The sequence below is a fragment of the Xiphophorus maculatus genome, chromosome 11, assembly GCF_002775205.1.
Source record: "Xiphophorus maculatus strain JP 163 A chromosome 11, X_maculatus-5.0-male, whole genome shotgun sequence".
Taxonomy (NCBI): domain Eukaryota; kingdom Metazoa; phylum Chordata; class Actinopteri; order Cyprinodontiformes; family Poeciliidae; genus Xiphophorus; species Xiphophorus maculatus.
In genome coordinates, this window is record NC_036453.1 from 23506130 (window position 1) to 23560024 (window position 53895).

At 38.5% G+C, this 53895-nt stretch overlaps 1 protein-coding gene across 1 annotated transcript; it reads right to left on the reverse strand.

Annotated features, from left to right (window-relative positions):
• Positions 1-5536: 5536 nt before the first annotated feature.
• Positions 5537-43525, reverse strand: LOC102237952 (fibroblast growth factor 11-like). The gene is made up of 5 exons (XM_005803599.3): positions 42543-43525; positions 24013-24123; positions 21727-21830; positions 11504-11702; positions 5537-11417 (listed from the first exon to the last, which is right to left on the reverse strand). Exons 1-5 carry the CDS (start codon positions 42733-42735, stop codon positions 11281-11283), a joined length of 744 nt encoding a protein of 247 aa, XP_005803656.1. The 5' UTR covers positions 42736-43525; the 3' UTR covers positions 5537-11280.
• Between the last annotated feature and the right edge of the window lie 10370 nt (positions 43526-53895).

A 53895-nucleotide genomic window follows, 5' to 3' on the forward strand; every position in this document is an offset into this window, starting at 1 on the left:
ACATGCATGGACTTGTCATTGCATTTTTTTGTTGTTGTTCCATTTTAAACACTTTTACTGATATTATCTCCACGCTCTTTGTAAGGAAAATGGTCGGTTTCAGCTTCCATAACACCGCAGGGTTGTTTTTTTTAGGCTGATACTGAAGCCACTCTCTGAGTCATCACGCAGCACAAACACACGGAATATGCAGTAAATGTTTTCTCCTTGCCGCCGGTTTCTTGTGCTGTCACATGAGTCATCTCAGGTGAAAGAGACGACAAGGAATGGAACAATTTAAATATGCTTGTTCCTCTCTGGGGCGTGTTTCCGGATCAGCTGTCTCTGTTCTCTCCAACCGTTTCGACAATACCAAGTAGAGCTAATTTAAATAAAGTTGTGACCTAGTGTTTAAGTTACTCTGAAAGTGACTCACCCTATAAAAGAGCAGCTGCTCCTTTGACAGGGACTTTTAAAAGTTGCTTTTTTTTATGTTTGATCATTTTTGGTGAGGCTAAATCCGGGCAATTTTTGTGAAAGTTCATTATAATCCATAACCCATTTGAAATTGTTGGCTTTGATATGTTGAGGTGTACAATTAGCAGTTAATTACTTTTTTAAGACTATCACTTTGCTTTGAATTAAACCTCACAATCTGACACTGCCGTAATCTTACCTTTCTGACTAATCCTTTAATCTCAATGTACATTTTGTACCTTCAAACTACAGAGCATGTTAGATAAATAGGGACAACTTTGAGGCACAATACTGCCATCTAAAGGTGACCATAGGTATTTTAAATGTCATACAGATCTATAGCTACTCGGTTTATGTTCTTTTAGTTTCGTTCTAGACAGAGGATTTATAAAGTGACAAGTTCAAAACGACTTTTCTTTGATCTGCATTGTCTCCAGGCGTGAGCTGGAGATGTATTATTATTGTATTATTTCTTTTCATATTTTTTTCAATACCAAAATGATTCAACAGAAAATAAGTAAACTTCTCAGTACCCAGAGCTAAATCCTATGAAACTACTGTGGAATTACGTAAAGGAAGGGAGCATATGAGAGAGAGTAAAGGGGGCTCACATTGTTAAATGTGACTTAATTTTTTTCTTTCCTTGACTCATAACTTTCAGATATTCAGACACAATGTGTGATGTGGTTCCTTTCACAGAGCTAGGCTATATTCAGTCAAAAACTGCATTTTTCTCAAACCAACTTTCACTTCTGGATTCCTTTTTGACACTTCCAGGAAAGAATTAAGAGCTCCATACCATCTTTAGTCATTTTTGTTTTAGCCTTTTCATAAGCACAAGCGCTGACACTTGCTCATAGTTTTGGTATTTAGTACCTGCAAACGTTGATGATCTGCGATTGATGCAGGAGTAGACAGAAGATTAATGGCTTCTGGTGCAAAACATAATTAACACAAGGATGCGATTTTTTTTGTCAAGTCAAATTTAGGATATAGGGTCCTATAAAAAAAGCATAAACACTCAGAGAGTAATTGGTTCCCCCAGCTTTCCAGGGAACTATATTTGGTTTAACACTATAATCCTTATTTGCTGCATTAGGAAACATAAAGCTCCATTCAGTCTGCCCGTGGACCGCTTCGCTCTGTGTGGGTTTACTGCGAATAATCTCATACAAATGCACAAGTCATGCTTCCACGAGATTATAGATGGCACAGCGAAGTATATAAGGAGGATCAGACGAGGGAAAAGAGCGGCTGTCTGACCCCCACTGAGGTCACGTCTCAAAAGGGGAAGTCGATGTAAAAGCGGCAACAGCCCAAGAGCTCACGATAATCTGTCACATCACATGCGGCTCAATTTCAGCTCGTTCTGCGGAAAGACTTGAAGCATAATTATCCTGCCTGTCAAACATCGATTTGCCATCGTTGTCACTGAGCGATTGTAGCGTCTAATCGACTGGCGTGCTGCAAAACACAGATGTAAATGGAGCCATTCATCCGTCTTATACTTTCTGCTTAAACAATTCTTTGAATAGAGCCGTGGCTGCTCGGTAGATGAGATAGATGTGAGTTCATTAATCCTGAATAATCCCAAAAAGTCCCAAATAAATGATCCAGAAAGAATTCTACCCTCCTTTTCTAATCAGTTCTACAACTTGTAACTACTTATCTGACCACCATGGTTAAATGGTGGATCTATTTTTACAAAATGCAAAGTAAATTTAAACATAGAAATAAATAGATTTTGAATGACATGTTTTTTTTATTATTATTATTGTACAATCTTTGTTTACTTATTTAATTTTAGTCTTCAATGAGTAAAGTATGTTTTATGATATAGTGAGTTGGTAATAATTTGTCTTAATTGGAATGTGTAGTGTACAGTTCAGCCTACAATAGAGCATGACCATTACAACCACAAATTTCCATGTTAGTGTCCTTTTTGAGAAGGATATTTAGGTTTAGATTTCTTAGCATTGTACTGCCTCACAGAAGTAGTGCAAAGGCTTTATTAAAAAAAAAAAAAAGGATAATGCTGGCATGCTCATGCTTGTAAATGCAGTTTTGTTTTGAACAAAACAGAATCATTTAAAATCCCATTATAATTTATCCAAGTTTCCTGAGCTGAAATGAACCAAGTCCTCAGTGTGCTTTCATAAAGCAGTCGCATAGAGTCCTCCATTTTGCCGATTGAATTTAAGACATGCAAATGGGAAATGATGGCGACACAACAGTGCTGCTCTGTATTAGATTATGTTTGTTGAGGATGTAGGGAAATGTCAACATTATGTACTTCTTATCCATGTTAATGTTGCTGCTTTGTGATGCATCAGTGAGGCCTCTGAAATAATCCTTGCTTATTCTCCACCTAATCTCTTCTGGCAGATGGGTTTTTAAAACAGGTAGAAGTTTTGCTCGCGTGCTGATCTGCGGTTTCCTGCACTCCCTTGGATAACTGGGCTCAGTTTTAGGATCGTCAGAGGTGTTTTGACCTGCCAGAGGTTTATACCTGTCGGCACAAACACAGCGAGAGACTCTGACTCTCCCGTGCTGATTAAGCCTGCGTGTTTCGCCCCTTCATGTTTTATGTTTACATGCTGAGACAGCCCCACAAAACACTTTTTCTTTTCAGAGAAAAGATAGAGAGCTAGAGTCAAAAATTTACAACATTAACCTAGTTTTTTTTTTTCCAACTCAGATGGATTTAGTGTGATATAAAGTATTTCAAAAATGATTTTAGGAAAATATTTCATGGCAAAGCAATTTTTTTCCCAGCTCTTTTACATATTTCTCATTTGTCCTGACGCTGTGGAAATAAACTTCTTGTCATGAGCTGGAAAGGATAATGGTAATGAAAGAAAGCAGCAAACTATGTAGAAGAATGGTCATAACCAATGTTCCCGCTAAGCTGCGCGCTTGCGCAATCGCGCACTGCTCGCACATTCTCAGCGCACAATAAAATCTATGCAGCGCATAAAATAAAAATCCAACGTAAACTATACATTGAGCTCAGACATCAGTTTTGACTATGGACCAATAACGTATAACGATCTAACTCGGTGACTCACAGGTGTCCAGCCAATGATACGATACGGCTCACTTACGCTACGTAGCCAATCATTGCATTGCTATTGTGCGTACGTGCTTTGTGCTGTGGCACCGTGCAGATTTGCTAGGTAGGAAAAGTGCGGCGGAGTTAAGAGACGCTAAAGCTACAACCCTATCATGGCTAAGCGAACAGTGGGCAGTGGGACATCCACTCATCAAGCCAAAGTAAAACAGAAATGCGCTTCTTTTAAGATGGAATGGCTGTCGGAGCTTGTGCAAAAAGAAGAGCAAGTGGTGAAACTGGGTGAGATATTTTCTTTTTCGAGTGAGAAAGTTTACTCTGCAAAACATGCAGCGAAGCCAAAGTAGCGAGCGAGTTTTCAGAGGGAAAATTGTGGACTGAATGGAAGTTGGACTACCTCGAGCGTACAACCACTGGAGAGGTGAGAAAGACAGACAGACGTGAAAAAAACTGCGTAATTAAATATTTTACAGACAAAGAGTTTATACACTATCACAAGCCAGAGCACACATTTCATTGTGCAGAATGTGAATGTTTTAATGTGAACAAAAAGTTATGTCTGAAAGGTGAAATTGTCTCATTTCTCACCATGGCCAAAGCAGGACTCTTCTATAGAACATACTATGCATTTCATGAACAGCAATGTTTTTTTTTTGTTTTTTTTTTTCATTTTAAGTGGGGCAAATCACTTGTATTAAAAGCAAACTAATGGAAGTTGCTGCTGTAATCTGATTCTTCTAATAAGCCATGTAACTTTCTATGATCCCAGATTTATAACAGGTGTAATACTGGTGTGTGGCCACAGTGCTCACACCTGATGTTGCTCCCAGTGGTCCTCAGTGTACTCAGGGAGCCTGTGTGTATGCCCAGACACATGACAAAATTAGAGGGAACATTGGTCATAACACTCTGTTTTTTTAATTTTATTTTATGTGAATCATAGGCTCTAACTTCTATAACTTTTGTGTTTTTCTGTGTCACCTTCAGATAGTTTTCAAAGGAATGACCCGTTGGGGGACATTTACAGTCATGGGGATACGCATCAAAACCCAATCCCATAAAATAAACAATTGAGTTTTATTATGCTGTTGTCATATTTATGGGGACGGGTAGGCCAGACTGGAACTCAGAGATGAACACTGCAAATACCTACGCTACAAAATGACAACAACAACAAAAAAAACATATGCATATGACCAATAAAAATGTCTTTAGCCCCTTTCGCAAAATACTTCAGTGTGGAAACCCGTTAGGTGTCTCCATGTGTTTTGTGAGTGTTGAAGTCATCATCACATTATCATCATAACAAAAAAGCTGTTTTAAGTACACTGCTCAAAAAAATAAAGGGAACACTCAAATAACACATCCTAGATCTGAATGAAAGAAATATTCTCATTGAATACTTTGTTCTGTACAAAATTCCATTTGCACAACAGCAGGTGAAATTGATTGTCAATCAGTGTTGCTTCCTAAGTGGACAGTTTGATTTCACAGACGTTTGATGTACTTGGAGTTATATTGTGTTGTTTAAGTGTTCCCTTTATTTTTTTGAGCAGTATATATCACTCTCTAATGCATCAGTCACTCTTAAGAGCAATACTTATAAATATTTCTGTTTCTGTGTCCAGTTAATGTTGCCTAACCTTCTACTGCAGTAGTTAAGCTTTTTAGAACCAGTCTCTGTATTACCCTGAAAAGGAGCAGAATCACATTAAAGTACCATTTTTGTAACTTTTGGAAAATTCAAACAATAATGCAATAACACATCCATCACAAATCAACTGCACTATTATGCAAAGTGTTTCACCTGTCATCGGTCAGCCGGGATCTTCCACTGCTGTTACAGATATATCTCCCTTTTCTTTCCATTAGAAGTGTAAGACTCTTGGATTATCTTTTTTATTTCTTCAGCTGCAGGCAAAACTAATCAAATGTTAGGAAAGCCCCCAAAAATAAGACGAAAAGTGATCACAAAAAGTTACAATCATACAAATATATGTTAATTTATTGATTAATATATCAGAATAATACATTTCCCTTTGATTCATGTAGAGGTTGTAGAAATGTACACAGGTCAAAGTGGAGAGAGGGTGAATCGAGGGCTTGTCTCTGTAGATACTGAGAGGGAGTCATCCTTAAAGAGCCAAAGTATGCATGCTTTAAAATAAAAAGAGTCTGGAAAATTGTTAGATGGCCTTATAGGTTTATTTGATCTCCTTGAGTGCAGGCTGGTAGTTCTTGTTGCATATTGCTGGTCTTCGGTTTTTGCTTCTCTTTCACTGAAGAGTGTTCAAGAAAGCCGGTACATGAGGATCGTTGGTGCGTCTTTGGGCTCTTGGCGAGAGCAGTCCAACATGTGGCTTAGTCCCTGGTTACACTCATGAAGCGTCTTCAAAGTCTGTCCTGCTCTCTAACCACAGCCAAGGCCTTTTAAAAAGGAACAAAAAAAAATGTCATGGCTTTCTTTGTTGGTTTGTTGAATATAAAAGTAGGAGTTAGTGCTTTTGGAAGACAACACGATTGGTCTGAGAGAGCGGGAGAGAAGTCAAACGTCTGTAAGAGCAAAGGGGGCGGTGAGGGAAGGGGGCCATTAGGGCAAACACCCACAATGAGGCAAAGCATTGGCCCCACAACAATGCATCACTCATTTAACACACAGCTTACCCACGCAGCAGAATTAGCTTTGGATTCGTTTTCGCTCAGGATTTCATACAATTTTGGATACAACAGTGCTGACCGAACACATTAAACACGTTTATAAACGATAAAGACACACCGAACAGGAGCAGCTTTTCTGCCTTCCGCTGGGAGATTTGCATTACCACAGGCAAACAAACAAACAAACAAACAAAAAAACCTTTTAACAGAAATGGCAACACGGATAAGCTCATTTCAGAGAATTAAAAAAAATAGACAGAGAAAAAATACGCCAGATATACAAACACTGTATTATTGGCAGAACAAGCAGCAGTCCATTCATTTTACACATTAGGACAGATGTTGTTGCCCCAAAGCACACTTTTTTTAAAATCTCAAACTGAGATTCCACACATTTTGAAAATTCCTAAGTACACTTACAAGGATAAGCAGAAGCAACCCTGCAGCAAAGTCTCATTTACAACTTTGAATATTTAAAATTTCCAATTATACCACCCGTGACAATGTGTCAGGACTGATTATTTTTTTGACATTCAGGTCATTTAATTGGCTTAATCTGCCCTCTAAATATTTTTGTGACCATATAATGCTGTCATTTTGCTGGGCATTTCTCCGCATTATCTTTCATTTCTTTCTTTCATAAAGTCTTTTCCTAAATTTCAGTAAATAACTGCTGTTTGTAGCATTAGTGACATTTTAGGGCAAAATCAAGTGGCTTTATAGGACAGATTTAAATTCAACATGACTTTTTGAATACAAATGCCATGATGTTATGCTGTCAAATTTGCTCTGATTGTGTGTAATTCCGATGACAGACATTTCTCAATGCAGCAAAAGATATGAACCCGTCCTTTCATAATTATGCCATTAGAGGGAGCTATAGTAGCACATACTTTTACAAGGTAACTGAACTAACGTGTGACAGAAGTTCTTGCAAAAGTCTAATGAAAGTGACTATTGGACCATGTGTCCACAGAGATGAGCTGCTTTTTAATCACAAGAGCCAGCGGTACAGCCGGGTATAATGGTTTCTCATGAGCTTTGAACAACTCACCCAAAAGATCCTTGAGAACATTAACAGTCTTTTTCCAGTGCTTGAAATCAAAAACATGCATAGCTCACACCGGTTTCAGTAGGTGCACCAAAAGCACCGTGGTATTCTCACGCAACGTTGTTGTGTGATCGTAACGTCGGGTTGATTGTTTACGATGGACTTCACATCAAAGACCTGACTGTCTTTTAAAAAGGTTCCCTGGATGTTGGTTGTTCAGTGCAGTATAGCTTTGGGTTCTCAAACACCTCTGCTGAATCGACGCAGGTGTGGTGTTCATTATTGCCTGTTAGTCCCGTTGTCTGGTGATGAAGTCAAAATGCTTTAAGAAGCCTGTCAACATGATGAGGTAAACCTCAAGATATCTTAAATAATTCCCATTTCTTCTAAGGTGCAATATGCTCCTATTGTGAAATCTTAAAAAAAAATAATTATTTGCAATAGATAAAGAAACTCACTTTTGATTAAATGTTTTTCTGCTTTTTGAGTTGGAGTTTATTCATTTCTTGCTTTATTCAATCTGTTGATGACTGTCTCACTCTTATGCCCCCTTTCTTTTTGTTTCGTCCTCCCATTACTCATTGACGCACGCAACCACGCAACCATACAGAGCTTTATAAAGAAGCTGTAAGTATACGCCTACACATGCAACATAATGTTGAAGAGAGAGTTAATGGGGTGTAGATGCTGCTGTTCAGGAGATGAAAAGCTCATGTGTGGGCATACGAACTAAAGTGTTTTTGTTTTCCTTGTTAACACCTCACTGTTTGTTTTTGTCCAGTTCATGTATTTTCGCTGTCAGATCTCGTCAAACCAAAAATACCATCTTAATACTCCAGCTGTTTTTTGTTTCTTCTCACCTACAACACCATCCCATGTAAAAACTTTCAACCTTTTCCCTCCTAAACTCTCTCTCTTAATTTCAGTTTCTTTTCATCATCCTGACATTCTTTGTTGCCGTCTGTCTACTTACAAAATCAAAAACAAACAACTTACTGCAGCATTCTTCACTCTTGCACAGTTAAGGACTCGCTGCTCTTTAGGGCTTGGCATGCTTCCCAGCAATTGCACGTCCAAGCCGTCACCGCCTTAATGGCATGTTCACATACCTGTTTGCCTTGTTTTTAGGGTCAGCTGTGCCATTCAACTAACTTCACTTTCATTTCTTACCAACAGGTGATGATAGTGTGCCAATTCAAAAAAAGAAGAATAAACTTTGTGATTTCACACCATCAACATTGAAGTTTTTTGTGTGTTTTTGTCCTCAGTGTGACGAATCATAGGTGTTGCAGATTATTGGAATCCTATGACCATATTTCTTTACAGGTAACTGGGAGTACACAAAAAAAAAACCTTGTAAACTGCAAAAGTGGCAAAGGAGTGAAATGGCCAGCACTCATGCACTTCCACATATTTGCTGTGAGTCTGAAAGTTATATAAAGTTATATGAAGGAAAACATATAACTTAACTTAAATGAAATTCATTTAATCATCTGACTCTGAGATCCATAATAACTCAAAGAGTTAACGTTAAAAAAAAAAAAAAGCAGAAAAGAATTAGCTGGATGCTAACTACATCTTATCAAGCAAAGTAAATCGTAAACAACCCCCTACTCTTTGTTTGTAATTATCATATTTATCATTGTAGTGATTCTGTATGCACGAAGAGTAAAATTTTGGCTCTAAAAGAATCTTTTGATGTCACTGCTTTGTGCCTCCAAATACTTTCATATCTTCAGCTTATGGGCATCTTAGAAATATACAACCGTGAGCTAACCGCTGTGCAAACACTTTGATATTATACAGTGGTTGGTGATGCACAGCTAGAACTCAGTTTGAGTATGCTAAATTCCCCAGAGAGAGGGAGCTGTGTTCAAAAATAGAGATTTGAAGGTCTGTGCTGCTGTATTTTCCACATGGATAAAATATCCCAATGCTAAGCGAGGGAGTGTTTTCCTGCAAACACTCCCAAAAATGCAAAGACTTAGCAAAGGGGGAGGGTTGAGTGAAGCCCTTCAACTAATTCTCTCCAACTACGCTCCATGTTATAAACTGAATGCAATGTCGCTCTGTCTCATTGTCATATCTACATGCTGCAAGTCGAACCTCTCCTGCTTCCTCTGCAGCACAACTTCCTTATCGACATTCCCCAAGAATACACCTGCTAATCCTTCACACTTCCCAACTAACCGCCAATACATCTTTTGCATTTTCACTCTTTTATTCCAGACTTGCTTTCACCCTCTGTAGTGCACATTCATAAGTCTTCTATGTCACATTCTGTAAACCTTCCTCACATTAATTTACCACCTTAGACACATAATGAGCACATTTTCTTGTTTGTTCTCTGCACTTTCCACTCACTATTTTCCTGGCAAAACAAGGTTTTGTGTTAATATTGTGCTGATAAACACATACGCTGATGACTCTGCTTTTATAGCCTAAAGTTTCTATTTTACCCCCTTCTTCCCCCCCAAAAAAGAGAAAAGTTACTTAATTGAACGAAATACATTCTCAGTCTGATGCACTGAGGCGGCCCTGAAACAATGCTATTTTAAATCGTGCGTCGGACAAGAGTCACTGCGAATTTGTTCACAAGACAGATGAAATATCACTTACTCACAGGAGCCGACGTATCGAAGACACGACGCTGAGCTTAGTGTGAAGGACACAGAAGATGCTACCCACATTTCCTCCATCTATCCCCCTGCACAGGCTCTCATTCACTCTAGCTGTCCATCTACACACATCCACTCGCTGGGGTTAAAACACTGTCACACCAGGACATTCACTCAGACAACTCCATTTTTTTTTTCCTTTCCTTTTTTTTGAGGGCAATTCTTCCAAGGTGATTTGATAAAGTGAGTGAGTGGATAAGCTGCCAGACGTCCTCGGAATAACAAGTGCTCCGGCTCATAGGCTGCGTGGCTTTGATGTTGGGCTTCAAACCTGGATTTATGCTGACAGCAGATGCTGACTGAAGTATACATTAGTGCACCTTTTTCCATGCATCTGAACTCAGATCCGCCCCGGGTTTAACTTTGCGTCCGGGTTGCTCATTTGTTGTCTTTGATGAGCGCGCGCAGTAATTAGCGATGGTGTGGTAGCGATCACAGGAAGGACGGAGTTTTCCTCTTTTATTATTTCTCTGAATGTAATTTTTTTTTTTAACAATTTCCTTGAGAAATATTAATCAAATTGTTTAGAGTTTTGTCATGGCTTTAGTTGCTTTATTTTGTTTGTATTTTGTTCTGTCTGACTGGGATTGTTATAGCACCTTTTTTGTTTTAACACTAGTAATCAACAATTTCATCATCTTTCTTACATTTGACAGGCTGAAGTCATCATCACTTCGAACTTTTATAAGATACACAGGAAGAACAAGAAAAAAACAACAAAAAAAACCCTTTTGACAACAGGTTTTAGTTTTTGATGTGATAAACTTGCTTTGCTTACGTTGGCGTGCTGGTATGACCTGACTCAGGCTCCCTGCTGATTGCTTTCCCCTCTGATCCGTTTCATCTCGATTTAAGCTTTAGAGGACCCTGGTTATTACTTTAGCTGGTGGGCAGATGGTGGGTGGAGAGCTTGGGTGAGGCAGAACCACGCTGTCACCAACTTTGAGGCTCAATAGGAGCTCCCCATGGGTTAGGATTATGACGCCGAGTCAGGAGGGAAATTTGTTAGGGTTGAACATTGAGTACAACAGAGCAAATAGAAAAAGAAGCTTGAGTCTGGCAGGAAAATAAAGGGACATGTGAATTATGACGTCACAGGAGACATAGTGAAAGAGAGAGAGAGATATATTTGAGGAAGTTGGGTGGGTTGTTACAAATCTGGGGCTTTCTTTCTGTGGCTTCAGGTGAGGGCGGGGACTCCTCTCTCTCAGGCCTTCACCTGGCTCTTTAACTCTCAGCATCTGGAAGCGCAATTCTGGGTCGCGGTGGCCGGCAGGAGCTGTTTCTTCAGCCACGCTCAATGCATTATGGGCAACCGAGTTGCCAGTGTCACTTCTGCCCTTTTGTCCCACCCTCAATCTCCTGTGCTATGAGGCGTCTGCCCGGGGAGACTCTTTCCGTCCATTCTTGAGCGTTGGCGAGTCTGACGTCTTCGCTGTCTTCCGAGGAGGACTCACCGGTTCGCTGGCGAGCTCATGCAGCGACGGCTCCTTGTACATTGCGACTGTGTTAAGAAATAGCAATGTGTGTTAAAAACGCATACTTGGAAGAAAAAAAAAAAAACAACAAAAAAACATCCAAGACACAAACCTTCTATGACTTTCGGTAAGAAATGTGCGGCCCCCTTGGTCTTCTTCACCCGATTGCCCTTCATGATGTGACCATCCCTGTTAATGCCGATGTACCAGGAGCGTCCGGACTGGGTCTGGCGGTAGAGCATGGACGAGTACGTAACATAGTAGTTCTCAAACACGCTCTCCTTGAACTTACACTCGGGAGTGAAGTGTTCCTAAAAGAAAGCAGAAGGAAGGAAAATCGTGTGAAGAGATCGTAAGAGATCCGGATGTTTTCTGAATTGTATTCTGTTCTTCGTGCACTATAGCATTGAGTTCTTGTAGAGTAGCATTGTTCTTTTCAACTTGCTTTGTAGTTTCTTTGAGTCTCAGTTCGGCTGCTTGGTGTTAATTGTTCATATTCCGTTAGCCTACCTGTTTGCCTTCTCGAGCAAAATTTTAAAATCATACACACTTCTCACACACAGCAGAAAAATACCCAATGGAAACTTTTCAGAAGCGAGAATCATCTGACATGGTCTGTTTGTCTGGCTGTACTCTACCTGCCCTGTACGTCTTGGTCCGGTTAGTTTTCCATTTTATCATTAAAACATTGTCATTATGCTCACTTTGAGCTTCTGTTTTTACTTTGGCCTCGTTTCAACTGCACATATTACAACAGAGTGGATCTTTATGAAGAAAATTGTTCACTATTCTTCTTTAACAAACCCCATAAACTTTGCTTCCTTCCCAATCTTATTTTCATTTCTGTTCACCTATTTAAGCAGAGTGTGCTTTTAGAAGCAAGGACATGGAAAAGGGGAAACCAGACAAATACAAAATATAGAGCTTTAGAAAAACAATCTACAGCAGATAAATCTGGTCTGAAAGTCTTTATAAGTAGGCTGTAGCCCAGCAGAAAGCTGATCCAGAATCTGAGAGATGACCGTCTACTGTGTGCCAAGTTTTCAGCTAATGGTTCTTTGGAAACATCCTGTTGGTGATAGAATGCTATTTTGTGTTTGCCAAATTATGTAAGTCTACAAACCATTTTTTGGGATAATTTGTGGATTTAATTAAAGAAATGGAAGCAATTGGTGTCTTTGTGACTAACACACTGCATACAAATCTAAATTAAAGCTGTTTTATAAATTTATTTTTAATTTTTTGCTGCAGTTGTGTCAAGGTTAAAGAGCTTTTTGTTTATAAAGACTAAATAGTTTATAGGTCAGAGCTAGAATACTTTAATTTAGGTTCTGTTGGAACAATACATGGAGTTAATATGTGATCTGCAGTAGGTAGCTGTCACCACATTTCCATTTAATATAAACCCAGCTTAACTTATCCCAGAGGCTGAAGCTAACTGTTGGTAAAAAAAAAAAAATCCAAATAAGTTAAAGTAGTTGTTTATTAAAATAGAGATAGATTATATTTTTTGACACGTGCATGTCAAATTTTATTTAAAATGTCCACATGTCCAATTTTTTGGACATTTCTTGATTTATTGAATCATGCCAAGTTTGGCTTTCCATACATGGTGTTGGTAAGGTATTTTAGGCTGCCGCTACTGTTTATGTGCCATTTTAAGGCGGACCAGCATTCTCTGTTTTGGTCCACATCAGAGTTTGGTTACACCTTCACATCTTTTCAAACAAACCAGACTTTCTACTCAAATGAACCACAGTTCGATTAAAATGGACTAAACGTGGCTGGAGTTGGAGGGCCCCATTCTGAGCACCCTGCTACCAACATGAACCCTGCTAAATGTAAAGATATGAGGAGTAGCTTTACATTTCTGCACATTTTAGTGGTTTTATTTATATATTTTTGGATTAATTTAGTTAATCATTTTACTGAATAAGCTGTAGGTACATTATGCACCACAAATTATCTTCAGTGCAATTTTTAATCAGGTTAAAAAAAACCTGATTAACCTGAACTTTGCGCCTTGGACAGAATACACATGAGGCACAAAGTAGAAAATATTAATGAATAAGGCTACAATTAATAATCGTTCCCGATACTCATAACATTTTCATCATATTGACATGCTTTCAATGACTCATGAAAAAGAAAACAAAGCAAACAGTTGAAGCTGGAAGTACGTTTCCTTACAATTGTGATTTACATATTTTGACATAATCATTTGGTTATAAAAAGTTGTTGCCAATTCAATTAGCTGATTAAGATGATCCATGAATCATATCCTAAGCTGTATCCTAGATTGGTCTTGGCTTGGATTGTCCCTTTTTAAGCAGCTTTGGACAGACGCCAGAACAGTAAATGTTGATGTAAATGACTGAAATTAAAACACTTGGCAGGTTGGTTTAAAACAAAGCCTTGGCAGGTTGGTTTAAAACAAAGCCTGGTGGCTTGTGATTTTGGACTTTGGTTTAAATTAAAATGACTGTGAGCCACTGCATTTCCGTTGGTATTCAGAAACAAATTTTACTCCATTCACCATATATATAATCCATTGTGGGGAGCACAGATGCGGCGGAAGGAAGCTGCTGTTGGGCAAGAGACATTTTCCATTTCGGAACCGTCGATGACTCGCTGCATGCGCGGTCACACTCATGACCGCTTTAGAATACCCCGCACGTCTTCGGATCGCACCACCGACCACCACAGTCCAACTGAAATCCATCATTTTCCAGTCACCCAAAGGAGAAGTAATAGAAAACCCTCTTGGGTTCTGTCAGATTTTTTTATTATTTTTTTGCCTTACTGGCCAAATGTATAGAGGCAGAATAAAATCAAGTTAGCAGAACTTGGACCAAATCCAGTCACGGTAACTGATCACGTTCCAGCAGCCGTACCCTTCCCTTTCTGTCCTCAACATAACGGCTACGGAACCCTGCATAATGTTGACCGGTGATATTAACCAACAGAGACAGACATACATCTCTCTTAGCCTCCATCAGGGTCTCGACAGGGTCCTTCCTTTGTCAGGGAGCAAAGCCAATCTGCTGGATTGATTAAGTAAGAGCAGCAGGGCAGAAATGGCTGAGTACAGAATTTCTCGGAGAGTTGGGACAACACGGGAGGCCTGGAGGCTCACAGCTTGCTACAGACAAGCTTCAATAAAGAGCCGGAAGGAGAGCGAGATGCCAGTTTCACACCTATCACGGATCATCCCTTTCTCCTTCAAAAAGGAAGCATCCCTTTTCTTTAGGTCCGCTCTCCCGTTATTTCACAACTTTCCTCTCACTGAAGGGAAAAGATAAACAAAAAAAAAACTACCCTTAACCCAACAAATGCCATCATTGCCCTCACATGGCAGAGCTATATTAAGATCCCCTGACAGGTTTGATATCTTCTGCTGCACTAACACAGAGGATGGGATCGATAGATGATCCGCTTCATTCATTATTAATCAGGCCAGAGCGAGAAAGAGGATTAGGAAGCGCAGGAGCCAGAGGGGAAAGGTAGGAGAAACAGGAAGGAGAGCAGAAGATCACTCAGAGGGGACTGAATGGGGTTTCTGGATAAGGAAGTGAATCAAAGTAAAGCGGGATCTGCTTCTATGCTGGGACTGAGAGCTGAAGTGCCGGTGCAATGAGGTCCTCAGGGGCCCTGGATCCAACACTTACGTGGATCTGTGGCAGAAAGACACTTTTTAAGCACAACCTATTTAAAAAAAAAGAAGTTCTGGTTAGAACAGCTCTCCCAAGACACCATGTTGTAATGCTCTACAATCATTTCACTGAAAGAATAGAATAGAGTGAATTCAGTTTGACAAATTGTGTACATCTTACACCTTTTAAATTTGTAAGTGAACTAATTCTGTTACAACTTTGTGAAGTATTTATAGACTAAATGGAATTAAGTTTGTTTGCCCTGTGTGTCTGTGTGTTGCCTTGTGATGTCATGGCGAGCTGTACTCCTGATTCTCACTCAAAGACCAAGTTAAGACAATTGTAAAGCAGTAAAAAAAAAACTTTTTGGTTAGGGGTGCAAACAGTTAATTGACTTACGATTAATTGTTGATTAATTGTAAGATTAAAATTTGTTCCAATTGATTAACTAATAACAACTGTGTTGTAGTATGGCAGTCATACAGAAGAGGGCACCGCAGGTCATTGCTGGAGTCAGTTGATACAGAAACAAAGATGGCAGGACCATACCAGAAGGTCCAAGCCATGGTCCTAAAAGAGTTCGATGTGGGATGTAAAACACCATTTATGTGGTTGAAATATAAACACTCAACCACCTTCTTAAGTTTCACAATGCTTTATTTATTTATAAAAAACTTTTTTAAAATTCAGCGTATTATTCAAATGCACCCCTTTATGTCATGGAAAGACGGTTGACCCTCTTCATACAAGAGAAAACTCAGGGTTTTTAAAAAGTAGCAGCTTATCTTTAATCGTTAGTTGATTGATATGATCAGTCAACATTAGGTTAACTCATGAATCGATATCTTGCATCCTAACTTATTTTGGTAAAATTCTTCAACTTATCTTCCTGCACGACCTGAAAGCCCACAATGCAATCCTACTGCACTGTTGTTTTACCCGCTGTCCTAAGTATCACATTAAATTACCCATAGCAAGCAGAATAATTGTCCTTAAAGCACACGATGAGGATATCCCTCAAACTGGCTCAGATGAATTCCCGCTGACATTTTGTTAAGAGTTGCACTTTTTACAGATGAGGGATGAAGGAATAAATTAATGTAAATTCTGGCTGCTTGGAATAGAAATTAATCAAATACCTCTGTCTTCAAAGTGACTCAGGTAAGCCACTGTATTTCCTCCTGTATGCCCGGAGCTAAAAATGAACTTGAATGACAGCAGATGTGAAAGGTAATATCTGTTGTCCGTGCTGAGAATCCCTAAGACGGGAAGAACCTTTTTGTGATGCGGAGTATCGTCCCGACCGCCCTGCGCCCACACACACCACCTCCCTTTTCATCCCGTGTGTCTGATTACATCTATTCTGCTTTGGAAAGCTTTGCCGGCGTACAATGGAAAGTGTAGTTACCAACAAAGCGCCATTAGCAGAGAAGGACAGGGAACATTTCCAAAAATCTAACATCTTTTCCTAATTAGTGTATAATAAACAAGCGGGAGTGTGTTGCGTGTCACCGATGTTCTACATCTTGTTTACTTTAACTTCACCATGCACACGCTTGCATGAAATCAATGTAAATACACCCTGAAAATTGCAACTCGTGCTTCTCCAATTTAAAGGGACACGCTTCTGCTTTCGTGATGAGCAGTTATTTGCAGTCCCCCGTGCGGACAGCAGGGGTCACAGGCTTTCTGTGTGGTGTTTGACCGTCCCGTCAGCTCCTCAAGTAATCTGGGAGCTGCTGTGAAATCTGCCCAGCTGCACCAAGCCGTCTCGTTTCTACTGCGGCGATCTCTTGCTTTCATGTAAAGCTTGTTGGGAGCAACCCCGCCCCGCTCACACGGCCAGAGAGGCACGCCACCAGAAGGGCATGTTGATGATGCTGTTGCCGTAGAGCCACATGTAGACGCACACCAACACGCCACGTTACATAAGTCAGTGGGGCTGAGATGTGCTTATTATGAGGACTTTGTAGAGGATGAAACTGGGAGCTAATACCGTCTACGCATGTTTGCTCTGGTCCCTGGCGCTCCGTAAAACAAATTGTGCTCTCAAGACATGAGCCGAGTGGATGATAATGTGAGACTTATTGCTCAGCTTTGCAGATTGCTAGATGAAGATCCCTGTCGATACACTTCTGTTCAGAGCTGACAATGACTGATGTTACTCCTTACCCAAAAAAAACGCTCCTCAGCTTTAAGTTTTCTGAAACTTTAGAGAATCCTGTCTATTTTTGGACAATTAGTTATTTCACGCCTCAGCAAATTGCATGCACCACTTTCCAATATAGCCCTGAGCAATTGTGGAAGTTAATATAAAAAAGATTATGACTGTACCATAAAGATTAAGTCTTGCAATTCCTTAGGTCTATTCTTATATATACACGGTATCTTTCTTGATGTTTTCGTTACTCTAAAGAGATCTCAATTTGTTTTGTTCTCTCGTTCTGATCACAAATTGACCTAATTTTTCTTGCTCACATTTTCTCCTCTTTTGTTACAAAAGCAAATAGACATTGGAAATCAAAGAAAGGACCTCTTATACCCCTTTACTTCATTCCTTTTCTTATTTCCCATTTTCTTCCTCTGCTTGAAACACCGCGTTTCCCAAACGCAGAAAACACCATTTGTTTTGGTCTCTTATCTTCCTCCGTTACAATGAAAGCAATTCAGCATGGTCATATAGCAAAATATTTTTTCTCCTCATGGACATGAGTTTTGTATAGCTGGCACTCAAAATATAAATGCTTCATTTTGAGTTGGTTGGAGGGCAGAAATTAACCTCAATAGTGAATCTGGGCTAGAAGAGTTTATCATCTATAAACTGCCTTTAAAAAGAAACCTTAAAACCGTTTCTAAGCGGCAGAGAACATTGACTTTGAGAGGAATTTGTTCTCTTTCACTTCAGTTTAAGGTGCAAGTTGCCAACTACAGGGAACAATCTGTACAAATATGATTTTGTCCTAAGTGGAATTAAAGCTCTTAATCATTGCTTGGCACATTTTATAATTTTTAACGTTTTTATTCCTTGTTGATATGTTTGATTTTTATTAAGTGTGAAAATTGTGTTGACATGTGGATTATGCCTTGACTGTCTTTGATTGCTGCTGCACAGGACCACAGTTCCTTATTGCTCCCTAGTGGGAGGTTCCAGATTTGATCTTCATAAAATGTACAATCTCTGAAGTTGATATTAGCATATTAGCGTTATCATCAGCTAGCGGTTCAGCAGTTGCAGGATCCTCACCCTGTTTCCAAATTGTTTGTGTTTCATGTGTCACTCTACTACAGACAAATGATTTTAAAATAGTAGTGGGTGCTTCTTCGGTACTTCTGCTTTGTGTTGTTAAGTTTATTGAGACGTCTTTGTTACGCCTAGTTCACACGGCAAGATTTTTATGCTGGTTTTTGCAACAATCTTAAGGACACACCAATTATCAGGATGGGGTTTGAGATAATCTCATGAGATATGACTTTCAGTGTGTGGTGTGCTAAGAGCGATCGGGTCTGAATGGAAAAATGTCGACACCGCTCCGATGTCAAACTGGGCTGACAGAAGTTGTGGGCATGGTGGACCAGAAGGTTTGTTGGATGTGGGAAATGTCTTTCTACAAACCATCGCCATTGCATCTTCTCAGTCAGCCATGTTTGTTTAATCTACCCCCTGACCTTTCAGCATCTATTTGTGGTCTTCTCCCAATGAGCTTTTCAACTAACTTTGCAACATCTGTCAAGTTAATGGACTCACTTTTCTCTGAGTCCCCAAGCTTCTTTCTTTTCTTTATGGTTATCCTATTTGTCTTTTATAATATTCGCCTCAACAGTTTTACGTATTCACTTTATTACATGGTTACTGATTGAATAAATAGACATGTACAACAGCAGAACTGTGAACTCATTGTGGGCAGAGTGGATGACTTTGTTTGCTAAAAGCCATAAACTGCATGACTCAAAGTTCGAGTGCAACAACAACACTGAGCCAAGCGCACGAGTCAGCAAAGAAAAACACACAATTAATAATAAGAAACATCTGTGTAGAATAAGGTAATTTCAAGAAGAAGAAAAAAAATACATGACTGAGTAAAACAAAGGGCTAAAAATACATCACCCAAGATGGAAAGCATGAAGACTGCAAACCAGACAAAACAAACATAGCAGCAAGGTGCTCGAAATCCTCCAGATCTAGGAATCAGTTTACAAGTTGCAAGGAGGCCTTCTTCACAGATCATGTGTGCAAAGAAAAGATTTCTGGAGCTGATAAAAAATGTGAACAAAGTAAATTTTTAGTTCATATTAATTAGATTCTAAAGGTTTAAATGACTCGGTATGAAAACTAATGTGGAGGAACTGATGATACATTACTAAGTGACAAACAAATGAATAACGCTGCCCTTCATTAAGCTCGTCTTTTAGTCTCTCTGTAAGGATTTCCCACATCTGTTTCCGTTCTAGCCGTGATTGTCTTTGTTATTTTGACATCTCAGTTCTTTTTGGATTTTTCTTTTTCTTTTCTTTTCTTTTCTAGTTCTTGTTCACATTTTGCTAGGACTTCTTTAAGCTTTCTGTTTGAAACCGGTTTGTTGTCTCCGTTACCTGCATGTGTCTGCATCTATGATACCGCATCTAACAGATGCAATTTCAGAAAGCATCTTTACCTTCAATGTCCCCTCTTCATTCCCCTCCCTCCCATGCGCAGTGTGTCAGTGTATGGAGTACTATTGATTGATTTCTTCTGCTTGTTTGAGGCTGAAATTTTTGGCCAGCAAATCTGCGAGCAATGGGCACGAAGGAGCAAAAAGTAAAAAATAATTTATTATAATTAGGTATACTAAGAAAAAAAAAAAAGTTGTCATTTTGTGCAAATAAATGTCAAATAAAAAAATAGATAAAAACAGTTACTGCCTCTGTTTGTCACTGAAATCACTGAAGAATATATGGCTACATGAAATGAAACACGTAAAAATGTGCCATAAAGCGTGCTCTTTTTGTGGTGCCACGCCTATAAACTCAGCAGTGCGACTGTGCATGAGAGGAATTTCTTTGTTAAAGGTCAGTGCAGGACGCAGTTTAACTACTGATTGTTTCTGAGGAAATCCCTGTTCCAGTCGGTTCACAGGAGCAAGCCGCCACAGCCTATCCATGCTAAGCAGCTCGACACAAGATAAGGGAAGGTAGTGTGGTCTGTCCCATAATTCACAATTCACTGTACCTCAAACACACACACATACACACGCATACTTCGATGTACACCGGGTGTCTTTTACACAGCAGGTTTATGTTTGTTAGTTTGTAAAATTTAAGGGTGGAAATGATCAGAATTAATTAGCTTGAAGATATTCTCCCCCTTAAGCTTGGTCATGTGTAGCTTAGTTGTGCAAACACCATTCAGGAACTCTGCCACTGAAGTCTCTACCACTGGCATTTATTATTATTGTTTTATGATATCAATCATTTAATGAAAGAGGTTCTCCATTAGTTTTGTGCATCATTATGGAAATAGAATAACTAATCACGATTAATCACTATGCTTAATTTTGTAAGCTTGAAATGTATATGCACGTTTGCAAAAAATGCTTTACTTGTCTCAAACCAAATTTTCAGTTTTCCAGGTTTTTGTATTCAGAAAGGTTAAAAAGAAATCACTTTATTTTACATGTACTGTACATATTACCTTGGTCTTATTCAAATTTCCATCAGAATGTTTTTTTAAAGCAAAATTTGCCACCACTCTCCTTGCTTATCTTTTCACATGGGTTTGCGACTGTGTATTGGTGACCGCAGTGCAACACGGTTGCGCTGCTGTAAACTAGGTAACATTTTGAAACAGAGAGCCCTTCAGTTCAAATGTGTCCCAAACGTTCCAAATTAATCGCACGCGCTAACGGATAAACGCGTTAACGTTGACGGCCCTAATTTAAAGGGTTGCATCGTTTTCCTTCTATTTCACAGTCATGTTCCACTTTGTGTTGGAGTGTCTTAAAATCCTAACAAAATAAAGGGAGTTTGTGATTGTAATGTGAGAAATTGGGAGAATGTGTGCTGTTGCCGATTGTGACACAAGCGCTCCCCAAGGTTATAATGAAATCTGAAACATCCATGAAACAGCTGCTTCATGTTTATTTCATAAAGCATGTTTGGGTTGGCGTGATGTTTTTCTGTTTTGCATAACGTTGTCTTTTGTGCAGTCCAGAAGTTTAATCACACAGTGTACCCAGTGCTGTATAACGAGTTGAAACTAATACTTTTACATTAGCTTTTTTCTTCTTCTTTTTAGAACAGTAAAGCATCATCTGACATCCATTTGTTTCACATTATCCTACATTTTTATTTTGTAATTTTGGATTAAGTTACATTATCCAGCCGCCTTATGACCACACACAACATCACAGTCATTTTAACTGAAAGTGTTTTAGTTCTTATCTGGCTTTTATTTCAACAACTGTCATCTATTCGACAATGAGGAATGCATCTCATGCTCTTGCTTAGTTGGGAGCAATATTTTAGTGATTGCTAAAGTGTATGTACCGCTTCAGCTTGGTTATAGCTTCGGTAATATGGCTAATGAATCAAGACTTGAGGACGAAAATGTGCATCATACTCAAAACAGTACTTTTACTGATCTAGCATCACGTTTGCATGCTTTACGGTGTTGTGTTGTGCTTAAAGATGTCCAGCCTGTGCTTACCGAGGTATAGAGGTATCCTTCGCTGTTCATGGCGAGGTACAACCCTGTTTTTGTCCCCTGAATTGCCACAATCCGCAGTCCCACCGGGATTAAGTTGAACTGTGCTAAATTAGGGAGTAAAGTATGAGCCAGAGAGAGAGAGAGAGCATGACAAAGGGAAACAAGAGAAAGTCAGAGGTTTGTGAAGGCAACCTGCAGTACCACGGAGCAACACATTCTGTGTTCACTGTTGGAGGCGGCGTGGCTCCAGTGTCACCGCTCTGTGCTGCATCTCTCCTATGCCCAAATGCTGCGACCTCTCAGAGTTCATGTTTATGGAAACAATACACCATGTCACCTTCATTGTGCTTTTCACATCCTCTAAACCTGGAAGAATAACTAAAATAGCAGCGACTAAAAATACAGCCGACACAGTAAGTGCACACAGTTACAGCAGCAGTAATTGAGCGGATATTTAACCCAAAACCAAGACACATCTTATCATAAAATATAAAGTAAGTAAATGTGTTTCCCTTTCATAGAATTGTTCCTATTTTGTCACGTTTTTTTTGTTTGTTTGTTTTGTTTTACATCATCTATAAAATTTAATATCAGATAAACATAACCTGAGTAAATATAAAACTAGGTTTTAAAAATAGATTTTCTTTTATCAAAGAAAAGTATAGGGGTGGCACTCATGTTGTGGGGTTGTTTTCCTACAGGAAGGACTGATACACTTTATAATATGGATGACATCATGAGGAGAGGACATATGTGGAAATATTGAAGCAACATCTCATGACATCAGACAGGAAGTTAACGCTTGGAGACAAATGGGTCTTCAAGATGAACAATGCTACGAAATTAATCACAAAATAGTTTGAGGAGAGCATAATCAGTGTTTTGGAGGGGCCAACACAAAGCCCTGATCTCAGTTCCATAGACAGTAGGTGGGCAAACCTTTTAGCATGTCAAGATAAAATTAGTACCGGGCCACAGAAACTTTTGTTTTATTCATAGAAAAACTAAAATGACTTAATTATTGGATTATTTGTTTTCATCTGGTCACTATATTTTAATGATCAAACAAAGTAGTTTAGTTTCTGTAGAAAATGAATCTGTAAATAAAGAAAAAGTATCTTGCATACGTCCCTCTTTAAGTATGACAAAAGAAAAAGAAAAATATAGTACAATTTCCACAAATTGTATCAGAAAATGTTCCCAAATTGTGTGGAAGTTTTTATGGTTTTCAATTAGCTTCATCTAGATGTATTTTGTGGAGTCAACAAAACATTCAGTCCTTGTTCAAAAGTTGCCTGAGATTGAGAGTTTATAGTAATGGCTTTATTTTAGGAAGATCATAATTTGTCTAAATGGCCAGAGACATTTTTTGGGCAAAGCAGAAAAGGTGTGTGTAAGCACTTCAGCCTACAAACATAACTACACCAGTTGTGCCAGAAAGAATGGGGCAAAATTCCCAAAACGTTTGACCTAAGCTGTTCAGTTCAATAGGAAAATCCACCAAATACTAAAGGAATCTAAGTAAACTTCAAAATTTGAAGACATTAAGAGAAATGTTGCCATTAAGTTTGGCATTTAGCATAATAATTTTAGTAAGCTGAACTAAAAGTTTCTATTTTATGCAATGTATATATACTATATATATATATATATATATATATATATATATATATATATACAATATATGTCTGATTCCATTTGTAAGTCCTGAAAGTCAGCAAATGCATGAAAGTTGTCCAGGCGTCAGACGAATGCTGTGCAGTTTTTGGCCTGTAAACCACACTTTCTTTGCAAAAGGTCAGGATCCGTGCTCACGCAATCTTGGCACTGACGATGCCACTGCCTTTTATTGTTAGCAGCTTTCAGCAAGAGAAATCCAGAGCCAGTGTGATTCACTGTCTGTAATCCATGCCTTTCAGAGCAAGGTAGCAGTAAATTGGCAAAGTTTGACAGCCACTTTTGGCAAGACGCTCCATTCTCATTCAAAGTAAAAAAAAACAAAAAACAACAGTATTAATTTAAACACATTTGTCAGTTGAGCTGTGAAAATCCAAAGTTTCTCCAAAGCTCTTGAGCCTCGAGGCCCCTGTCGCACGATCAGGCAGCTGCTGCAGCTATGTTTAGTTTGATGCACACAGTGCAGCAGGCTCCAAATGAGAGCCTGAGCTGTTCCACTCAATTACACCGATAGTCAAAAAGACAGTTACCTGAATTTTGTTTGCTGCGCTCACTTTTAATTCCTGTAACCGGTGCAAACGACCAAACAGGAAAATCTAGCACACTTACAAAATGCGCTGCTTTCGTCCTTCGTGCTGCCCAAGGTGCCGTCAGGCTGCATCTGCAGGTAGAAACCATGTTGGCTGTACAGGCGAGTAACAATGCCTTTTAGTTGCGGCTCTGCAACAGAACAAAAAGGGAAGCAGAGCATTAGACAGATGCTGAAGAGAATGCATTCACAAAACGCATAAAATATACCCTTACAAAATGAAAGTTGTGTTTCAAATGTCTCAGTGTTGATTAGAAGACGGGCACAGTTTGATTTTAGAGTGTGTCGTAACAATTAGCACACATTTTAAGATTATTTGATTATCTAAAACTGGTTACTTACTCACTAACTTTTCAAAAGATTGTGAGATTTCTGACTCAGTAATCCCAATCTTCATTATCTTAAAAAAATGCAAGAAAGCCATGTCTGTGAAGGCAATGCCTTCCGGCATTTACAACTCCCTGATAAAGCTGAAAAACCCATGTAGAAACATGGTTCAGTAATCTCACTATTTTCTTTGGATTCAAGACACACTGAGTGGAAAATGAGTATCTGTGGTAGCATGTGGTTCAATACTGAACACAATCTAATTTTCACGTCTTGCCATGCACCTTTGTAAAAGAACTGTGGGATGTAATTTGGTGGTACACATGCTTTACATATATTCTTTTAAAGAGAATATCTGAAAGAATATCCTTAAGATTACAATTCTGGTTTTAAGTAAGTTTTTCAGAAAGTATATCAAAGTTTTTCGGCTTTGATATAAATTTTGACCCCTGACAAACTATGATCCTATTTTCTTTCAAGCAAATCAATACACGATAAGTTACAAAACAGACTAAACCAGGTTTCAACATGCATAGACACAATGTTTTCAAGATGCTGGTAACAGAAGTCCTGCAGCAGTAACACATTTATGCAAAGGAAGCTTTTTCTAGAAATTGTGACAAATGTGTATATAAAAAATAGAAATCAGCTGTTGAAAGAAATAGGTTAGTCTTTAACATGTTGACAGAAGCTAACCAGTCAGACAAAAGATAACCATCCAATCTTTTTTCAGACACGCACTATGCTTATGGTTGTGCTAGCAACAATATCATTTGTGGATGTTTCTTTTTTCAGTATCAGTGAGGTGTTCAAAAGTAAAGGCAGAAGAAGGAAAATGATGTCAAATGAAATATAGAAGGAAAGGAAACTAAATTTCCTATGTAAATTGAAGACATATTTGCAATCTTCTTTTAAGCTGCAAGAGAAGGCAAAACTTAAAGCAGACAACAGGAAGGCTGATTAGAGACGAGCACCTGGTCGACTCCCTGTTTTGAAATTGCTTGGATTTGTAAATGTTGACAAACAAGGTAAGAATCTATATTCTCAACACAGATAAATTAAGAGGCTAGCAATGCTAGCAGCGACAACAAGATGCAAAAGCCAATCAGAAAACACTGATTTGTGCGAATTTCAACGTTAGCAACACAAAAGTGTTCCCTGGAATGTCCTAATCTAACCTTTAAACCATGAAATTTAGTAATTAAAAGCAGCCTAAAAAAACTCTTCTGAAAAAAAGCACATCTATGGGATTGTTTCTGAAAGAATTCTATAAATTATGAGATTTCCCTGAGGCCAAATAGCTAGGTCTGTGGTAATACATCTAGTTATCTAGACACAAATGTGTTGTGTCTCAGACTTTACAGTGTATGAGACAGACTGCAAATGATTGGAAGATTGGCTAATAAGAGATGTAAAATGTTTCAATCACCTTGAATTCAAACACTTGGGAGCACGCAGCAAATACAGAATTCTCTACAAACCTCAACATAAAAACACTTTTCATGCAACAAAAAGTAGAAACATGAAAAAACTGTTTTTCTAACATACTTAACATCGACTTTAACAATCCTGGAAAATCCAAGCCCTCTGAAGAATTTAAATGTAATTAAAGACCTTTTTTTGTAAAAAAAAAAATATAATAAAAACGGCTGTTTCAAGAAAGAAATATTACATCACAAAACTGACATGAGAGACTCATTACTCAGCAGTCTCAAAGGTTTGAACCTCTCAAATTCAGCTTGGCATGATCCTGACTGACATCAAAAGAGCTGCCTCAGGCCTTCAAAAAAAAAAAAAAGGTAGTAGCTTATGCATTTGGTAAAAGATTCGAAAAGGTCTCAAGAGAATCTGAAAACAGCCGTTCTACTGCCTGGAAAACAGTCCCCACAGTAGAGGACATTCAAAACAGCTGACAACATACAAGGCTGTTCAAGAACGTTTACCCTAGAAGCAGACCAAAAGATGCTAAATGAAGTCCCCAAAATCCCCAGCATGTTGTCACAGGAGATATAGCCCTTCTCTCCACTGTTGATGTGAAAGTGTATGCCTTTACAATCAGGGGGAAAAAAGGTGGGATAAGGTTAACTTTGAGGAGAAAAATTTTGCTCTCTAAAAAAAAAACGTCACAGGCTAGAAGGATGTTTCCATGTGAACACTTCTGGGAAGTTTGGAGTAATGGTGAAACATGGAAGTGTCAAGTTATGGGAATGCCTTGCTGCTACATGATCTAGCCAGCTTACCAACACATGGTAATATACCTTGTATCAACATTTATTTTTTTTCTGGAAAATGTGAAAGCATCTATTAAAAAAAAAGTCAACTAAAGCTGAGCCAGACCACATTAAATAATAACCCAAAACACATCAGAACATCCACCAAGAACCGCTGGAGATTTAGGGAATGGAAAGTCCAAGACGGCTGCCCAAAACTGCTGCTTTTTACAAATTCAAATAGTGATGGGACAATGCAGGTGTGTTTTTCTCCCCAGAAACTGGACTTAACTTGGCCTATAGCTGCTAACGTAACACAACAAAGATTTTCTGATTTCCAGGAAACAAATAAGATCCAAAAATACATGAAACAGGGAGTTTGCTTCTGAAGGGTAAAGCGGTTCCAGCTCTGCAGCAAGAAGACATGAACATCATCTGCAAGAATCCTTCGAGACCTCTGACATGGCTCTGCACAATTTCATTTAGTCCGGCAAATGAAGTGACAAGTCATCTTTACTGCGGCTTTAACAAGGAAGTGTAAACACTGGGAGGAGGTTTAGGACACTGCAGTGAGTCATGCAGGAGTTTCCTCTCAATTAAACTCCTCCCATGTCTTCACACACACTCCCAGGAGAAATACCTACAGGGCACAGCTCAATCTACCAGTCTTCCTTGGACTAGCACAGTGAGGAGGGGTGGAGAAGAGTGGCAGGGGAGGAAATGATGAGATCTGTAGCACTATTTCTCAGAGGAACTGTGCCAGGGTTGAAACATCAGTGAAAGTGTGACCTACTCTCATTGTTTTTCTCTCAGCTCCCACTCAACCTCTCTCTTTCAAAGGTGCATGTCAGAAAAAAAACATTATCACTAATTTTTCCACTGCCCTGGTCATACTCGTGTTCTTTTCTTCTTCTTCTTCTTCTTTTTTTTTGAATCCATAACCTTTGAGTTATGTTCTTTTTCATCTCAGCTAATAACACAATACATCATCCAATTAGACCACGCAAGCCTGTCATTACTCGTCCCCGAAGAGGCGAGCGAGAGAGATGATAGAGTGAGACGGAAGGAGGAATGGTAGGATCAGGGGCGGAGAGACGGGAGCAGAGGGGCCAGAGAGAGAGAGAAGAAGAGAGAGAGATCGTGCAGTTATTAAGAGTGGCAGCTGCGTGTGCGCAGGCATAGACTGTTAAACTTTAGTAAGAAATGTAGTTGACAGTTTGTAATCAAGCCTTCAGAACATTGCAATAAAGGTAATAAACCAAAAGGGTTTCCCTGAACCAGACAGGTCTTCCCTAACAGCATAGTTCATGTCTGTGGAAGCCAATTAAAAACTCAGTATCACATAATGACACGGTTATATGTGGAAATTATTTAAAAATCTGAAAGGTGTGACATGTATTTGCATTTAACATGCTTTACTTTGATACTCTTTAAAATTTTAGAGAAACCTTTCAGAACTCATAATATTAGTAGAGTCTACCTTGTTTTATTTAATCTCACTGCAAATCAGGCTAAGAGGGTTGCTTTTAAAATATTAGTGAAAAAAAAAACCAGCATTATGAAGACAGAGGAGAACGGCAGACAAGTCAGGGAAAGTGATGGGGAGAGGTATACGTCAGGGTCAGGTTATAAAACAACAGCCTAAGCATTGAAAAACTCAAGTTTTGTTCTCTGAACCCACCAAGATGGGGAAAGAGCCAATATGACAACGGTAAGGAGGAGCTACCAAGCTCAAAAGCTCGGGTGGGAAAATTTGTCATCAGGACAGCAATAAGTCATTCAGTCCACAATTATGGTGGACTTCTTACAACTTTATGGAAAAGTTGTAAGCAGAAAAAAATTAAAAAATATATTTTTAGAATCCATGGTAAGGCCTGAAAACTGATGTTCACAGATGCCCATTACAAACTGAATTAAATGAATCAATTTCCTCAAAATTCTACACGCAAATTCCCTTATTACGACAATGTATGAAAAAGGTTTTTGAGATTTTTGCAAATTTATTAAAAATAGAAAACAAAGAAAATACATTTGCCATGAAGTTCAAAATTAAGTTGTTTCCACTGGTTATTTTAATTTGCTGCTCTTTAATTCAGTCCACCTTCTGATATTTGAACATTTTATTAAACAGCAGATGTATCGCATATTTCACAGCTGTGTTCGGATTTGAACTCTTCTACCTTCCCAAAACCATTTTTTACAGTGTTTAGAGAAACATTCATAATTACAATGCTTGATTTTTCAGACTTTTTTTTTGTTCCAGGTGTGGCTCCGTTACAAAAAATAATTGCTAAATAAAAGTGAAAACGTCACATATCTGAAAATGCAAAGAAACCCCTCTCGAGTCAGATCCACCTCTCCGTCTTACAGGAGCGAGGGCTCTATCACTGGGTAGCGCTCCTTGCTGGATGTAAACTTAATTGCCTGAGTTAATCTGGAAGCAGAACGTTCCAAACTCGATGGTTTGTGACCAACCCAGAGCAGAGAGAACAGAAATTATTCAGCAAGTCGACTTGTTTTCCTCATTATGCGCACTTAAGGAGCAAACTGTCAGATAGTGACACACTCTGACAGCAGTCTAACTCTGCCTGGATTAGCAGACACACTGAGTTGTTTGCATGAGCAAAAAGCCCTGGTTTTGCATCATGAGGGGCCGCACATGGAGTCTGCTCTGAGAGAGGAAACGGAGCTGGTGATGGAGATGATTTCGTAAAGGACCCATTTCTTTGCTTTGGTATGTTTGAAAACGGCTGATTTCAAGGTGGAGAATGTTTGATGTTTCAAGAGGCAAATAGAGTATCAAACATTTCTGTTATTTTAATTCAAACCTCCAATATTCATCTAAACAGAACCAGATGTACCCACAATTATTAAGACTCCGTAGTTTTCATCAACTCCAAGGTTTTTTGGTTTTGGAACAGAACCAGTTGCACACTCTTGCATCAGCATTGCCAATTTAATGTGATAACTAAGATTGTGAAGTCATTGGGGATATTAATATATAATGCTTAAAGTCACTGGAATTTTTTTTTGTTTATATTATTTATTTCCTTACTTGTATTTCTTTATGCTGTAGCAGCATGTGAATTCATTTTCCATCACAGCTTTAAGCAATTTAAACGTTTACAAAAATGATCCACCATTTGCTCTAACATATTTGGAAGGAAATTGTAGTTAAGAACCTCAAATATTTATACGTAACGCAACTTCACACACTACTCTATGGCGTTTGCAAAGCACCAATTCTTTCTGTGGAAGTGCTAAGATGCTACCCATTGTGCATATTAATAAATATTCTGGTATATTTGATGTTTGAATTACCAGAATAGGCAGTTATAGAGAATTTTTAAAGGGGGAATTAGGGGTATGTTTTCTCAAATTTAACCTATCCACTAGTGGTTGTGGTTCCAAACCTGTGAGAATACCAGGGGTACACTGTACATCCGATTATGTTCAAGAAATACAACATAAAGTCACTATCATGTCATTAGATAGTAGAAACTGCTACCCCTCGACCGTATGTATGTATGTATGTATGTATGTATGTATGTATGTATGTATGTATGTATGTATGTATGTATGTATGTATGTATGTATGTATGTATGTATGTATGTATGTACGTACGTATGTATGTATGTATGTATGTATGTATGTATGTACGTATGTACGTATGTACGTACGTACGTACGTACGTACGGACGGATTATTTATAAAATAGTTAAGTATACTTAAAGTTTAAGTCCTTTTAGCAGAAGAAGAAGAAAAGCTACAAGCAGTAGCTTAATAAACAAGCTCATCTTTGTTTACTCTAATAGATTAGAACGGTCATTAATCAAGTTTGGGTCAAAATCTGATCAATATATAAATACAATAGATCATGTCAGGATCTGTATACCTGACCGCACCTAAGTTATAATTTTTTTTATGAAACACTTGCATCACTTGCTACTTGTTTTAGTGCAATGAATCTACTTGGCTAGCATGAAGTAAGGTTAAGTTACTGGTCAAAAGATGCTATTCTGGAGCCTCCAGATGTTACCCGACTGAGCCTTAGGTTATATATTTTCATCTGGTTGTCATTCCCTTCATAAACACACAACCCGTATGGTTTATTTTTTTTTTTTAGGAAAACACATGTTTGCCAGATACACAATGTGTGTCCACTTTATCTACCTTCGAGAGGTAAATCACTTCAGGGACGTGTGTGTGTGTGTGTGTGTGGGCTTGAGTGACAGAAAACATTCACTGATCCAGGTCAGCGGAGAGTGGGTCAAAGAGCTCAACGTCTGTTTATGTGCATTTGCACGCAGGTGTTGTCGCCGCTTCCGACAACATGTTGACTCATCAGCGGCTCGCATCCAAGTGACCTCTTCCCACACGAGGGAAAATGGGATTTGCAGCTTACATGCAGAAATGTGCGGGGTGTCATGCAGAAAGTGATGTGATTCCTAAAAGCGGTGTGGGTTGTACAGCAAATTATCATTTCACATGATATGACAATAAAATTTATATTTGCTCTTATGTCTTTGTAGAGATATACTACAATACTTAACTAGCCTCAGTGCTAAGATTTAAGAAAGACATTTCCCTTTGCAAATTCACTGTGTTTTACTTTTTTGTCATGTTTTAGTGTTTCACATCATCAAAATAAATTTTAATATAGGTGGTAAATAACTAAAGTAAATACAAATGTTGTTTTCTGTTATGATTTCATTTATAGAGAGAAAACAGCTGAAAAAAAACTCCATCTTGACCCTAAGTAAAAGAAATAATGCTTCCCTTGTTAAATCAAAAATCACCTGTTATTAACCACACCTGATTTGAGTTTCTAGCCTGAGTTGCAGAATGAAAAAAATCACTTTAATAGAACCTATCAAACAACATGAAATAGGCAAAAAAACATCTCTAAAAGCAACATCATCCAACCCAAAGAAGCTCAACAATAAATGAGAAACAAAGTCATTACCATTTATTGTTGTGAAAAGGTTTGCTAAGCTATTTCCAGGGCTTTGGGATTCCAACAAATCACGCTAAGAGCCATTGTCCACAAATAGAGAAAACATGGAAGGGTGGGGAATCTTATGCCTGGACGTCACAAAACTAAATAATTTAAATCTTTACACATGCCCCAGTTAGGGGTAATATTCATAACATAAAAAGAAGAAAGCAAAACTTGGTCAAATAGGCCAAAACTTCAGCTAAACACAAAGGCCCGTCTCACATTTACCAAAAGTCATCTTGATGATTTTCAAAGGCGCGCGTCTTCTCATCCAATGACTGCTAGAGAAAACAAATGGACGGATTTCAAAAAACGGTGATCAAAATGATAGTCAAACGAGGTCATGTGATGGTCTAGGGCTGCTTTGCTTTTTCAGGACCTGACATGTTGTAATGAAAGGAATTTAAGTATCATGCCTGGTCATCAGTCTGTGGTCTTAAACTCAAGCACACATTGGTAAAAGACCAGAACAATGATCATGCATGTCCTTAAACATCAAAACAGGAAAAATGAAGATTTCAGAGTGGCCTAGTCAATGTCAAGATTTAAATCGTGAGTGAGAACAGGAAAAAAAAAAACACATCAGTAGTTAACTGTAAACACCGGTTACTAGGTTTGGGCATTCACTCAAGGTATATTTGATATTAACAACTAATAAAAATCAGCAAGGGGGAACATATTATCATTAATGTCATTTCATTTCCAACTGACATAAACACTGAAGGAATTAGGTTTAGTTGAACACCGCAGGAGATCATATTTACGAGTGTGTTTTGTTTATTAAATTGTGAGTGCCTCTTATCCCCGCAAAACAAACTCCAACAAGGTTTACAAAGGGATGCCCCCCTCATCCAATTTACATTTGGCATTAACGATCATCTTGAAAATCACCCGGGGTGGGGGGACGGTGCCTCGCCTCCCAGTATGACCCTTTCACGCAGCAATTATGTGTGTCTCTGTTTAAATGAGGTCAGAGCACATAAGAACCCGATCTAATCGCTGCGTGGCTCACGGCTGCCATCAAGGACACTCAGACCCCTTCTCTGCAATGTAATTGCGCCGGTAAAAATAAGCAGCAGTCTTTACCGCTGGCTCAGTGTTGGTGTTGTTGTTTCGCTAAGGTATTTTATCTTACTTGATTCGAGCACCGATTTTTTATTTTGTTTTCTTTTTCACAGCAGATCTTTCTGTAACTGAGCTCCTCCTGGTAAAAGCTGGAGGTAATTACAGGGGGGGGGCTACATGACTGAGCAACCAAGGGCATTTCCTCTTCTCTCACTTTGACCAAACCAAACAACAGGGGTTTTCCTCGATTCGTGCAGTCAGGACTCCCACGACTCTCCCTTTGTGCTCTCACGGTTGCCTCTGTTTTAGCTGCACACAGCTGGATCGGGTGCGCGTGTGCACATATGTTCGTTTGTCCTGCATGCTGCATGCAAAGGAGTGAGTCTCTCGTGTCGTGTTTGATTCTGTGTCAAATAAAGTGAGGATCTGATTTCTCTCTCTCTTTTTTTTTTTCTCTTTTCTAAACTGGGCCACAAGCTCTTCTGTGCTGCCGTTAATTATCAACCTAATGGGGAGATGGAGCGAGGCTAGCAAACATCTTTGAGAAATGCTCCATGTTTGTCCAGCAGTAAAAGAGGGAAGGGCAGGGAGGAGGAAGGGTAAAGGCCAATGATGGAGTGCCAGAGTGCTATAAAGACACACAGCGTGACAAGCTTTAAAGGAAGTGCAGAAGAATGATGCAGGTAGAAGAAGAAGAAGAAGAAGAAGAGAGCCAATGGGATGAGGCGAGGTTAAAAAAAGAATACGAACGGACTGGGTAGCAGCTTCAACAATGACCTCCTAATATGAATTCAAGGCCTCTTGAATCATTTAACGTGACGGTGGGAGCCGTTCTCAAACTTGGGCCGGAGCTACTGCAGCTTATTAATGCTGCTGACAAGAGCATGTCAAACACAGACGGGAGCAAATAGGACTCGCACTGACTCCCTGACACACATTCAATAATCACATATGCGCTTCATTAGCATTGTGACAAGACCATATCGGTGACGGCTAGCAATATGCTCCGACAGGCACTGCAGCAGACTTTGAAATTAAACTTGGTGAAAATTTTTACAGATGCGAGGAAGAAATTTGTTGGTGACAGAAACCAGACAAATTTTCTGCTTGATTTGTACTAACTGGATGTCCAACCAGTTAAAAACTCAGAAATGTTGTCATCAGGATAACATACTGTATATATACATATATATAACCAACAAATCATTGTTGGTTATATATATGTTTATATATAACCAACAATGTATATATTGTTGGTCATATATATAAAAATATTTTATTTTATTTTTTTTTTTTCAGGACCACAATGAGTGTTAACTGGTCAACATTCCTCTGTGCCGAAATGCTTATGGAGGAAAGAGTCATGTCTGTGGTTCATTGAGAGAGAGAGAGATGCTTAGCAGATAACAGGAAGGCTTCTCTCTTTAATCCTGTTGAGCTTTAAAACTCTCTCAATCATTGAACTTGGTGGATTTGGAAATAATTGCATTTTGGAAAGCTCACAGGTAACATCAGCATCAACATTTGCTAAAATATACACATGGGCATCAATACTTTAGTTATGCTAGTAACTGCATTGACTGTTAGCTGACAATAATGTAATATTCTAAATCTACATTCAAATATCAATTATTTTTTTTCTTTTTTTAGAAAAGAATGACACCCTCTTTTACTGCTTCTGTTCCCTCATACACGCTTCTATCCTGACATAAACAGTTATGTATTTTTAAACATTTAGTAGCTCTTTGGCAGTAATTGGATTCAGTTGAAAACCACACCAGCATGTCAGCGCTTTACAAAAACTGAACTTGTGACTGGTGCATCTCTAAAAATCATTGAGCAGTCTTTATGTGTTTGCTTTGAAATCTTTTTTCTCTTTTTTTTTTTTTCACATGAACTGCATATCACACAAGCACAAGAACCTGTCCGCCACGCCGCTACCCTCACACATCCCTTTGTTCCACGGAGCCTCCAGCAAAGACATAAATAGGCCCTTTAATGCATGCAGAACAAACAAATAGGAGCGTCATCAGCAGTGCTAAGGGCTTCGAACCTCTGTCAGAAAGTGTGACGATCACACTGTTGCGAACTCAACACGCTAACAAACCACAAACCGAATGACTTGTATTTGCTTCGATTTAGTCAGTCAGTCTAAAAAAAGTATAGAAACCTTCACTGACAACAGGTAGAGGCAACTTGTCACTGGAGGAGAAACACAAAATAAGTTAAATAAATTAAAAGCAGCAACCTGAGGAGACTAAGTTGACTGTTTTTTTGTTCAGCGCAGCCTCTTCTATCGACAGTGGTATTTTGACCTTTGCTTCAAGTTATTGCAGATGTTAATCATGTTTAAAGTCTAGATCCCACATTGTTTTAAATTTAGATTCATTGATTTTTGTTTAAACTGCGTTTTATCTAAATGACCTTGGGTGTAGTTATGAATACCAATACCAGAAGCAAATCCATTAATATGCTATTCTAGATCCTATGTTACTCGGCTGAACACTGTGTAATATGTTCATCTGATTGTTATTCCTTCCATAAATATACAATCCATGTGTATTGTATTGTCATAAACATTTACAGTTTAAATATTCAAATTGTCCATGTTGGAGTGAATAGGGCTTCAATGTTCAAAATGTAGTGCCGTTAAGCTGCTTTGGCTGGGTCCATTGTTTTTATTTTTTTTCTTAAATTTGTTTCACACTGTTTAAGATTTGTACTTAGGCTTAGAATCCTGTTGCATGACACAAATCTCAACCAAGTTTCAGCCTTTCCACACTTGGAGATAAAGTCCCTATCTATGTAACAATTATAATGAGCAAAATTGATATGCATTTTTTATTTTTTTTTTAAATTATGTCCACGTCCCACACCAGCAAAAGAAATGTAAGGGTTGTCCGAAAAAGTGTACCTCATCATTGTCTTAACTCAGTGACTGTGAGTTGGTCAGATCCTATCGCTGCAGAACATTTTGAAACCAGCAGGTGTTCCACACAGCGCCGTGCTAAAATCCAATCGGTTCCCGTTGAGCTATTTTGCTGTTTCTCAAAGCATTACAGCATTACAGGCTTCACTTGAACTTGCTCTTCTTTTAGGAATTTTTTTAAAAGAAATTCTCCAGTTTATCTTTTAATAGTTTGAACTCAGTGACGTGCGGTGAGGTTCATGGCTGGTGAGGTGTAACTGGGTCTATATTGTTAGTTGTATATTTTCACAAAATGTTTTCTTTAATTTATTTGTCCTCTTATACTTGTCTGTCTTTGTGTTCCTCTGTGTCTGCTATGATGGGTTTGGTCCTCCAGCTCCGCCCTACTTTCTTCTTCTTTTGTTTGGGGTCCTCCAGCACCATTATAAATGTTAAGTTGTTCATTTCCTCTTCCCTTTTGTTACTCGTTCCACTGGGAAGAGGCAAGTTTTATAATCTATTGTAATCCTTTCATTTATATTGTCCAAATGTTTATTTTTTTTCTTCTGTATTAATGTTAGGTGTTTTAATATTTTCATTCGAGTTGCTATTATGCATTTATAAGATTTGATGCATGCTGACATTATTATTTTGTATAGATCGGGTTGGAGAACTGGAGCACATGCTACGTGCTAATGCTAATATCTCCCGATTGACAGGCTGAATAAACGGAGTCCGCCTCCAAACCCAGACTCGGTGTTTTATGGTTTATCCTATCAACACACAACGCAGAAGTCCACCGGTCACAGAGGCACTGCATGCTATTGTTTATGTAGAGGGGTGAAAAACAAGTTGTTAGTAAACAAAACCAAGAAGTAAGAAAATAGGCACCCCAACATAATTTTTCATTTTGTATCTTTAATTTCTCATCGTAATACGTTCTGTAGTGTTATTTCAGTTAGTCCGTGCAATTCTACACATGGCCGCTAGGGGCGCTGACGCGTTAGTGACCAAGAAAAGATTGAGCACACCAGAAGAATAAATCTTAATGTTGAAGGTAAAAGGAGCTCAACGTGTGTGTCTCGTCTTTTCCATATCGCAGGTCAGTAAAAATGTATGTTGATGCATAAATGTGGTGTCCTTCAAGAGTTAAGAGGTTATAGACTCGAGAGTCAACTGGTGGGTCACTTTGTACAGCTTTGGATGGACATTGCGTAGAAAACGGGACGTATTTCTGGAGGCTAACTAATGCGAGTGAACATTATACACGTGTTGAGCTAGCTGAGAAACAGTTGAAGGACTAGAGATTGAATTCATTTTGAACTTATTGTATTTTTCTCTTTTGAAACGGTAAAAGACATTTTTCTGGTGTCTTTTCTTTATGGGTTACTTCAATAACACAGAAACAATGTTGTTGTCAAACTCAATGAGTAAATGGTTGCATGAAGAGACAGTATTAACGGAGCAGTTTGTAGTTTTTTTGTGCAAGAGATAAAATACTGTAATGTTGTTAAAACGGTGGATACAGTTAAAAGCTACATTGCTTAAATATTAAAGTATATGTTGTGCAAAATAAAAATTGTAAAAGCTACTAAAATAGTTAAAAGCAAATCCATATATTTTTATTTTGACAGTTAATAATACAAAAGGTCTGAGGAAAAGGGACAAGATATTTGAGTTAAAACAAAACTAATTGGTTTGGAGAATTAAGAGCTATCTAAAATATTTTGTCATTCAATAAAATTCATGATGGAGCATGTTAAAATAATTCTCGTTCGGTTTAAAGGGATATTGCAGTCATTTGTAATGTACTGAATCGAAGGGTTATTTGTTGAAGTTATACAGTGATACATGAAGTATTTGATATAAGTATTGCATATGTAGTGTTGTATATGGAGTACGGTCATCATGAGAAGAATAAACCTTCCTGTTGAAGGTAAAAGGAGCTCAACATGTGTGTCTCGTCTTTTCTATATCGCAGCATCACACGTTGAGGGAAGATCATCTACTACATTACCCTCAGCCAGCCGAGGTTGCAGGGTAACATGTACAATTTCGCGCATGCGGACAACATTGAAGGGCAAAAAGACTATACTTTCACATGCCACCCATAGCCTTGCTGCCATGTTAGAAAAATTCCGTTAACTCAACGAAACTTGGAAATATAGATATTATTCATTTAGTGCTATGCTGCACAGGAAAGGGAAACTCGTTGAAGTATAACTCAAAACCACCTTTTTCTCGCTCTCTGCATTGGTCAAGCTACACGTAGACTTGTGTGTAGCTTCACTTATTTATTGTATGGCTAGCTCGCTGTCTCTTACTCTGCAGTTGTGGAGTCACAATGTCTGGGATCATGAGCGCCCTTGTTACTCCTCCTTGTAGATTGATTAACTTGGTCAGAAATGGTCTCTCTTCCCAGACTTATTAGCTGACACAAATTTAAAAATCAAGAGGAAATAAATGTTTCCTTTTACCTTTTTAATTCCAATTGAAACAATACCCTTTTTACACTTTTCAATCAAAGTAATTACTGATGTTTTAATAACTTCCGGATGTGTTTTTTCATATATATTTTCATCTAAATACTTACTGTGCCTTCCCTTCTTTATCCTCTCATCATCACCCCAACAGAGGTTCTCTATTCTCCTCCTCTCTCTCTCATGTTGGAGGTAAATTTAATCTAACTTTGTCAGCCTTAATGAAAGAATCCACATATCTCATTTAGTGGGTATGTGTGGGAGGTTAAAGTAGGGCCTTCGGGAGGATAACAAAACAACACAGTATTCATTTTATGCACATCTCTCATGCCCCTATTGCTCCGACTGGGATGTATTTTAGACAACAGGAATTATTTAGATTAAAAAAAAAAAAAAAAAATCACAGATCAACTCCAGAAATCTAAGTCCCATTTCCAGTTCGCTCCCACATGAGAAAACCGTAGATAAACAGTTGTGCAACATTTTTTAAACCACATGGAGAATTCTGTTTATCGCTTATGCTTTTTTTTTTCTTATGTAACAGAACACCGAAGGATTAAATTAACTTTAGCTTTCAGTGGGAATTTAATCTGATCGGTGTATCTCAGGCAAACATTTTGGAGATAAGCTACATCATCTGCTTTTCCCCATAAACAGCTGCAACCACAACATCTGTTTCCTGACAGTTTGGATCCCCATGGTGAGCTAAGGGTTGTTTAAAGCTGAAAAATCCTAAGAAGCCGGTGGCATGAGTTCAACAGTAATCAAGTGTTAATCTTTTGTTCGTCTTGATGTTAAATACTTCAAATTTGATGAACACTAGTCGCAAAGAGGCAGTTTAGCTTCATTGAGGCAAAAGAAATGTAATAACTTGCAAACAGGGAAATAAGAGAAATATTAAAGCTCTTTGTTCTTATTAATATTCCATCAGTCTGCTCTACAGTCAAACAATAATGTGAATTGTTATCACAAAAACCATCATAATGCAGTTGCAGTGCTTTGTACAATGCAATGCCATGTATTTCACAAGAAATGTAATTAATGTAAAGCTGCCCAAGAAAAGTTGTCTTTTTCTACAAGAGCATAATCTAAGCAAATGATTTTAGATTTAATTTTTTTTTTAAATTTAAAGTGGTGTTTTATTTGGTTGTTTTAACATAGATAAGTAGTTTCAGCTTTTGGAACTAATTTGGTCTCATTGCCAAGTTCTCAGGACAAGCTGTGGTTCTTGAACCTACATGTTCACACTGCACTTTTGTGAAGAAGAAAAAAAGGTCAAAATTTCTGTTTTAAGAAGTACAACGATGGTAGCTACTTACTCCTAAATGCTAATTGGCGTAACGGCAGCAAACTGTTGCTGTATAAAGTATTTCCAGTGGGATAAATAAAAATGCTCAACACATTTTTCAAATTTTCATCAAAAACCACATTTCATTACACTACCACTTTAATGTTATGTACTATTTTGGCTTAGTTTATTGTAAAATGTCACCATAAAACATACATATGTTTTTTGCTGTAAGACACGACCGACTGTGAAAAAAGGTCAGAGTATTTTCACTTTTGCAGTTCACTGTAGAGTGATTTTGCTGAGCCCTTTACTTGTCTCAACATGTGCCTTGAAAGCCACCTGCACTTTGTTTGGACAAGGATTCCTCTAAAAATCAGTAAATCACTGTTTTTCTCCTTAGTCTGATATTTACCCCACAAAGATTTGTGTCTTTCCCCCCCTGAACTCAGTCTATATCTCTGACCCCTACCACAGTCAGTAAAGTTCTGATGGGAAGCTACATAACACTGCATTGTCTGATCAGGTGTTGTTGAGTAAGCAAGTTTGCTGGCCTGATCTCTTGGGGTCAGCTTAATCCTATCCTGTGCTGGATGTCTCCTTGTAACCCGGTCTGCTGTCCGCCAGCCGGGGCCTACGTTTGTGTTCCAACACTCGACTGGCCCCTCGGATGCTTACTCCTACAACATACTACTGCACCTCTCCATGCCAAACAGCTGCAAGCTGTCTAGGTTAGCACAATGTTTGCATGCTCTGGTTTGTAATGACTCAGCTAACAGTTTTTGTTGTCCCTTTTGAGGTTTTGACACTGCAAGGCGTTTCAGCAGTTACTGCAAACAGTTTTGTGTATATAAACCATGTCAAAACAAAGCGGTGGTGGCGATGCAGACGTTATAGTCTGATAAGCCTACCCCATTCAAGCCAGAGTCCGCCTTGAGTAAAACGAGAGGTGGGTTATTGATAAATCGCTATACATTAATGAGCTGAATTGCTCGCAAAAGAGGGCAAGACTGCAGATCACTGACGGCGAAAGGGTCACCCCTTCAAAGGGCCCTTTTTCAAAGTACGGAGATCGCACTGGACCTCTGGTGGAGGTTGATGAGGAGGACAGAAGCATCTTAAAATAAGGCTGGTGTGCTTTGGCACTGATCTCGTTCCATCACAGATTTGTGCTAGGCTTGCAGCAGGTTTTATGGCTGTCCTTACAGTTGTGGAAGCCTGTTGCTTTATGGTAGTAGTAAATATGAGGGAGATTTTTTTTCTTCTTCTTTTAAAGATCAGGAGGGCACATTTCTGACGTGACACTAATATGACAGGTTAAACTCTGCTACTTAAAATGTAGGACCCTGTAAGTTGTTTGCTGCGTAAGAGAATACATTACCATATTTTCACTCTAAGAAGATGCTTGTGTAGCGACAAAATATCCCTTAATCTGTTTTTACTTTACCCTGTGTAAAGTTTCAAGCGTTCTTTCATTAATTGATGTTCCATTAAAAGTTAACCAGGTGCCGTGCTCTACCTGGTACTCTTAGTAAAAAAAAACCAAATAATAAAAAAAAGACATAATGTCACACCAATAAGCATCTCACTCCCAATGTTAAGGATGGTAGATGATCCGTAAAAAGCCTTGGAAACCTTTATCTGAGTGCATTGCAAAGGGGACTCTTAAAAATCTGGTGGACTCTACCTATAAACTGAAACCGTTATTGATCAACATATGTGATGTGTATTGATGAGTTTACCGATGGCACTTGACAAAATGCAATGTCTATTACTTGCTTTTCAGGTGTTTTTATGATATAAAGCACTTTGAGTTGCCTTGTTGCTCAAATGTGCTATACAAATGAACCTGATTGATCAAAGAAAAATATGGCCAACACATAAACTGTTCATCTGTAAAATAATAAATATTTAATGTTTCCTAACAATAAGAGTTCCCAAAGTCAACCAGGTACACAAACATGTGGATGACCTGTAGAAAAGAGAGCAGAGGAAAAGACCCAGGTTGAGCTGAAGAGATTGTGGAAAGACATATTGTCAAAGATCCCTTGGTTTTTACAAAATAGGGCTGTGTACTAAATTAAATGTAACGTTTCAATTTTGGCACCAGTATCTCTTGCCTGATGCACGTTTTAAACTTTTCAAAGTTGAAGCCACAAACTGAGGGTGTGAGGCTCGTCACGTATTCATGTCAGCTCAAGTGGAGATGACAGATAAGGAAAGGATGAGTGGCAGCAGCATCATTTGTCAATTTAACATGGAATTGTCTTTTATTGGCTTTGTTACCCATTTAGTATTTATATATACGTATTCAAAATCAAAGAAAATAAAACTTCCTGAAATGTAGTCTACTAAATTAGTTCATGACACATTTTGAGAATTTGCAAAAATTTGGTAATGAATCATTAATCCTGCAAATTATAAGGTTCAATATTACATGATAAAATATATTTGTGAAAATTTATCATGATTTTAAATTCAACAGCATTTCTGAATGCAGCCTCAGAGTCTTCTCTTGAGTCTTTTCTGTCACAAATAAACTTCTAATGCTATTTACATAGACAGAAAATAGACACGAGCCATAGCTGCAGCGTATTGTACCGAACCCTTTTTCATCCTTTATCCCACACACAATTGGGAATCTAAATCCACTCCAAGGATCTCTCAGTATATCTGTACCCTTAAAAAGCTAATGCACCTCACATAACCCCAGCAGCTAGCACAGAGAGCGGGACATCCCAGGAAATGTTGACGTTTTCATGGAAGCATAATTATAATGCAGTAACTCTGTGTAGAGCTTAGAAGCATTTGATTCATGTCCACATGTCCCCTCCCCGCCTCTGCTGCCACCCCACCCTACCCCGCCTCTGTTGGCACCGCAATGCCAGCCAAACATCTGGTATGATTATGTAAACAGTCAGTTTTTTTCTGAAAGCCATGGATTTCTGAGTTTGTCTGAAAGGGAAGCTAAAAATGCTTATACTAAGAAATTACTGCCACATAATATAATTTTATAATTTTATGTTACATGGATAAGTCTGTTGTGGTGTTGTAACAACACAAATGAGTTATGGGGATTTTAATGGCGCAATGGCTTTTGATTGGCTGAAGATTATTACTGTATGCATAAGAGCTCTTTTTAAACTAGTAAAAGCATGATAACCACAACAGGCAAATCTATTAACTATGGCTTTTAAAGCAACTTTAAAAACTCTATCTCCAAATTTAAAAAGCAATTACCAAGAAAGATGAGAAAAACATTTGTAACTCACCTGGTCTTTTCTCGTTACGACCTTTCCGACCCCCGCATAGTCGAACCTTGGATATCAACACCAGAATCTGCTTCTGGCACAAGGACTTGTTGCTCTTGGGACAGGGCTTGCGCTTGTTGGCGACCGGTCGGTTGGCTTGGTCGTCCTTTACTGCCCGTTTCTGTCTGATGAGAGAGCTGGCGAGAGCTGCCATCTTCTGCCCCCCTCACACCTTTGGGAGGGGGGTGTCTTCTTTCCCTGTGCTCCCTGTGCTGATTTGTCTTTTTGCTTTCCTCAAGAAAACTAGAGTAGGACAGATGTTTGAAGGAAACCCCCAAAGGGGAGATTGGGCAACTAAGTGGGTTAACAGCAAAGAGTTTAACTTGACAGTTCCCTTGGAGAGGGAAGATCTGTAAAATCAGATGTAGTCCACCGTATAGAGTCCAGTCAAGGACAAAAGTAATAAAAATATAAATGTATCGAAGAGCACAAAAATGTGCTACAGTCACATTTTTAGAACAAGGTTAGAACTGACTTCTGAGAGGGGGGGAGATGGAGACATGTTTCTAACCTTCTTCCCCACTCATCTTTCACATCAAGAGGTGCCTCACAAGCCAAGTTCAAAATGTTATATTCCCAAATAGCTAACCTACTTTTAAACAGACAAAAGCAAAAGAGAAGGCGCTCAATTTGTGTTACGTATAAAAACTCTTCGACTGAAGAAAAGTGAGGTCATCCTGGATGCTAGGAAACTCTGAAAAGCGCAAGAAAAGCCAAAGTGTTTGTCACCCATTGTGCAGTCCACAGAGGTCCAACTTTGCCTCCCATCCGAACGTGGCAGCGCGGAATGATGAGAGGATGGTCCCGGTGGTATTCCGGCCGACTTAAATCCAGAGGTGGGAGAACAGCAGCAGGCGGGACGCTGGGGGTCTTTGTCAGAACAAAGCGGAGACATGGACACAGACAGACAAGAGACTCCTCTTCTGCCTCTGGATGGCACGCTCCTTTCCCACAGCCCTCACAGATCCCCCCCTCCCCACCCTCGCCTCCTCCTCCTCTCTTCCCCCTCCCATTCAAAGTCAGCGAGCGCTTGCAAGAGTATGTGTGTGTGTGGATTTCGGCAGCCACCATCAGTAGAGGTGACATTCATGAGAAAGAGAGAGAGCGAAAGAGAGAGAGAGAGAAAGAGAGATGAGGGGTGTGGGGTGTTGTGGCGGGGGGATATACGGGGGAAGCAAGGATGAGGGGAGGTTGTCATGTGTAGGAAAAGAGCTTGCCTAGAAAAGGGATAAAAATGAGGGAGGAAGACGGGAAACGGCGCAAAGAGCACAATTGTGTTATTTTACAGAAATGTACCCTTAGAAAAAAAAAGGTTTAAATCATTTTGACTGCCAGACTGAAACAGAGGGGGTGGGGCGTACACGAGGAGGGAGGAGAGGATAGAGGAGCAGATTGTGACAATTTTCTGTCTCCTCAAGAGGAACAGCTTCACCCTGAGATACCTTTCCAACACGTTCCTGAATCAGAGGGCAGTATCATCGTACAGATATCAATCTCCATCTCCATTTATTGTTTATCCTAAATTCTCTGACCCTTATTCCCACAGTGGTAGCCTTCCCTGCGCTCCATATCCCATTTTGAAGTTAGGGTTAGGATAAATCAAGTGATTTTGCTTCCTAATATTGATCGGTGATTTACCTTATCACTGACAACAGCACAAATTTGGACAGATCCAGTGTGACAGCTAAGAAAAACAAACGTACAAACTTAACACAGATCACCCCCCGATCAATGTAAGCAACCGGAGAGTACCAAATTACCCACTCAAAAACAAACATTCACACAGAACGCAATGGAAGGTCCTTGTGTTAAATTCTCAAGACTTCGAGGTCAAATATAATAGATGATTTCGGAAATTCAACCAAAGACCCATCACAAACACCAGAACAACAAAAGGGTGGCCCAAGCCGTCCCACACCAGTCAGGAGTGGCAACATGGCGGCCAAGAAAGCACAGCAGTCCGTTCTTGGTACATACGACAAAGAAAGCTCTGCAAGAATTACTAGAGCACATACATAATGCTTAATTAACATTTATTTAAGAATTTTTAAAGCAAATTCTGCAAAAGGTCATAACCAGTTAATATCTTACCTACATACCTAGATAGACCTCTTGGTGTCTTGATTAAATATAAATCCAGACTAGCTGAGGCTAAGGGCTAGTCTAGCAGGTGTCAAGATCCAAGGAGACCTATGTAAACTAAAATAACTACATAAAAAAAACCCCACCAAAGCAGTTATATGCTTAAGAAGAATGTAAACAGAATTTAATTAACCATGCTGTCACATTTGTATTGGACTGTTATTTACAGAGAAGCTGTTGATTATTTACACAAAGGGGGTGAAAAGCAAGGCAGCAGTGTGCCAGCAATGATCTTTCTGTGAAATGTGCTTGGAACTGAACATGTAAATCTTTTCCTGTTAGAGCAACAAGCTAATAAAGTGTAAAAAACAATTAAACACTGTTCACTTAAAAGCTATATTTTTGGGGGTGTTTTACACCACTTTCATTTATTTGCGAAAGTTACTCAGAATTTCCCCTTTTGTGGGACAATACAGACAATTTCTATTCTACTCGAACCAATTTCTGTACAGTCTTTTTATGCCAATTTTTACTTTCCCTGTTTAATTGTCCTAAGCAAACAGGATATATATTTTTTATTTCCACCAAAAAATAGCTGACCAATCAAATGAAGCAACGACAATGTAGATTCCAAGCAAAAACTTAAATCTTTTGATGAAATAGTAAATGTAGTGGGAGACAAAATGCGAATACCTCATTATGGAATCTGATACAGAGCTCAACACTGGAAAAAAATTAGCTCCTTCTTGTCTTAACCCTTAAACTACAACCCGATAAATCAGCTTAACAGAGGTCTAATCAATCCCATTTTATGTGGCTTGGGATCTCCTTTACAAGCCAATTTCCAGGGAAACCAGCAGCGGGCATGACTTAAAAAAGCAAGATCAATCGGAATAGTTTCTAACAATGCCAAACAAGGTCGCAGGCTGTCAACACTTGATTGGCAGGTGACAGCAGATGTTCCATTTCTTTGGGAGGACGAGGGTACGGTGGGGTTAGCGGAAAGGGAACCGCAGATGAAGGAATTTAATTTGTATTGATGTGGAAAAAGTAACTTTTTTTTTCTCTCTCCCTTTCTAATGACGTCTCCACCCCTCCCTGCCACCATTCACCAACCGTCCCCCCAGTCACTCACTTGTCTTCCTGCTTTGGGTTGAGAATCAATCTCCTAATGGACATTGCATTACGCACATTGCCAAAAGTTGTTCTCTGTCTTGATTGTTTCTGCTCGCAAGTACATGCCAAGTTACACCAAACGAAAGCTAAGTAGGGACTCTTCAGGCATCAGACTGTCTCAAGGGTAAGAAATGTTTCCATCATTCTAATGAAATTTTGTGACAAAAAGCAAGTGAACACATTGAGAATGAAACCATCTTGTACTTTTCCAAAGGATCAAGAGCCTCTCTGAGCACATCACACCTAACAGCTCAAACTCACCATGTTGTGACTCTGTACAGTATAAATTATTTGATTTGACATCAAACTTAGACATGTAAATCTGCCTAAATACACATCTGGTCACTGATCCATTCAAGATATGCTCTACAGCATCCCAAAACTTTGGATAATCATAATAGAAGTTTCTTTAAAATGGAGAAAATTCAGCAGACATCACTTTGAAAGTAAGAAATATAGCAAATGAATGTTACATCATGTGTCTCTATATGAATTGTCTTCATCTAATATTAAAAGGCGATTAAATGAAGATGTTTTGCTAAAAACAACCCATTCCCCCAGCAAGCTCAGAGTATTAACAGCACATCCTCTTTTAAGGGGCTTAATAATGTAAAATCTGTTCTGTGTGGTCCATGTTACCTAACGCAGACATTCGTTATCTTTACTAAATGCCATAAACCAGATAGTATTTATTCTGAATGCTGAATTATTTTATTTCCAAATCCTAATGAGAAAATGTTTCTGTTTGTATTTATAGGAAGAAACACTTTCCACATTCTCTTTTGTTTTGTTTTTTGACTATGCTGAATGCCCCGAGAAATTAAACCAACACTGGATTTACAAGATTCACAGATACAAAAAAAGAAAAAAGTTAGGCAATTAGTTCAATTTTGATTATGTAATGCCAAAAGGTCAAATGTTATCTAAGGAAATGCAGTTGTTCTCCATTAATTTGTCATCTAAACAATGACAATACATGATAGTACAAGATGGTTTTGTTCCTTTTACCAGAAAGAAACCTCCAGACCAGGAGAACCAGGTTCATTATGAGCCTTCATGTGTCATAACTGAATGTGGAAAAGTTTTGAGAGGAGCAGAGAACTGAGACAAATGAAGTGAAATAACAAAGCAAAATTAACACAATATCTAAACTATGAAAAACATATGTAAGCATTAAAGAAACACGGAGAGCCAAAGGACAAAATAATCTCAATGCAAGACAGGACTCTTTCTCAAGAAGAGAAAACTAAACTCAGAAGTCCTATGGATCATGACACAATTGTGTAAATTTACAGTTCAAGGGGCACAATCTTTACTCAACACTTGAAAACAAAAGTGCGTGGGTGCCCTTTTATAACCATATTTAATTTTTAATATGCCCTACTAGAAGTTGTCCTGAGTGATTTTTAGAAATGGGAGGGGAGCCGGAGGGGACACACACAAGCACCCATTAAAGTGGTCTGAACAGGTTAGCCATTGCTTACATTCATGTGCGATCAGTCGGGGTTTGATACTCAAGAGTTATGATTAGGCTACTTGCTGCTGGATTACAACCTTCCCCAAAATCTTTCATAATTTCTGGTATTTTAATTGATTGAAGGAACAGTCAAGTAAGAGGCACCAACCCAGGGTTCCTTTCATGCAAGAGCCTCCGCCCTGAAGACAACCTTAAGACACCATGCTTACCCAAAAGGAAACCCTTGCCAATGTACAAGTACCAGTATTGCTGTCCAGAAGGTGTAAAAAGGCATTTTCTATCTGATGGGTAAGTGTTCCAGCATCACTTGACTTAACCCATTGTACTTAAAGATTTACATAATTCACCACCTCCCTGAAATCTTTGTACTGGCTGTTAGACAAAGACCTTAGAGAGCTCATTAGATCTCAACAGGGTTTTATTTCACATCTCAACAGCAGAGAGAAGGCCAGGACATTCATTTCAACGGTTTAAGAAGATAAGTTACTTGTTCTTTTCTAGGCTTTTTCACAACAATAAATTTTGGATGATAAATTGTCCCATAACTTATGGCGATAAACAACAATATTGTTGTTTTGAGACCATTTTCAAGTAATATGATAGCAATAATGGCATAATAATGCAGGAACACATTCTCAAGGATCGATAAATTTTAAGCACTGGAAGAGGAAGACATTTTAGAAATCCAAAATAAAGAAAAAAACAACAGAATCAAAAAATAAAATGAATCATGAAGTTTATGTAAACAAAATTATCTTTCAAAAGAAGGGATAGTTGAGACCAAAGTACCAGACTGAAGAGTTTTATCATTCAGTTTTTGGTGGAAATAAAGAAAAACGATAACTCAAGCAAGTGGAAATTATTGAGTTTCTTTTAAGATTTCATGTGATTAATTGATTTATTGTTTATTGTGACAAGCCTTGTTGTTACTCCTAAAAGAGGTATTCCTGCCCTTGGATGTTTTAAGCTAACCCCTGTGTCTGGCAGGTATTAGCTTGCCAAACACTGATTAACCATTCACTGGTGAATCAGTGCCTGGCTAACAATACAGCATGAAGCACAAAAGAGCACTTCAAGAAAATTTGTGTTAGCACTTATGAAAATGTATAAACAATGTCTGAGCTGATTTAATTACTTTAAAGCTAAGTCCTTGATGATCAAATGCATTTTGTTTCTCACATTGGATGAACCTGATACCGATTACGCTGCTCCATGAAGAGCCACGTTGTATGTTACGTAGCCCAGTGCTCCTGTGTGTGCGAAATATGCCGGCAAAGACACTCTAATGTCACATCGTTGTAATTTCGTGTCCACGTTGTCACACTTTACGGCACTTTTCTATTACATGGTACATTACAGTTCAGGGCTGATGGTTGTTCCGTGGTACATAGTACCACTTTACTGATACTTTGTGGCAGTTATTTTATGTATTTCCTCAGCCAGGTTTCTGAGAGCCAAACCAACGACACGGTGGGTGACATGAAAATACTGTAGAGCAATATTACTTGTGGGTGAGAATAGCATTTCAGCTGCAAATCACATAACTTCGCTGTTTGCCTCAGCTCCTAAAATAAAGCATAAATCATGGAACGTTTTATTTGTGCACAACGTTTGGAATGTTGTGTGCATGACTAATGAGTGTATCGCTGTTGCGAGCTCATTTGGTGCAATAACTACGCCCCGCTCCTACAATCCTCAATCATAAATCGCTTTGGGTAAAACTGTAATTTAATGTAACAAATAGATGCACATACAGGGATGCTGTGTGTCTTACCTGAGCACATCTTTAAATGTGTTGTGATGAAGAAATGGTCCTTCCTACTGATACGGAAGGCAAACTGTCAGCTTAATAAGATGAACCCAGCAAGACTTGCGGAGTCCAATCATCAGATTGCAATGTAATGAAAAAACAGCTTTACATATTTGCTTGGAGTAAGGCATCTTGAATATAATGAGTCAGTGGCATGTTTAATTATTGCAGAGGTAAATGAGTTCTTTATGCAGACTTTTTTGTTTGTTTTTTTGTATAGCAATAACAGATACAGCAAAACAGAACAATACTGTTTTGTAGTATTTTGAAGGAGGTTTGACCTGTTTAAATCTCAAACCCTCAGTTACCCAATGAGGGGCAGACCTGATATCAATGTTAAAGCTACAGCCTGTGTAGACTCCATTTTGCAATGAGTAATTGGTAAATCTATTCATAGCCATAATTTCAACTTGGATATTTTGTGAAGGTTTAGAAGAGTAATATAGACTTTTAAGTAAGGTCTGTAAAAAAGACAGACCTAAAGAAGGCATCAACTGAATAGTAAAAATGGAAAAGTGCAAAGAAAGTATGTATTTTTTTTTTCCCACTTATGGGATTACAATACAGAGATACATAGATGTGTACAGTACACATAAACAGCACTGACAGATGGAATCAAACATTTGCATTTTAAGAGTCATTTAACAATCAAGCTGCACAGGATGTGATCTAACAGCTAGACGCCTCCTCTGTACGAATGGCCAAATTTAAGTTTGTTGCCATAAGTCATATGTCAGTTCTACAACAGGAGACATAATGAACTCCAGTGATAAAGAATGACTGAATTTCTTCAAAATAAATGATGAACAGAGTTTAAAAAAAACAATGTCATAGTATCCATGATAAAAACTTACTATGTGTAAGATTAGAACATTATATATACCTGTATTTCTGAAGATGTGCGAAGAGGGCAGAGGAGCTCAATTTTTATTGATAAATCAATAAAACAACCTATAAATTTGGTAGCATTTCTTACATTTGCAAAAATATCTACAAATTGTTGGACACAAAGGAACAAAAGAGGAATTCCTTCACAAAAAAAGAACAGGCAGTTACAAGATGTTTAAGTCAGCCTGGTATGTAAAGTTTCCACTTAGAGGGGAACTATTTTCGACTGTGTTTACAGATAGATGAATATGCATGTGAAGCCAAAGGGAAAGTTAACTGCATTTAAAACAATTGGCCTAGTTCTGTCTGTTCCTCAATCCTCTCTTCATCACTCTCTCTCCTTCAATCCCCTCTCAGCTCATCATACTGTCCAGAGATGACAGGAGGTATTCTTTGTTAATCCTCCCTCTATTATGCGGCCATACGAAATCTGTATGCAAGAAAGGCTGGCTTCTTGAAATAATATTTCCTGTGACCGTGACCCTTGCTCGAGTTACTCATTAGTTTTTAGTGGAACACATTACCGGGTTTCATTTTTTATTAAGCCCTGTTCAGATCACACTCTGATAATTAGGTTTTATTCATTACTCAGTACTGGATGAGGATTCGCTCTCTTATTTTTTTCTTCATTGTATAACACTTGACTAGGGCTCATTGTTGCACTGAGTGGCAGTAGATAACCATGTTAAAACTAGGATAAATGTTTTTCCTTTATTATTCAGCCTTTTTCCACATGTTGTAAAATGTTAATTAAATGGTAATTATTTGTCACTGTTTTGCTAATCTATTTAGAATATTTTTTTTGTTTGATTTTTTTAAAAATTTTTGCTGACCTTGTGTTTTATGACATAACAGGCCAACTGGAAAGCTTATGTGGAACCACCTGCTTGGGCTCGCCAAAGCCAAACTAATCTCTAATATTTTGTCCAAGCCACAAAGCAAACTCATTCAGAGATGACACGGATGAAGAGAATGTAGGAAGACAGATGAAAACTAAGTAGGACCCATTTATTAAAGACAAGTTTAACATTTGAGTCTATAAACTATTTTTGATATTTACCTATCAACATTTAGATGCTGATAAATGTGGCAAACTTTCACTATCATACTATCATTTACATACCACTACGTTGTTTATGTTGCGTTTGGGGAACTTCAGCCACAGACGTTAATAAATAGGTGAACAAGGACAGTCTTCCAGTCTCTCTGTACGAAGCAGAGCGTATAACAAGTGGGTGGTTTTTACCAATACAACATCTGGCTTTACAAAGGATGAGAAAAAGGGGCTAATACTTTTTCATGTTGTTTTATTTTTGGCAAAAGTATCTTTTATCCAATTTCTGTCAAAAGTTTTACTTAAAGCATCTTTTCAGTAAATTGTAAAGACAGGTTTAGAGTACTTCTACATTTCCTTTGCACCTCTATGCAATCTTGTCTTACTTTTTCATCATTTGTTCTTGAGGTGAAGTCTTTGCAGTTAAACCTGTGAGATTAAACTTGCCTATTTTTTTTTTCTCTAGGATTAACGAAGATGCCTTGGTGAATATAGAGTGTCGGAAGCCCTGCTTTTTGGTGATTTTAAATCACACCTCTCACCTGACGAGTCACTTGTCTGCTTTTTTCTGACTTCAGTTTGTTTTTGGGACCGCTACACTTTACCTGACAATTGCTCGATTTCAACAGTGCTCAATGCAAAGTTGATAAACAAATATCATGTCTTAAGAATATGCTGTCTCTATCTCATTATGTTTCTCTGCAAATTTCAACCCAACTCTTTTAGGCAAGGGAGTTTGGCTCTGCAGTGCACTACAATTCTGTGGATTTGTACAGTTTGCTGTATGACCAGAGAGCTATTTGGCTGCTTCCCTTTTAGGATCTATTTGATCTCTACTGGACGTTTGAGGTTGAGTGTGGACAGGGAGGCGAGTTATCATATCTGGAACAAATTAGTAGAACCTACAGCTTCACTGGATCGAAGCGATTTTACCACTTAAGTACTGCAGCCGTGTTTTGAGCTGGAAAATGATTTGAAGATGAGCTAAGGTAGTTTCAAGTTATTCCTTAACCACAAGGAAACAGTTAGTACTTAGTTTTTTGTTATCATCATGTTTAGAAGCAACAAGTTGAGCTTGTAATTAACCTCCTTACTTCCAAAATAAATGTGGTTAGGAAAACACCACTGAATAAACAAAAATGAGACAAATAATATCAGTACATTTCACTTGCATTATAAAAATGGGTGAAAAACTACAATAAGACAAAGAAGTGAAAGTTGTGAGTTGTAAGCTACACACTTTGGACTCCGCAATTGTAGCTACATTGTCTGAATTGTCACATGATGATTGATAGGTTGGTTTCCTTGCTGTGAAAGTTCAATGTTATCTGTAATATGAGGGCAAAGGGCTGAAGGGTGTCGTTATTCTGGGTTAGATGAATATTTTTCTTATAAATATAGAGGGTCTGCCATGAGGCTCAATAGTAGACCAATTCTAAAGATATTTTACCCATACCAAACCCTTGTTTTGAGGGTGACAATCCTTGCTGTCCTGGGTTTGATTCCTTCCTCTTCCTCTTCTCTCTCTGTCGTTCTTCCTGTCCAACTGTTATTGAGTAAAGGTCACTAATGCCACAAAACCTTAAAAATAACCCCTGAAAAGGACTTGATGATTTTACTTTTTTTTTTCTTTTTAAATAACAATTGATTGACTTATAAAGCACAATACACAAAATATGATACTCAGCACAGTATTATGTATCCACTTTTTTAGCTTGGTTTTGGATAGCATGAAACAATATAGATGACTGCATTCTAAACCCTAATTAAAAGATTAAAAAAAATAAAATACTGTTGTGTTTGCAGTACTTTAATGAGACCATTAGAGAACCAGGGGAGCAGAGGCGAAGAACTGATTTAACCTTTCATATTTCATCTATGCATAGGTCACTTTAATCAAACCAGCTCTAATTGTGTCTATTGGTGAAGTCCAGTGACTCCTCTCCAGCTTGGTAGATAGCTGTGAGCCAAGAGCTCCTCGTTTCATTGCTACTCTTTAACAGAGCGCTCCCTTTGATGTTGCACAGTTCTGCTGCAAGACAGCTTTTGAATCTGTGGGAAACTGCAGTGGATTAATGGATATTGCAGTCAAGTCTTTTGCTGGGGGCTTTTGTGAGCCAACCATGCAGATCTTTCTTATCAGCTTACTATAAGTCACGTCTCGCATATGGCCCAGCCTGGAAAAATTAACATGGGGATCCCAGTGTTTGTTTTTCACTGGCTAAAGATTTGTTGCTAATTATTATGTGGCTAAGCTGAGGGTCATTGTTAGCAACCTGAATTAAAATAAAAAAAGACACATGGTTTTTTTTGTTATCTTTTTTTTTTTAAATAAAAGTAGGCGAGCATTTGTAGGGTATTTTTGTACTGTACTTTACTCTGATACACCTGGATAAAATCCAGTGTAACCAACTATTGTGATCTGGTTAAACAAGACCAAATTTGAACATGTTGGCCTTCACCCAAAACTCTGTGGGGTGCACAAGGAACACGGCAAGAACATATTATCCCTGCCGTGAAACATGGTTCTGGCAGCATCATCCTTCTGCGGGGATAATTTTCTTTGCCAAAGACAGGGGAGCAGGTCAGAGGTCTTTGGAAGATCTGAGAACGGAAAAGGCGACAACTCTGGACATACAGCATGAGCTGCAATGAACAGCTTAAATCAAAACATGATGGTCTGTTAGAATGGTCCAGTCATCATCTGGACCTGAATCTGATTGAGAATCGGTAAAAATAAATCTTGAGAATTGTTGTTCACTGGTGGTCCTCATCCAGTTTTTGCTAAAGTTTAACTAACTATGCCTCAGTCATTGCAAAGATAGAA

Coding starts and splice junctions, on each gene's coding strand:
- LOC102237952 (XM_005803599.3), bottom strand. CDS start 42,735: ATGGCAGCTCTCGCCAGCTCTCTCATCAGACAGAAACGGGCAGTAAAG. Junction 24,124..42,542: donor TCGTAACGAGAAAAGACCAG/GTGAGTTACAAA, acceptor GTTCTGTTGCAG/AGCCGCAACTAAAAGGCATT. Junction 21,831..24,012: donor GGACGAAAGCAGCGCATTTT/GTAAGTGTGCTA, acceptor TCCCTAATTTAG/CACAGTTCAACTTAATCCCG.